Raw genomic sequence first — 68,429 nt, 5'->3', positions numbered from 1 at the left:
TACACTCCCTTCAAGTACTGGAAGGCCACAATGAGGTCTCCCCGGAGCCTTCTCTTCTCCAAGGAGAAGAGAAGTAGGAGAGGTGCTCCAGCCCTCTGATCATCTTGGTGGCCCTCCTCTGAACTCGTTCCAAGAGCTCCACGTCTTTCTCGTGCTGGGGGCCCCAGGCCTGGACGCAGTACTCCAGATGGGGCCTCACAAGAGCTGAGTAGGGGGGTCCACCACCTCCTTCTCCCTGCTGGCCACTCCTCTTCTAATGCAGCCCAGAGCATAGTTGGCCTTCTGGGCTGCCAGCGTACACTGCTGGCTCATGTCCAGCTTCTCGTCCACCAGGACCCCTAAGTCCTTCTCTGCAGGGCTGCTCTCGAGGAGTTCTTCCCCCAGTCTGTATAAATACCTGGGATTGCCCTGGCCCAAGTGCAGCACCTTGCATTTGGCCTTGTTGAACCTCATTAGGTTCTCATGGGCCCACTTCTCCAGCCTGTCCAGGTCCCTCTGGATGGCTTCCCTTCCTTCCAGTGTATCAACTGCACCACTCAGATTGGTGTCATCTGCAAACTTGCTGAGGGTGCACTCGATTCCATCGTCTATGTCATTGATAAAGATGTTGAAGAGCACCAGTCTGAAGACTGAGCCTTGGGGGACACCACTCGTGATCAGCCTCCGCCGTGGCATAGAACCATTAATCACAACCCTTTGGCTGTGACCAGCCAACCAGTTCTTAATCCACTGAACAGTCCATCCTTCAAATCCATACCTCTCCGATTCGGAGAGAAGGCTGTGGTGAGGGACCATGTCAAAGGCTTTGTCAGTGACACACCTGCTGTAAACACTTCAGCCAAACTTAATTAGCTCTGCAAAGCTTTACATTTGCAGAAGTGAAGAGTTCTTTGCCTTGAATTTGACCAGAAACATGAATGACTGACACAGAACAGCAGATAAGCTGGTTGCAGGAGACCTTTGGATACCATCTAGTCCAGCCTCCTGCTTTATGTGTGCCTACTGCCAATAACTGATCAGGTCAGCAGTGGCTCTTCCTGGTCATGTCAGGAAATCCATCAAAGATGGAGATTTCACTACATCCAAGTAACAGATTCCCATGCCATGTCAAATTCCTAGTAAATTCCTTTTCCTAATATCCAGGCAGAACCTTTTAAGACTTCATTTACGGCTGTTGACTTGGGCTGTATCATCTTACACTACTGCACATCTCTGTTGATTATTTCCCCATCAGCAAATGAAACTGCCCCTCTTTGCTGGGCTACACCAGCCCAGAGCCCTCCCTCTCCCCATTTGCTGTTACTCTGGCAGCTCTCCACTGGATCCATACTAGTTTCTCAGCAGCCATTCTGAAGTGGGAGGCCTCAAAACTGGACACAGAAATCCAGGGGCAGCCTCACCAGGACCAAGAAGTCAATCATATGGACAGCCTTATTCATGAGGAGAGCATGATGCTGGCTCCTGTTTTGTCTGGCATCCACTGTAACACAGTTTTCAGCAGATTTTAGCCCATCAGGGCTCTGTATCCACGAGTGCTTTTTTGTTGTTGTTTGTTTGTTGTTTGTTTTTTCCTTCTCCAGATGTATTTAATCTGACCCTGTAGCAGCTATCATTTGGGAAAAAGAAACACTGAATTGCCTGAAATCAGATTGTACCTAATTCTCTATAAAGAGTTCATGCAACAAGAGGATAAAGTATGTCATATACCTGATATATCATGCTTAAGTACATTGATTACATTATACTACTGTCCTAAAACCACTTAATCCTCTCCCAGAGCATGAACACTTTGAGGGAAAATGAGACCCTGGAAGCCTGATTCTGCAATCCTGATCTAGTTTTAGTTTTCTGTTGAGGCATTACAATTACCAGGCATTGACAAAGAGTTTAAATACTTTTTTCTTTTTTTTGCAATGTGTTCTATGAAAGAAAGAGTATAAACATTTAAATCCTGCAGATTCCAGATGAACTTTTCCCTTATGCCCATCTTTTCTTTAAAGTATGCCCACGTAGGTCCAGACACACATCCCACATCAGCAGCTTTCCAGTGTTACTCAGAATCCTGCTGAATGGTCCCACAAGTCTTTAAAATGGGGAAAGACATTCTTTCAGAATCCTGTTATTGTACATTAAAAACTATAGTCTTAGGAGGGAAATATTTGAAATGCCGATCTGCGGTTTTTTTCTGCCCACAGAGACTGTGTAAATTTTCTTAATTACATTCTGTGTGTCTGAAACTGAGCTTTCCAGCAAAACAAAACCTGTGGATAGCTGGTAGTGTTATTACTTAATTAGCAGTAAAAAAGCAGGATCAAAGGATTTTTATTGTGAAAAACCACCTGACAGCTGTGTAAGGAATCAAGCTTTTAAAATTGCAGTAGGATACATATCTCTGAAGAAATATTCCAAGTGACTATATATTTTTTTAATTCATACATTCTTCCAAGATGAAACTGGTAACCTGTTTCCTTTAATTATTTTGGTTAAAAATCAAACTAAAACATTTGAATGATAAAAAATATTATACATTTTAAATGCAAAAGTGAAAAAAAAGAAAGAAAAAAGAAAAAAGAAAAAAGAGAAAGGAAAAGGAAAAGGAAAAGGAAAAGGAAAAGGAAAAGGAAAAGGAAAAGGAAAAGGAAAAGGAAAAGGAAAAGGAAAAGGAAAAGGNAAAAGGAAAAGGAAAAGGAAAAGGAAAAGGAAAAGGAAAAGGAAAAGGAAAAGGAAAAGGAAAAGGAAAAGGAAAAGGAAAAGGAAAAGGAAAAAGGAAAAGGCTGCCCAGAGAAGCTATGGGTGCCCCATCCCTGGAGGTGTTCAAGCTCAGATTGGATGGGGCCCTGGGCAGCCTGATCTACTGCCTGATTTAGTGTTTGACGACACTGCCCATCATGGTTTAGACCAGTTCGGCCTAGTTCCATGACAGCAGGCAAAGGAACCCATGGACCCACGCCCCAGGAAAGGGGAAAGGGGGGAAAGGAAAAGGTAGGAAGATGAGACTACATGAGGAAAACAGCAGCAACGAGCTAAGGGAAAAAATAATTTTCTAAATATAATAGCGGAATGTGAGATAATACAATATAATACAATATGATTGGAATTGAAGCTAATAAATAAAATAAAAAGAGAGTTTCTAAAACCAAAGTCCTTACTCTAATGCCATAGGAGAAACAGCCAGAGAGCACAGAAAGCAAAGAGACAGTCTCGTGACTCCGAGTCAGTTTTATCTTTCCCTATGAATAGAAAACAGAAACAGAACAATGAAGTCTTCTGGGAGCTGTAGTTCATTTTTTTCTTCTGAGACCAAGAAACCAGAAAATATTGACAATGCACAGAACCGCAGCATTAACTCTTTAACTCCCAGTACACTATTTGATGTTATGATGAGGAATACCAATCAAAAATCATAAAACCATGACACTGCTCATGGCACAGGGTGGGAATTAGATGAGGTCTCTTCCAACACAAGCCATTCCAAGATTCTACGGAAATAAAGTAGAAGTTTTAACTTTTTCAGGTTCAATAACAATTATTTTTTTTCCAACAGTAAAAAGTGAGAAATCAAGAAATTATAAATATTCTCCTTCAGCTATTCAACAAGGTAGTTTAGTAGAACCATCAAGCTAACAAAATTGTCCACAGGTTGTACTAAAGGACAGAGAAAGATAAAAATTCTCTTGAGATTAGATTCTGTAATGTACTTGGGAAGACAATACAAGGAATAACATAGGATTGTTTTAGGAATAAATTATTTATAAAAGAATATATGATGGTAGCTCAACATAGGCTCAAAAGCAGAGTAGCAGCTTGTGCACAGGCACAGAAATACACCTAAAGCCTCGGATCATCTCTGAGTCTTGTTCCTGACCTGGACAGGTAAAGCTGAAGAGAGCAGCAGGGTTTATCATTTTCACATTTCATCCATCTATGGGCCTATCCCAGTGCCTGAGGGCTAGGGACGGCCCAAGGCACATGGCATCCCAAGGCAGCATGAGGGAGCTGCCCCTGCTGAGCTTTGAAAAGGCTCAGGGAGGATCTGAGTGCTGACTACAGCTGCCTACTGGGAGCATGGGAGATGAAAGCTGACATTTCTCCCAGGTGCTCAGTGGTGGAAGGACCAGAGGCACCGGGCTCACACTGGAGCATGGACAACTCCCAGTCAGACAAAAGGAAAGGACTGCCATCATGAGGGTGCTCAGAGTGGCTGCATGTCTCCATCCTCCCCAGGGCATCCATATTGAACTGAGCTTGCATGAATCAAACACACCAAACCAGCAATCAATCCTCTAAGCATGCCACCTGCACCAGAGGCCTTCAGGAAAAAGGATGAGCTAAAGGGAGAAAATATGTGATCTGGCTGAGGGGAAACCTGCCCCCGTTAGTCCACTGTGCAGCTTAATAGTTGCTGCTGCCTCCTGCCATCTAGATAAGGTGTGAAAGCAAAACTCTGGAAACATCCAGCAGAAGGGGGCACATTGAGATCACCTCATACGCTGTTAGCATAGGCACAGCAAACCATCACCTGACACATGAATACAACTGGCTCAGGTCTTGGTTCAACAACAGTCTGTACATGCTCTTGGCACATCATTTGCAATTCAGTTACCACACAGAAAACTAAGACCTCCCTTTCCTCGTCAGCTGACAGTAGGGTCTGAACACTTTCATGCTGCTTGAGGTACACTGGGGTCAACTGATGGGGGACAGCCACCTACACACCTGTGCCCCTGCCCCTAAGCTCTCTTCTCAAGAGCGCTATACCAGAGATAGCAGAAATCGAATCTGTCCAAACTACTTCTCAGGAGGCGTGACTGATGACCAGCTGTTCTTTGGGCACTGCCACAGAGGGCCTGGCTTCACCTTCAACCACCCAATCCGTGGCCAAGGAGAGAACAGGCTGAGGACAGCAACCCCTAATTGGCCTTCCCATCCTCTGGGTAGAAAACCCCAGCACCAGGCCCCAAGCACCTCACAGGCCCTCCAAAGCACCCCAATGCAGGCCCAGGGTGGCTGCCCAGAGGACGCCAGGCCCTCTCCTCCACATCCCTCTCCTTTGGCATCAGGGCAGAAAAGATGCCACCTTCTCACGCTCCAGGGCCAGAGCTGAGGGATGGGAAAGGACAGCCCATAGAACCCTTGAAACTCAACCGTTTTTAATGACTGCGTCTCCCTTGGCTGCCTGGGGGATGTCAGTATGCTTTGCTCCTCCTCTGCTGCTGTTGGCACCAGGACGGCTCCACCCCAGGCAGCTCCAGGGTGCTTGAGAACCTGCTGCCCCGAGCAGACCCTCTTGCTACATTCTTGCCACTGCCTCCCAGAAATGGCCGCAGGCCCCAACTGCCAGCCGCCATGTTTGGGCCAGCACGAGGCACTCAGAATCCTGTCGCCATGGCCACCGAACCGCCTCCAACGGCAGTCCCTGAGCTGACCCAGCCGGAGACAGCTGCACTCTGAGTCTCGGAAAGAGATACTTACTACTTACTGTTACTTCTGAGGACGGGATGGAGCAGCCACCTCTAAAGAAGAGGCGGCTGATGGAAAAGGCTGATGACATCGAGCCCATGGAGGTGGACCCGCCTGACAGTGACGGAGAGCCCATGGAGGTGGACCCGCCTGACAGTGACGGAGAGCCCATGGAGGTGGATCCACCTCTGGAGGACGATCTGATGGAAGTGGATCCACCTCCAGCGGGGCAGTCTGGCCATCACTCTGTTGCTGCCAGGCCAATCAGGAAGAGGTCGCGCCCCAAATTTCATCGCAGGGGCGCCAGGATCTGTCCACCTCCCGCGAAACGGCCGCCTCGATGCTGGCACTGATCCTCCCGTCCTGTAAGTTTGCCCCTACCCGGGAGAGCCCCAGCCCACGGCCATCCTGCGGGCTCATTTGGAGCTTCCATTTCCTCGTCATTCTTATTTTCACAGCCCAGGCTCCTATGAGCCCTTCCTTCCCATCCCCCTCCCTTGTCCCTTCCCAAGCCCCCTCATCTCTTCTTCACCAAGTCCTGAGGAAGAGGGCAGGGCAGGGACTGCCATCCTCGGAGCTGCTGTGCCGGGGTAGCAGGATGAATCTGGTGGAGGGACCTCAACTGCCGGGGGCCTTGAACATCGCAGGGGCACGAGGATCCTGTAAGTTTACCCTTAGCTGGGAGGGAGAGCCCCGACTCAGGGCCATCCCGCGGGCTCACACAGAGCCTCCATTTCCTGATAATCCTTCTCTTGACAGCCAAGGCTCTCGTGAGCCCATCCTTCCTGTTTCCATCCATAATCACTCCCCAGGGGGAGAGGAAGAATAAAAAGAAGTCACAGATGCAGCTGCTCCTGGGGAGAACCAGACTTTGGTTCGGCCACATAGAAGTGCTGAACTTCAGCAGGAAGATCCAGTCCAGATGCTTTGTTTGGACTGTTCTTTCAAGTCTGGACAATCGATAATTTAAAATAGCCAAACAAAATAATAAAGAAGTAAACAGCACATAACAAAATAAACACATTTTCTTTTTAAAAAGGAAAACAATAATTGTCTCTCTACTTTAAGAACCTTAGAGTTTGCTTAGAGTTCCCGCGTCCCTTCCTTGTCTCACGCACACAGGAACGTACCCTGCAGCAGGACACACTGCTCTCATTTCCAGCCCGAGGAACAACCACCGCGCTGCACACACCACGGCTGTCCTCTTGCCCTGCCTCAGCAGTCTCTGTTATGTGGTGGGGATATTTCATACACACATCATCAAGAACATAGGAAAGAGCCCCTTTTGACTGTAGAAAAGGTAGTTCTACAGAATCAGAAAGCTCACAGTATTTCACTTCCTGTCAACAATTTACTGGTTAATGAACTGAGACATGTGAACTGAAAACAAAAACAAGCATTTGTCAGGATCACAGAACTAAAGCAAAACATTTCAGTTTAAATTAATGACAGCCCTCCCCTTGGTGGCATTCAGAAGCAGTTCCAGCAGACATGTTCCACTCATGGCCCACTTCAGGCCGCCCTGCAGCTGCCCCCACCCCGCACCATCGTGGTGGCACCTCTGCCCCTCGAGTGCCCTGGCCTGACACCTCTCATGCACCTGTCACTCACAGCAAATACACAGCAGTGTGCAATCAGCTCTGCCTGGGCTGGAACTGGTACACAGGTAGGGCACAGGGTAGTGCTGACTCAGTTATGGCAAACAATATTATGCAGTTTGATATATTGGCTGAACTCAAATAGTATTGTTATGCTCTTTGTATTTGTTCTAGTTTGTATGGAAATAAATAGGAGACATTACTTTTGGAGAGATCTATGTATTTTTTTTTATGCAGCCTAAGACAATTTCTTTTTACCTAATGCGGCCCAGGCAAACCAAGAGGTTGGAAACCCATGAAGTAGCTAGAGTCCTCCTGTTCAGGCAGCCTACAAAGGAGAAATGCTGAAAGGTCTTGGGCTGCAGTTTACAACACTGACAGAGAGCATTAGCAAATGTGGGAAAACTCCACAAGCAACAATGGGCCTGGAGCCAAAGATGACAGTAGCACAGGCTTTGCCCTCACTGGTGGAGCAGCCACACCTCATTCTGGCAGAACAAGGTCCATTAGCAGCCCAGGCAAGGCAGGTTGTGAACCGGGTCCAACACCCACTCATGTGTCCTGTCAGGAGCAACAGGATAAGGAGCCAGAGACAAGTAGTACAATGTAGCTCAGGCTAGGTTTAAGCCCAGGCCTCATCAGCAGCAGACAGCATGCCTATGAATCCCAAGAGAGAGTGCTTATGGCTTTCAGGGCCTATTGACTCCCAAAGGGCCCTGACAAAAAATTGTATTGCTTATTTATCCTTCCCCTAAACATCTTCTAATGGTTTCTGTCACAGATAGGATAATAATCTAGATGGTCCTTTCCAGCCCGCTTAATCAACTCAAATAGATCAGATGAAGCAAAGTATAAAGTCAGCCCTTATGTACAGCTAATCTTGAAATACACATTCTTGACAAACTGATGAGTTTGCATCCTGTCTCAGTCTAATTTGGTTGGTTTTCGTGAAGAACACAAATATCCTTCAGTAACTGATGCTTTCTCACTTTTGCTGTCCAAGTCTGCTGAAGTTTGAGATATTAAGGGACAGAATTCAATTAAAGTGGTTTACTTTACTGCATTGATTATAAACGCAAAGTCCAGAAAGAATGAAGTCTTCTCACACTTTCTTTACTGCTCCTATGGTATTTAATGTAGCTAGCTGTTTTAAAGAACTTCCTGACAAATATTTCTGTTGTGATGGGGCATTTGTTAATTTGTTATTATAGACATTCCTCTAGCAGGAGTTGGACTGAGCATTCTCCTGGTGCCCCATTTTCACCTACAGCTTCTTTATTGCAATAAACTCTACTTTGAGGTGAACCAGTAGGAAGTTTTGATTAGTACAGAATTTGTATCTCACCTCAGTGAGCTGACTTCTGAGAAGCATTCCTCAAAACTGCCATATGTTCTTTGGCTTGTTTTTTACTTCAAAAACCAATTAAAACTGTTCTCCCTTGCAGTATTCCAGTGCTCTGGATCTTTTGGGTGCTGGCATGTAATACTTTAAGCCAAGAAGCAGTCCCAGAAAAGGCCTGAATAGGATTATTTCAGACACGCCAATTCAGTTTATTTCCCAGGATCTTTGCTGTAGTTAAGTGGCTTGTCTACCACCAGGGCAAATATAATTCTGAAAGTTTAGGTGGGATTATGTTTTTTATGGGACCAGAAATGCTGAAACAGCAAACTGTGTTTTCTAGAAGTTCATGAAACTTCTGATGGAAGTTCACAATCAAATAGCAAATATTTTATAGGTATCCTACGTGTGTTTTCAATAGTGTGGATTATCTATCTATTATATTATATTATATTATCTATTAATATTATATTATCTATCTATTATATGTCTTTTATTTAGAAATTTCTGTTAGTTGTAGAGTTACGCTAGTTCTGCCTGGTTAACTTTGGTATCATTGCATATAATGAGCTATTGTTTGTTTAACCATCATTTTTCATCCTCCGTTACATCACTCTCAAGCAATATAGTATTTTTTTTCTGTTCATTTCTACTGCTAGCCATTGAAGGACTGCACTTATTTGGGTTCATATATTCATGTGTGTCAGTCATGATCCTTGTTTTGTGCTTGGTTAAAATGATTCCAAAGATTACACTGAAATATTGTACAATCTTTGCATAATATCTCAATGTAGCCTATTGAATATTAGGCATAGATTGCATAATATTTCAAACTCAAATTGAAGTATGAGAACATTTAATTTATTGATGTTTATTTGTTTCTCCTAAATATGTTTGTGATTGTAAGGTCTTTCAGCAGGTTTGGAAAGGAGTAATTTAGAAGATATGTTTCAAAACAGTAAAAGCTGATGGAGATTCAGATTCATGAAGATTGTGTCTCTGAGATATAGACTTCTATAGAGTTATCACAATGTCATACATTCAGAAGCATGACAACTGTCAATATTTTAGCAGATTATTTTGTCTCTTTAAAAGTTTGACTCAACATTTAGGCATCATACTCATAATCTAGACTGACTTCCCCTTTTCTTTAAATGTTATGTATGTTACTGTGACACGGGCACGTGATGCTTAAGATGTCTATGATGTCTAAGAGTTTGAGCACTTGTGATGAGATAGGCAAACATTTGCAGTTATAGGCTCAGGAGCAATGTACTCCAGCATTTAAACGTTTCTTGAACAACTCCAGGGTTGGTGACTGCACTGCCTCCCTGGTCCTCCAACCTGAATCTCCCCTGGCGCAACTTGAAGCCATTCCCTCTAGTCCTATTGCTAGTTACATGGGAGAAGAGGCTGAACCCCAGCTCACTACAACTCACTTCAGGGAGTTGTAGAGAGCGATAAGGTCTCTCCTGAGCCTCCTCTTCTCCAGACTGAACAATCCCAGTCCCCTCAGCTGCTCCTCATAAGACTTGTGCTCCAAACCCCTCACAGCTTCATTGCCCATTGACATGCTCCAGGGCCTCAATGTCTTTTCTTGCAGTGAGTGGCCCAAAACTGAACACAGTACTCAAGGTGTGGTCTCACCAGAGCTGAGTACAGAGGGATGATCACCTCCCTGCTCCTGCTGGCAACACTATTTGTGATACAAGCCAGGATGCCAGTGGCCTTCTTGGCTACCTGGGCACACTGCTGGCTTGTGTTCAATCAAGCGTCAACCAATACCCCCAGGTCCATTTTCTCTACACAGTCTTCCAGCCACTCTACCTCAAGCCTGTAGTGTTGCCTGGGGTTGTTGTGGCCAAAATGTGATATAGCTAGAATGTGACTGTCACAACCATTTATTTAGAAGATGTCTTGGGTTCACTGTAGAATTAGGTGTTGCAGAAATGTGACAAAAATTCTTCCAGCAATAACAGAAGATAACATGATTATCTTTCAGATATTTATCCCAGCAGGAGATAACTGGAACCACAGGGCATGTTTATTTGTATAACAGACCGCATATTTCCTTGCTTAGGAACTTTAATGAAATAATAATTTGAGACTAAGAATATATTGAAGATCTGTTTCACTTTAGAATGATAAACAAGCAAGACCTAAATCTCACAATACTGTTTAAGAAGCCTTACTGTGCCTTATTCTAGTATTTGTACTGCATTCTGCATAATAAAAAAAAAAAAAAAAAAAAAAGGAAACTGGGAAGAAAGCTTTATTTGCCATGAAGATGGAGTCAATAAGCTTGTGATTGTGTACTGCTGCTCTGGTTTTCCTTTGTTCTGACTAGCGAAGGAGGTACACTGGCAGGTCAGGTCTTGCAAGTATCTGTTCCCTTTATCCACAATTTTTTTGCGAGTGAATAATTATGGATGTCATCTTAGTATCTAAAAATGAACGTTTTCATCATACTGTAACTAGAAGGAAGCAAAATACCCACATGTTGGCCTATTTGGGGCATCTCTTCATCACTCTCATATGTCCGTGAACCTTCTATCTGTAACATATGACATATTGTATGTAAGATACATTTATGTTTTGATTTCGGTATTCTCATCTAGAGGAGAAGAGTGTCCTCCTGTTCAGATTCTTTCCTTTATGCTTCTTACTCCACAGTTTGATCCAGAAGACTGTTGTCAGTCACAGCAGGAGCTGGTCTGACATTAATAGGTTACTTGGAACACCCTGACTTTCCTGCATACCCAACAAGCATGCTCAAAATCCTGTTTCATCCTCTAATAAGGCTGGTGCTCAATTTCAGAGATGTTACAGGAAATATAATGTCAGCAGGTGAAATTAAATGCAGTGTTTCCACAGAGTCTTGACTATATTTAATTGGAAGTAATTAACCTTTATAGAAATTAAATACTCGTTTGCAGGTTCTTGTAAGCTACTGCTTTCTACTATAAATGGAAAAACAATTGTTGACTCATACTGATGTATTTGTATTTATTTACAAAATTAATTGGAGCTGATGTGGTTTACTCGAAAAATGTGGTTGTGGAAACATTTTCAGATGTGCTTTTACATTCAACTACTAAGCACAAAAATGTGGGTCAATTGTGCATAATTGCAATAAATATTTTTTCAGGTTCCATTCATTTTAAATCTAGGTTACAACAGCAAAGAACATAATTTAAGAGCTGTTTGAGTATTTTGGACTAGAAAATCTTCTTTTTGTTTGTCCAGGAAGTATTTCTCAGTTATGTGCAGTGACTGGACAAAAGTAATAAAATTACAACACTGAATTGAATTAAAGTGACCGGGTCATTCAAGTTCTGTTGGAGGGGAGGTTATGTTTTGCTTTTTTTTGTTCTTGTTTTGCTTTTCTATTTTTTTATGTGGTTCATAAGAGTTCTGATTTGCATTTACAGTGACTCTCTAAAATGAAGCCAATTATTCACAATTAGAACAAATATTTTTTCAGGTTTCATTCCTTTTGGAACTGAGGTTAGAACATTCAGTAAAAATATTCAATGGCAGTTCTTACTAAATTGGCTACATATGTGTGGGAGGTAGCAAGACACTCACTAGAAACATCTGTTCAATTTTCCAGGCCATTTTTACTTTATATGAAATAAAATTGCCAAGACCCTCACTAGGAAGGCAGCTGTAATGTTGAGAAAAAGCATTTGACACTACAAATTTTTGCTTGCTACTATTTCAGCTGTAAATGGGTACAATAATTACTTTCATTCATCAATAGTCTACTTGTCCACTCTGCTGAATCTAGGTTTTGTGACTCCAGTGCTGGGGTGCTCTAACGTGACTCCAGATGTGCACTAGGAGAACTGAGTCTGACTTCTTGCCACATGCTGGAGAGAAGTGGTGAGTTGGCCATGCGGGGCTGCAGGAGGATACACTTGCCTGCTTGAACAGCCTTTGTTGCTCTGACATCTGTCTCACATCTTTGTAAGGTAAGGGCAGTAGGCTGGAGGACAGGGATGTTCTGAGTCTGCATTCAGCTGGCATTTTTTGTTGCATGAAGATAAGAAGTATTAGGGATTTTCAAAATGGGTTGAGTTATATTAGTACTGAATCAAGTTGATTCATGGCTTCATCAAAAACAACCAACCAAACAAAAACCAGAAAGAATGGAGCTGAGAACACTTTACTAATCCATTTCCCCTGCTTGCACGTCTGTCCTTTCTATGATGATATCCCCTGCTTTTTGTTGTACTGCCTTTCCTTCTTCAGTATCTTTACCACATCAGAACGAAAGTTAGCTTAGTCAGCATAAAGCATATATGAAAATGTCAAGGAATTTGGAAATACTGGACTTGGTGCATCAAAGTTTATTCTGGCATAATGGAACACATACTGTAATGATGGTAGCTTACAAAAGAAATGGTGAAAATTCTCTGTAGAAAATAACTTCAGCATTTTATTTCCCTGATATATAAAAAAAGTTTTAACAGTTGAAAAACAGTACGTAAAGTTGGTATGGAGTCTAGCTAGCTGTTCCAAAGGGTTCATTCACTAAACATCACGCTTGGCTATATTCACAGTTAAACTTGTTAAAGTGAAATATAATGGCTTCCATATTTGTTTTTTCAAAATCACATTGATAGGACTGTGATCGATTTTGATCAGTTATCCTTACACATATTTATTGGAGTACTTTAAGCTGACATCAGTAGGAAATCAAAGCTTAAGAACTCCTGCTACACAATAGAAATTTAGAAACTGTCCTATCGTATTTATCTTTTAGATCATGCTTACTTAAGTCATCCTTTTCAAACTTGCCTAACGTAGTCACCTGCAGTGAAATTTTCTCTCCTTTCATTGCAATTTATTCTTTTCCATTTCATCCCCCAAGGTTAAGATTCTACCTATAGTCTGGATGCAGGCATTAAAGTTTGTGGTCTGTTTTTTTCTGACACGTTAAACACACACAGTTCTCATTAAAGCCGGTGAATCCAGTAAATGCTCAGCATTTCTGGCACCTGGATTGAATTTTGCATCTTATTCTGCAGATGTTCCATAGAGATAAATTTTCACATCTGCCCAGAATTAGTAGGAAAGACCTGCATTCATATGGTGACCTTGGCTTATTTTAGCCAATGGTTCAAAACTCAATCAATGACCATTTAAGTTGTGTAGCTTTTTTTTTTCCCCCTGAACTACCCTAAAAGCTGTTCTAAATTTTTTTTCTGTTCCGTTTCTGTCCTTTTGTTTTAAGCATTCTAAATTGTAATTTACATCTTTGGCTTGTGTTGGCATATTGCTAAATGTGTTATGTTACTACCAAAATCACTCCAGCATACTCTGTCTTTAAATTCATCTATGCAAATTGCATTGGAATTCAGCTAAGGATATAGATCAGTAGACTGACATGATTGGTTTAAACTCTTTATGTTAACCTACACACAGAGCTAGTTCTTGTTTTCTGATGTAGACCCTTTCTATTTTAGGAATGCCAGGTTTGTTTTACAGATATCAGAAACACTACATCTAGTCCTCAGTTTTGCTGCAGGAATTCCTGAAGTTCATTAGGATATCAATCATGAGCTCTCACAGTGTTGATGAAGGTGATCTCCTTATTTGTTAACAGAAATCAGACTGTGCTAGCCATACTGCCATATCCAAGTAAAGCCTGGGCAGGAACAGCATAAATGCCATCTTGGTGTTATGCCGATTAGATTTGTATCACCTTTGCTATTTTCATAGCTCAAACAGCTAAACAGGTCAGTATTAGCATCTGCTTTGTCCACAACAGCTTGCAGGGTAAATGTTACTTTCCAGTCAGCAGAATGGAACCTAGCCAGTTGTTTTCAGAAGTTCATGAATAGGAACAAGTCATCGTTCTTATTTGTCTATTTATTTATTTGGTATCAAATGATAAAAATGATCCACATGAACATGGAGCCACATGAAGCCCTCTTTTTTAATACTGTTCAGCAGCTGTCAGTTATGTTTAGAGTAATGTTTCTCTTCCAGTTTTTGTAACAAAGATATATTACAGCAAACATATGTTATTTTTAAGAATTCTGCAGATCTGCTTCACTTTAATCTGTCCTTCTAAAAAATACTGATTTTTGTCAATTAGGTGTTTAAATACATTTGAAATTATAACAACAGAAGAGAGCCTGAAGTACAGTAATAATAATAAAAAAATTAGTTTGCTTTCAAGGCATTTTTACTACACAAAGTCAAAAACTAACACTGTAAGGATATTTCTGGCACTCATAAAAAGTAAATAATCACATAATGCATACCCAGATGCTTATTGGTAAACTATGCTTTTGACTGCTCTGAGTGAGAGCTGTGATTCCCAATAGCAAATAGATTTAGCTACAGCAGCTGTAGTAGTTACTGCAGCTCTCTGCCAAAAGTTACATCTCTCTGCTGCTCCTCAGCTGCCATGGTTCTCAATTCACCAGATTCACTCACAAAGTAACTTGCCAACTTACACACCCAGCTGCAAAGTGCACTTTCTGAGCAGAGAAGAGATGCCTTGTGCAGCCCTCCCAACTTCTGGCAGGGCAACAGGGACACAGAGTTAAAACCTCTAGCAGCCAAGACAGCTCTACCTAGAAGTGCAAATGAGAGCCCTAAGATAAAGCTCAGTCAGCCTGAATATGCCTACCACTTATTAGTGAAAACCTACACTCTGTGGCTTGCAGTGGCTTGAAAGGAAAAGCAAACCTTTAAAAGTAAAGTGCAGCAAAAATGTCTATGTAGAAATGGAGTTTCTAATTCGATGAGTTCTGGATTAATAAAACATGCCAGTCAAGCCAGATTGTGACCCTCATCATGTAAGAAAAATCTTTCTTTCCAGAAATGTCACACTCATACTTTTTTAGCGTTCGTATCTTTCTGGCCATTTCTTGTTTTAGTGGCCTTTTTGGGGCCGCTGACCAGTGTGTTGGTGTTCTTGTTTGATGGTTTTTGGGCCCCGCTCCGACCACTGCGTCCTGCATTCTGGTTCTTACTGCGGGCTGTTCGCAGCTTTTGTTCTTGCAGTCTCTGTTCCCATCTCTGTGGAAGGGCAGAAAGAGAGGGAAAGACATTACCACAAATAATCACATCTTAATCGAAGCTATCCAGAACCACAGATCTCAACAGTTTGTGCTCTGTCCTGCATGGCCATCAAGCTCAGTATGCTACAGCTGGATGTAGTGGGAACTTGCCACATACTCTTGGGTGGAGGAATTTCCACAATATCAGCTGATGAAAATGATAACTGCACATCTCTCCTGTGTGTGCTGCATATGAGTGTGCTTCTCATACCTTTCCTCAAATCAAGCGTTTTTAAAGTGTGGTTAAGTGGTTAGGCGGTCCAAAATATGGAGATTCACAACACTGCAGCACTCTTTGAGGAACACTCTATGAGGAGCAGCTGAGGGAGCTGGGGTTGTTCAGTCTGGAGAAGAGGAGGCTCAGAGGTGATCTTATCGCTCTCTGTAACTACCTGAAGGGAGGTTGTAGTGAGCTGGGGATCGGCCTCTTCTCTCTTGTAACTAGTGACAGGACGAGGAGGAATGGCCTCAAGTTGCGCCAGGGGAGATTCAGGGTGGACGTTAGGAAATACTACTTTTCTGAAAGAGTGGTCAGGCGCTGGAATGGGCTGCCCAGGGAGGTGGTTGAGTCACCGACCCTGGAGGTGTTCAAGAAATGTTTAGACGTTTTGTTGAGAGACATGGCTTAGTGGGGTTATATTGGTGGTAGGTGGATGGTTGGACTGAAGATCTCGTTGGAAAAGATCTTGTAGATCTTTTCCAACCTTGCTGATTCTATTATTCTTTCACCTCTAGGAACAGAAACACATGTTTGAAGAAAAGAGAGGGAGACAGTAGAAGCTGGAGAAGGTCCTCACCTTTTCCTTCTACTAATGAACTTCTTTGTCTGAAACTCCCAAAGAAGGGGCTTTGCCCAGTGATCAGAGCAAGAGCAATGCTCTGCAGCTTTCCTGTTTGATCTCTCTGTGCTGACCTTGTTGCTACTCAGACTCTCAGCCTGGCTAGAAAAGAGACCAGCCATGCTGTGGTTATGTTAACAGATGTTTTTTGTGGTCCAGAGACAGTTCAAAACACTCATTTTAATCAGTAACTCAATCTAAATGTTGGATGTAAGTCTTCAGAGATGAATGATGGACCTTAAACAAATCTGCTGCAACACCTAGCTCCATACTGGCTATATTCATGTAGGCAGAGTCATCGTACACTTCTTTACCAAACATGTTTCAGGCTACAATTAGAAATAACAGTGTGAGGACCCCACTAAAACACGTGGGCCAGCAACTGGTCATTAAGTTTACAGCTATGGGATTTCAAGAGTCTAAGTTATATGTCACTAATCTCCTGAATCCTGCCTGGTTTAATCTGCAATTGCAATATATATATATATATTTTTTTTTACAATCTTAAAGTTCATTTTCTTTTTCATGAACAGGTTTCATGAGAGTAAGTGAGGAGAAAGGGGAATGATAAAAGCATCAAGTACAGTTGCCTGAAAGAAGTTGGTCTGTAATTTAAAAGCTTCAACAAATGGAAATACACAACCTCTTTCCTCCTCTTTATCATCTATCTGTGGGCTTTAATTAAGGTACGTGTACCTACATGTCTTTAATGCTCTGAAACCTTTTCTGAATTACAGAAAGCTCTTTAACCTCCAGAAGTGTGAGGATGAGTCAGACATCGTCTCCTTTACAATATTAAAGAGTTTACAAGCAGGGAGTGATAACAAGTAAGGGTTAGACTTTTTCCTCCAACATTCCTTGAAAGCAGCGAGGGGAAGCACAATACCTGCAGTGGTCTTTAGCTGGATGTAGCTGGTGAGTAGTCTGTGTCTCAGGACTGCACTCTTTAATGCATCAAAGCCCTTTCAACAGCTGCAGTGGATTTTAACTACCCTTCTTACCCAGTGTGGACTATGTATTCATCTGCTTATCACCAGACAGCTACTTCACTAAGCAGCCACCTAAAGGCAATTCTCGGAGTCATTACTGTAATATGAGTTCACACAAAGATCAGACAACATCCTGCTCAGGGACACTTGGCATAAAATACAAGTAAAATTTTAGAGACTTTAACATTCAAGACTGAAGTTTTCAAATTTTAACTTACATTTATATATAACTAAGCATAGATAAGCAGTCTGATTTTTGGAGGTATTAAAATGTTGAACATTAAATTGTTAAAATTAAAATTAACAATAATACTCACAGGTGTTCTACACATGTAAAGTTCAAGCAAGTTATTAAATGCTGAAAAATCCACAATGGTGTTTAACTTTTTACCGAGAGTATTAACATTCTTTTCTTTGATTGTATTTACCTTAAATCTCTTGTTTAATTGATCCTTCCATTTTTCAACTAGACATCCATCAAGAAGCATCAACCTGAAAACCAAGAAGCAAGCACACGTTACAGATAGTGCTGGTTTTGATTTCTGAGATGTCATTCCAGATGGTTTAACACTGACTGATGTTGAAACGAACTAGCAGGTATTGATAGTTTCTGCATACAGGAAGATGGGCAGAAATGTATTTCAGGCTTTCAAAAAAGAAAACAAACAAACAAAAGAGGACAACAAAGAAAAAAGGCAACACTTTCCTTTAGGTTCTAGAGCCAAAACTACAGTACATAAGTAGTACTGAGAAAACATTAGAGCCCTTTGTCCTCACCTGCCACTGTCCTGAGAGGGAAAACTGTCCTGCCTTGATTGCTGTTAAAAAAAAGTGATGAGTTGGGTAATATCCTATGAAACTGTTTAAATGTCTTTATCACATAGATTTCTGCTTATGTCCTCTGTGTGTGTGCATATATGAGCAGTTTAAATTGATGTATTTGACTTCTTTGCTGAAAAAAGATAGGTTTACATGCACCAGTTAATACCATTTCTCTGACAAATGGTAACAATACCTGACCACCTGCAATTGTCTCCATTGCTGTCTACTAATACATTAGGATTACATTATTTATGTGTTACATGTAATCACTTAATGAGAGTTTTAAAGTGAATTTGGAACAAGTATGGGTGTTGGTATTTGTCTACCAGTGAAATCTGGCCAGCTCCTGTACGAAAATACTGAGTCTAGATACTATAAAATGAATTAAACAAAAGTGTAACTATTAAATGGTATATGCCTTACAGAGCTTCTAAGAGAGTTTATTCTAAAGCATAGCTTCTGAGTCTCAAGGTTGAAACAACTATTTTATAGTGGAGGGATGCTGGAGTTTCTGTATTTTCTCTAGGGATAACTATTTTCAATATTTTTGTTTTCTTCCCTTTTTTTTTTGTCTTGGGGCTTAATATGCTCCAGTACTATTTCCCTAATGCTAAAGGACTTGCCTTAGGCACCAGTGTTGGTGAAGACATCAGAACAAAAATATAAAGGTACACAATTTGCACAGCACTTTGCTGGCGGGTGGGATTCACACTGTGGGGCAGGATCTGACTCCCCACTGTCCGTGAGCCATGTTCACTAATTCCAAAGGAGTATGAAGTGCTGCCACCCACAACCCTTAGTCACTGATTGCCCACTTCGCCCAACCAGGAAGTGGCCGCACTGAGTGCAAACGCTGTAGAACCAAGACTACCATGATACACGTCTCTTCTTTCTTCCAGGGAGAGGTTCGAGAAATACAAATAGGACTGAAGCTACAGCCACAGCATGATGAATGAAACCATGACACGATGTTCACCTGATGCAGCTACTGTTCAAACCAAGTTATTGAGTGAAATCCTAATCCTACCTAAGGGCAATAGGTCTTTTGCCATTGACTTCAGGAGGGCTGCAGCTTCCACCCGTTCTGTCTCTGACATTCAAAGAGTTACTGTAACTCAAAACTTTCTGTTTACATACCACTGAGTTCAACAGGAAACACATATGATAGCTTATGCTGCTTTTGCAAATCCATATGAAATTAAAAACCATCACAAAATATTTAGCGATTGTTGCGCATTCTCCATAGTAAAGGAGAAGATGATGAGGACCTTTCACTTCTGAAATCTCCTCTCCCTAAGAACCTGCTGAGGATTCACTCCAGCAAAGCCCTGCAGCTCAGAGCAATCTGATAGCTATCTCAGTTTTGCTATTTCTGCATGGCCCAGAGCACCTCTCCATAACAAAGCTAACACAAGTAGAGGGTTCTAAATTAATCTTTGTGAAATACTTCCAGATCTGGAGGGGAAAGGTGCTGTGTAATAATAAAATACTCGTAATAATAAAAAAGTTGTGAAACCCCTAGTTCCCCCCCCTAAAATAAGCTATAATAGTAAAGTATCAGATGGCAGCTTGAACAAGCATTAGAAACACCTGTACAATTCTTTTAAAATATCAACACAAAAAATGGCCGAAAATATGGATATGGTCCATTAAGTTCTGCACGTAGATGTTTTACAATCCATACACATGTTCTGTATGTTAGCAGTCATATACAAAACCAGTTTGTACATTTTACAAACAGTCTTACCTCCGATCCACAGCATGGAGGCACATGTATCAATCACACCACAACCCGTCCTACTGGCATCACTTCTACCATTACTTTGGGGTGCTAATGGATGGGACATTGCCCTGTGCCTCAAGAACCCAAAAAGAAAAGCATGCTGCGGTCCACTGCTTCCTCTCCTCCAGACCAGCATGCTGGATTTCCTTCCATGCCTGGGGCTAGGCTGACTGCCAGAGAAAAGGTCTGGTAAAGTCAGTTTTGTTTTGACTTTTAATCATACAGCAGAACTGGCAAGCTGCTCTGAGCATATTTACTTTTCATCTGCCATCCGGGAGGCACAGCTCCAGTGGCTGCAGCTTTGGCTGGTCCCAGCACAGCTGTGGGACAAGAAACATCTCGCTGATGGCATCGGTCCGAAGCCTAGACAGGCCAGAGAAGAAGGGCTGGCTCTGTGTCCTGTGGACTCCCATCCCCTGCCTTGGGACAGAACTCTGCTTTCCTCCGAGTCACTACACCATCCTACCAGCACGGACCACCAGTGGGCTGGTAGCATGTACCTGCAGCAGTCCTAGAGAACAGATAGCAGTAGTTGCCTCCACTGCCTGCAGTGTACCTAGCAATTGGCCACCAGCACCCAACAACACCATGGTTTGTGGGTTACAGGTGAGATTAATTAAGTGGAAGAAGTTAATTGTGAAGGTCATTGCGACATGGAGGTGTAGTATTAATGACAGGTTTGCCAAGTGACCCGAAAGGGAGTTGTGTTGCCCTCCTTCCCTCCCATCACACTGAACCACATCGCAGGTGCCCACCTGGAGCGCCACTCATAGCACATGATAAGGACATCCTGCTTCGGCTGCAGAGGTGGGCACTGGCAGGATGAATTGGTCAGGAGAGGCACTTGGGACTGAGCAATTGGCATCGAGGACTTCAAGATGTCTTTTACTTCAACCACAGTCGTTATCTCATTGCAGTTCCCTCTCTCCACACTTTTTACTTTCGCATGAATGACTGCAAGTAGAAAAATAGTGGCGTAAGAACAACAAACAGTCTCGGAAATTTAAACACCACCTAAAATTAAATAAAACACATTAAATTGAAAGCTGTTGTTTTGGCTGAGAAACTAGAGCTCTTTCTTCATGTGCGGGCACATACAGTGGCTTAGAATAACAGAGGACTGATCCCGATTTTGGTTTTCAGCAGGACTGTTGACAACTGTGAAATGAAACATGTGCTTAAAGCTCTGCCAGATCAGGCCAGGCGACCTAGCTGGGAATCACACACACAGGCAGCTCTTTTGAGTCAGCTGAGAGCAACTCCTCACATGCATCTGGGCTGTTCTACATCCACGTGTTGCTGCTTCCAATTAAGCAATGAATAATTTAACCTCATAGATGGTATACAGCCTTATCAATAGCAAAGTCATTTCACCACAGGTCACATCCAATAACTCACGTCTTCTCTTAAATATAAGAAAGGAAGGCATTAAACAAGTACTTAGAAGTGAAGAGGCTTGGGACTTCCATGCTGTACTCAGTTAATAACTTTTTTTCTTCTTTTACGTTCAGATTACGGAGCAGTAGTAACATTCTCATCTAAAATAAACCATGAAAGAGGTTCTTCTGATTCTGAATGCACAAGCAGTCACATTTTTATCTTTTACTGAAGAAATCCGCATATCCACAAGGCTAAGGAGGAGTTCTGCAGATGGCTCTGACATAGATACCAGCCTGTCTTTGAGCCTGAGCAACTCAGGAGTATCTGCCACTGCCCTGTGCTGAGCACCAGGTGGGAGAAGTGGAACAAAATGAGGGACTTTGTCGCTAGGAAATGTCAAAATAGGAAGGATCTTATTATCGAATGGTCACAACATTCTTTTGTGAAGAAGAAAGAGAATTTCAGTTTTAGAGACTCACAATTCATTTTCAAAGTCTGATCAAAACCAATGTACCTCCTACATAACAGGGATTATTTTGAAACTGTTCACCTATAATATTTATTTTTAAAAGTAGGTGGAATTTTCTGTAATGAATGCAGATGTTGGCTTCATATTGATAGCACAAAAGATATATGATGCATGGAATGACTTATGAAAACATTTTCAAATTACACCTATCAGAACAGCTATGGGTCTATAATCAGCTACGGTGCTCACAGCTTTAACAACTAAGAAAAGTTCTGACCAGCTAGAAATACAATCTGTAGTATGTATTACTTCAAAGCATTTCAGAAAAATGTGGTTTTTGTTTGCAACTTGCTCTCCCTTGTCTTGTTTATCAATCCCTCTTACATGTTCACATGCCTATCTATTTTTGAGGAGGCTAGATGAAAATCTACCTCTCAACAACAAAAATCTTGATTTTACAAATTCAGTGGAATGAAATCCTTCAATCTTTTCTTAATTTTGGAACCCAACTTGCAGTTTTTATTCCAGTACCACTCCCACTGAAGCCCCTGCAATCAGAATTTGCGTGACTAACGCCTGCGTTTCATGTCTGAACAATCATTTTGTACCACTTCATTTACACATACTTCAGATCAGTGTGAAAATTCATTGTCCCACCTGAACACATCCTTACAGTGTATCAAGATGGGCTAAGGAATTACATAAAGAGAATATATCTTATAAATGAACCAAAATGCCCTGACAAGAAAGTTTGCAATATCCTTTCTAAGTTAGTTGCTCAATGTGAGCAACTGTCTTGGATTATTTTTTTCCATGTACTAACAAAGAAGCCAGTAACTACAAACTTACTTTCATTTGCTATCAGATAAACAGCAATCGACTGCATATAACATCTCGATTGCAAGAGAATTGAGTACTTCCCTCGAAGAAACAGCTTTTCCCTGAGAAAAAGTCCATAAAGTGCAAAGCCTGATACTGCATGTTCAATTCATTGTTAACGGGGATTTTTCTATTCACATTACAGTTGTTTAATCTGGTACGTAACCAACGTTAGCTAGTGTTTTTCCTGACTCCCAGCAGCAGAAAGCCCATGGACAGGGACAGGAGGGTAGGGGGGTGCAGTGAATACTTACTTGTACTGCCAAAATGTCATGCAACGCAAAAACTATCAGCCAACTCCTTGCCCAGCTGCTGCAAATTGTCACTTAACCTGTGACAATTCCCCACCAGATGAAGCTCTGGCTAGCGAGTTAAAGAATATACATGTGTAATAAAAAAGTTGTACCTCACTGTGGCTTTTTTTTACATTTAAAAGCTCTATTTAGCTAATAAATCTGTTAATTCCAGCTGCTGGACAAGCACAGGAGCTGGCCAAGCAGCACAGGGCCATGCTCAGCCGCACTCGCTGGAGTGCCCTTTGCAGCAGCAAGCGCTATTCCTGCAGGGTAATCTGTTGGTCCTGGCGTACACTACTGAAATTCCACATTTCCCCAGAAAAGCGGGAAACAGTGACCGTCTGTGTGCTGGTCACTGATGCCCATGAAAAGCATTGGGATGGAGAAGCCTCAGCACCCGCGGTTTGGAGATGGGGCCTGGAGTGGGGGCAAGCACAGGCATGTGAAAGGGAGCAGGGCAAAGCCTGCAGCACTTACTGTAGCTGTAGTTCTTGGCCAGGTAGGTCGACAGCGTAGGCTTCGTCTTTTTGCACCTGCATCGCTCTTCGGGGGGAGAGAAGGGGAGCGGTTACGGAGTGCGGGGCGAGAAGGGGAGGTGGGGAGGTCCCCCAGGCTCACCCTGGCCGCGGCTCCTGCACTCGGGCTGCGGGGGTCTGTCCGGCACCAGCACGCCCTGCGTGAAGTCCGTCCACTTCCCATCTGCAAACAGAGGGGCTGTCGGGGGGTCGGGGCCGGGGGGTGCCGCGAGATCAGGGGCCGCCCCCCGCCGCCCCGCCGCCCCCGGCCGGGCGCTCACCCACCCTCGGGCAGGTCGGTGACGATGGCCTCGGGGGAGATGCAGACGCCGCGGTCGTAGACGGGGAGGTCGTCGCAGGCCAGGCTGTCGGGCCAGCTGTGATTGTAGCGGCGCATGATGGGCTCGCAGCCGTCGCGGGCGCGCTGGCAGACGGAGCGGCAGGGTTTGATGGGGTCGTAGAGGAACTCCAGCGTGCAGATGGGCGCGTACATGGCGCAGAGGAAGAAGGGGAGGACCGGGCTGCAGCCGGTGCCCACCAGCTCCTCGTACTGCTCGATGGCCAGCACGGCGTTCTCCTGCGTGCTGTGGTGGAGGTGGTTGGGCATGCGGGTGATGTTCCAGGGCATGGGGCGGCACATGGGGATGCGCACCGCCTCGCACGGCGCGCCCTGCGCCCGCGGGCTCACCCGCAGCCACAGGGACACGGCCACCAAGGCGCGCAGCATCCTCTTCCTCCGCCTCCTTCGCCTCCTCCTCAGCCGCCTCCTCCTCCTCCTCAGCCGCCGCCCCTGAGTCCGGCTGCACTTGGTGTCGGGAGCGGCGCCGACAGCCATGGAAATCGCGGGACGGCATTTATACCGGCGGCACGCGTGACGTGGGGCCGATCCGCTCCCCGGGCAGCCCCGCCGCGCCGGAGGAGGTGTGCGTGTGTGCGTGCGTGTGCGCGCTGGGCCGGCACCGTGACATCACCTCCACCGCCGTAATCCCCGCCGGCATCGCCGCGCCCCTCTCTCAGGCGTGTAACGCGTTCCCGGAGGTGGAAGCGGGGGCGAAGCCAAACAAACGCACACGCGCCCGTCCCCCGCGGGCCGACCCCGCGCTCCGCAGAAAGTTTTGGTGCGGAGCCCCGGCCGCCTCCAGGGGGTTTGGAGGTGCCTCCGTCAGCTCGACGCGGACGGGAGGAGGCGAGGGGCGGGCAGCGAACCGCTCGTTGCCCGTTTTGCCCCTCAGCGGTCGCCATCTGCGAAAGGGGACCCCTCGGGCTCCTCAGTGGCTCGCTTCTCCATACGCCCCTCAACGCAGCGCGAGCAGAGGGAGCCTCGCCCCGGCCCTGCCCCCGCTGTGCGCTGAGGGGCTGTGGGGGAAGCGCGCTGTGCCCCGAGCCTGGCGGGACCCTCCGCTGCCCACGTTCACCTCACGGAGCCCGCGGAGCCGGAGCGCCCTGCGACACGGGCTTGGGCGCGCCCCGGAGAGGGCCGCGGGAGCGCTGTGGCAGTGTCTGCGGGGAAATACTCCATTCCCTCCACGCAGCAGCCCGCTCGTGCCCGTGTAATCCCCGCTGGCAGCACTGGGAGCCCCCCGGCCCGGCGGGTGACCCGCAGGCATCGTCCCTCAGCTGCGAGCGGGCGACATTTTGTGTGTGTGTGTGTGTGTGTATGTGCGTGTAAGGGGGGGACACGGTGCCCACCGGCCCTGCCGGGATCCCCAGGCGACATTTTGTGTGCGTGTGCGTGAGGGGCACACGCGGCGCACGCAGCGCGCTGCCGGCGGCGCCGATGCGGGCTGGGTTGGGGGCGGGCCGCCCCCGCCCCTCCTTCCCTCAGCCCCCCCCCGTTCCCGCGGCGGGCGCGCAGTGCGGCGCGGAGCATGGCGCTGGCGGCGGACGGGCTGCTGCTCCTGCTGCTGGGCGGCCTCCTGGTGCGCGGCGGGGCGGGGGCCGAGCCGTGCCGGGCGCCGGGGCAGTGGGAAGGGCGCAGCGTGCGCTACGAGCACGGCACGGGCCGCAACACGCGGGCCGCTGTCTCTTACGACGGCCTCAACCAGCGCCTCCGCATCCTGGAGGAGAGGAAGGCGCTCATACCCTGCAAGAAGTAGGTGGCGGGGGAAGGGGCCGGGGTCCTCCTCCTGCCCCCCGGGGCCGGGGTCCCTTCGAAGCGCGCGGGAGGCGGGGCTGCCGGGGGCGGCTTGTCACGGGGGGAGGGAGGGAAGGGGCTGGCAGGAGGCATCCGCGCTCCGTGTGTGTGTACGTGCACGGGCAGACGAGCTGTCCGCAGTGCTGCGTCCTACCCTTAGGGATGCTGCGCGCCCCCAGCCCCAAATGCACGGTGTAATGTGAAAAAAATCACCCTTAGAGCCAGGAGTGATATTGTTGGAATAATATCATTCTGGTAAGTTGCTGGCAAGGTTGAGTCACGTTCTCTCTGGCCATTCCCCATTCCTCCAAACGCGAATGAGGTGCAGGGATGAGCACACAGGCGTTACCTGTGCTCAGTGCTTGCACACACTGCACAGGCTGCCCAGCCCTGCAGGACCTCCCTGTTGTTAACTCTGGTTTCTTGGCTGGGTGGAAAATAAGTGCAGGAAGAAGCAGCCTGCAGAAGAGCCTGTGTCTCCTCAGCCTGGAGCCACAGAAGCAGTGATCAGGCCCCCGAGCGCCAGTCCCTCTGACACCACGCCGAGATGTACCTGCCCCCGGGGCTGCCACACCGCCTCTCCCACCCGAAGTTGTTCAGATAACTGCGTCAGCTCTGGAATAAGCCAAGGTGCGGAGCAACCCAGAAATGCTGTATCATCCAACCTGAAACTTCTCTGCTATTGAAAGATCAATACTCGGTTTTGCTCCTGGCTTCTTCCTGCCTATAATCAATTCCTTACCAACACGACACATTCAGTGTTTTCATCTTTCTGAAGTGCTCTCCCTCACTCCTTTCTCTGTCAGCCTCAAAACAGTTTTCACGAGTCTCATTGTAAAGATTCACTTTTCTCCATATTTTTTTTCCCCTTTCCTACTGTTTTGAATAGGAATGGTATGAGGAGTGTTAAAGGCAGCATACAGTTTATTGGTGTTCTGCTAATATGCAGTGCAATCTGACACTGTCCGTACTCCTGTACCCTGTCTTTCAGAAGTCCTGTGTTGACCTGCACATTCAACAAGCATAAAGCTTCTCTACAAAGCCTGATGCAAGTGTTCTCTAGCTTCTGAGCTGCACTGAGCTCATTTCTTTAGGCCTGTGTTTATTTTATTTGAAGACTTTATTTTAAGATGGACTAATTATTTTATATTTTCCACTCAGGGCCAGATTTTGACCTCTGCCAAGATCCGCTCTCATTACGTTTTTGACAAATATTTGCTCTGGACTCTGTTTTGTCTGGGCTTATAGCACTAGCATAGGGTGTGGTGCAGACAGGTGTACTGGCTGCTCACTCTGTTGGTTTTGCCTGCATTGGTTTATCATTGCAGACAATCCCTGACCTCAGGCATCCCCACCATTCTGAGACCCGCCGTGCTTTCTGCCATCCAAAAGCAGAGGGTGGTTTTGTTAGGAGCGTGGCTCATGTCTGCACAGGGTGTGACCCTGCTTCCATCGGAGACAGCAGGAAGGCTCCCATTGATTTTAGCGTGTGTTGGGTCAGAAGTGGGGCTGAGAGCACAGCTTCAGTTCACATCGGACACAGTGAGTCATAAGTCGAAGCCGTCAGAAGTTAGAGGCAAGAGGATTTATCTTGCCTTTGGAGGAAAAACCTCTCTCCCACTCTGCTTTGATGCTGGCAAGAAAAGGAGAATTACACGGAGGCAGTGACTACAAAAGCAGCAAGAAAAATAGTGCTATCTTTGTCCCTGGGGAAGTTTCAGTATGAATTCTCACAAACAGACGCATTTGTTCCTATAATATGCAACAATCAAGATTGGCCAAAGACCAAATTTCTATAGAAGCTGTTTTCTGAATCTTAGAAATGTCGGCCACAATCGGACACAGCTCTGTTGGAGTTACCAAGGTTGATCAGGGGCACAAAGATCTGCCTGAGTGGTTTGCATGCTCCTAACCACCAGAAAACCTAAAAACTTCAGTTTGCCTTGTAGTTGTATGTTTCAAATTCATGTCACTTGCTTTGTGGCATCTTCATACCTACTTCAACCCTATGTTCTGGTTAAACTCCTGAAAAGTAACCATAAGGTAAATAGCCCATCAGTGCTTCGTTAACATCACTTCTTTACCCACCAGTTGTCTCATGAGTACCTGACATCCAGTTACTGGGTAGGTAGAGGCTGTCCTCTCTCGTCTGGTCACAGGCTGCCTCAGGTTGTTTCTTGTAGCTTATTGGTGTTCCTGTTGACTGCTTGTGCTGCTCCTTGGAGCTTAATTAACTACTGATTATGATCTGAGGCTGAGATTTTTGGAGAACCTATTCCAGATGGATTCATTACTAAACATTCTTTTTCACTTCTCTTACAGCTCCAGCCTTCGCTACACTCTGCATTTCAATGTTGACCTTACATTTTCCCCAGTGTACCTTGCCCTACTGTATCTTACCCCTTTAGGATGGAAATTTGAGGGACAGGCAAGGAGGGCATGGACAGTCTTCTCTTTGGGTTTTGTTTAGCAGCCAGCTGGTACTAGAAAACAAGAAAACAAAAGGAGATTTTTATTGAGTAAAAATTGCCACTTGAAAGAGGTTGTGCCAACTGAGTTTTTCAGCGATGTGACATGAGAGCACTTGGAATGGTTCCCTGGAGCCCTTAGGTAGAGCTATGTCACAGTACCTGTTAAACATGGAGTAGTTTTTAATTCTTCATTGTCTCCTGCATTGAGTTACTTCCCCTCTGTGTGTGAATTGCACCTTGCTCCTGTCCAGCCCCCTGTAGACCATGATCACTGAACACTTCACAGAGCAGGTGGTGATCTCAGCACAGCTTTACTGTTGGGTGTCGGGCATTTGCTTTGTTGTAAGCTGAGGTCTCACTATGGGTTCAGGTTTGAACGTGCCCTCGCTGCACTAAGTCCTGCCACTACCAAGGTCTAAACCTCAAACCCCATTGACAGCCATGTGGCTGGTTCCATTCTTCCAGAATGTCACACGTCATGCACCATCCTTCATCTTGGAGAAATAAGAGCAAGAAATTTACATCTTGGCACTGCTGAAGCCACGCATGAGGATTGGTGCTCAGCTAGGGTGGAGGGAAGGAATGAGTTGAGGACAGAGCCAAAAAACACGCCAGTATTGTTTGAGGGCTGAGCTGTTACATGCTGTAACAGCTTCAGAGTGTTTCACCTTTTGCTTCCTTACTGCTTTTTGCAGAGTAATTTTCAGAGGAGGCACAGTTTGACCTATAAAAAATATAGTGGGGTGAAAGTTTTTCCGTGTTATCAGCAAGTCACTTGGAGGAAGAAAATTCTCACTTCTGTGAATATCTTTTAACAGTAACTTCCACGGACCATGTGCATTTATTGTACGCTGCACAGCAAATTGGGATACTTGAGACTGCGATGTTTTATTGTCTCAATAACACAACTGCAGAGTAGGAGAAAAAAATAAAAAACAGACCAGAAGTATAAGTGTTTGCTTTAAAACAGAGGTGGTAATTTCTTTAGTTTTTATGGTAATTGCAAAAGACAAGCACAGTTTTGAACAGGATTGACTCTTTCACTTGGCTGCAGAAGCTACAAGTACAACAGAAGAGTGACAAGGCTGTATGTAGAGAAATACATCCTTTGTTCCTGCAGGCTGTTTGCATGCACATGCCAATCCCTGTCCTTGACTGGAGAGAAGCACAGTCTGATCAGGTGCAAATGTAAGAGCATCTTTCTGGAGAAAAGGTGACAAATTTTCAAAGTAAACAGCATGTGGGCACGTGTGTCTGACTTATCTCAAGCTAATTCTTAGTTGCTTTAGGATATGTTATTGTAAAGGAAAAAACAGTGGTGTCTGACCTATTAAAATCATATAATCCATCCGTTCTGTGGTCATTATGGTGACTCAACAGGCTAAGTATTGACCTATGCCGAGCGACTGCAAATTTGTTTCCCAGACTTGGTTTTGGGAGTGGTTTCTACAGCTTAACGTTTAGGGGAATGAAATATGGTCATGGGTAAGACTTTCAAAATTGGCCAAGAGTCTTGGGAACCCAAACCCCATTTTTTAAGATTATGTAGAGTGTGCAGACTTATGAGACCCTTAATTTGCAGTGGAACAAAGAACTGAGTTTTCAGCAGTTTCTCTATATCTAATGTGCATTCTTGGGATCTAAAATGCTTCATAAGCTACTGTGTATGTAAGTTACTTTTGAGAATAACAACTAAGGGAAAATATTCAAACCTAAGTTTCCTTTTGTCCCGTAGATGCCACATTCTTTCAGGTGCTCACTGCTGGTGATGGATGCAAATCTGGAGAAAGCAGCATGGCTGCTTCTGTTGATGAGAGGCAAAAACCATTTTCTTTTCTAAGTTCCCGTGTTGTCAGCCCCGCTATTCATTGCTTCAGTTGTGCTGAGTGGGAAGAGATGAAAGCACCACTTGGAAGAGAAAGTTGAACGTCTTCAGTTGTTGTAGGAGCTGCAGTCCTAATAAACAAGCAGACTGTATCAGAGGAAGCAGGGGGCTGTTGCCTTAGCAGTGGTTTTGCTGTCTTCTGTTTTATGCTTTTGATAATTTCCTTGGACTGTAACATCTTTTTCAGAGTTGTGTAAGAAGAAAAGAAAAAACAAGGGTAGCCGAGTTTGAATAAAGCAATTCCACTGCTTGAGATGGCGCATTTGGTGTAGTGTAGTATTCTCAAAACCCTTGTTTATGCTCTGTACTGTGGAGCTGTTTCATACACTACCAAAACACACCACCAATGCCAGCTGCAAAAAATAAACTAAAATCCAGGATCCAAAACCCTTTTAAACTGGAAAGAAAATGAAGATAGGCAATGTCCAGTGATCCCAAACCGATAATTTGCCAGGGTCCTGGTCAGTGTGTTTATAAACTATGCACTGCCAAACATTCAGTGGGATTGTTGCCACCTATCAGTAACAAATACAGTTGACCGGATGGATGTTCTTAAAAAAAACAGTTTCTCATCATGAGGTTTTATTTTTCTAAAAACCACTGTTAAATGATAGCCACTGGCATGGTAACTGCTGTTGATACTAGCAGATGTTGGCCTACATCCTTATTATCCATCTGAACCCTTTAAAATCGGAGGAGGGGATGCATCCTTCCTCTTATCATATCATCCTTGTCTGTTTGAAGTCCCCAGAATAATGTGTGTTTGCGGTGTCCAAGACATTGAAACTTACGGCTTCTTTTGTAGTATTGGACATGACAGAAAAAACTTTAAGCTAAATCAGGATGCCACTGAGGATATTATATACACATATTTCTGCAACTCAAAGCAGAAGAGCAGAGTTTTCACAAGATAGATCCCTGTCATATTTAGGTTTGGGGATTTTATTTTAATTTTTTGTAGAGAGTTAGAGTCCAGATGAACAGAGAGAGAGAAATTCGAGTTCATAATTTGCTCACAGACAGCACACAGGCAACCAGTGGCGTGACTGCACAGCTCAACCAACACAGTGAAAGAAATCTTTATATTCATTATATTCATTTGAGCTCTGTTCTGTTTGAGGCCTGATGTAATCAGATGGCACGACTGGCAGCATCACACCTGTTCTCCCAAGAAAAAGCATCTTCTTTGAAGGATAAATCATAACTTTCTAATTTATGGAAGTTCTTGCACTGTTGTGAGCTGAGGAAAAACTGTACATTGCTTTTGGAGAAATTAGAGGGATGAAAGGATCCAAAGGACACTTAGTTGCAACACTGACTGCTACATTAGTCCTTTGATTGTAATCTGTTCAAATTAAGGGTCTGGGTCTCCTGAATGTAAAAGGACCAAAAAGTTAAGACTGTGTGAGGGAATTTGCTCCACTATGGAGTGGATATTGCCTGGTCTCAGGAGCGGGCTGTAGGCTTCTGTGAATTTGGAGAGAGCTATAGGATCCTACAACACACTGAATGTTTCAGTCTCATAGTTTATCTTCCATGTACAGTGGAAATGTATTTCCTTAAAAAAGAGAAGGGTTTTGACTATAACGGCTGCATATGTTACAATCTAAGAGACACTGAAAAGCTGAAGAGTTTGGGTTAACGGGCAAAACATCTTTTCATGACTTCTTGCTTACTTTTGTAACACAGAGCTGCAAGCTTAGAACTTCACCTTTGGATGAAAGCACAAGGATCACATCCCAGGGCTTTACATTAGATGCACATTTGTAACATACGTGGGATGGGAGATATATAGAAGAAATACATTTGTCCATTTCCAATTCGAACTCAGCCTCAATTCCTGAAGTTGATCCCCACTGCCAACAGTGAAACAATCGTTCCATCTCTAGTCCTGTTGATGACAGCAATGGTATAACTGTGGTGGACAGCTTTCAATGTTGTGTCGTCTGAGTGGAACTGGAAGATGTGGTGATAAAACCTATGCCTCTGAATCCAGTCCACACCCTGCCTTTGCCAGCACTTCCAAGGATAAATTTTGGAAGGTGATTGCCAGTTAGAGGAGAGGAAGTGTTCAGGGGAGGAGGCAGAATGGTTTAATAAAATACAAAATGCTTTCTCCTTTTTTTTTTTTAATCTTCCCCGTATTTCACTTTGCAATCCATTTGTTTGCTAATGGACTTAATATTCATGCTGTAGCTGTGATTGTTTAGTATTGCTATTGATTTGTTCATGTGATGAGAATCTTTGGCTCCAGCTAGAGAACTGATTTGTTTCACATGTCAACAGTTTAGACCACTGAGTAACTGCATAGGGCAGGTTTTTCATCTGGAGGGTGTTTTCACAGACGAGTCAGAGGAATGGTAGCAATTTGTGCTGTTATTTGTAGTCCAGGTCATGAGCTGATGGGAAATTGTAAAGTAGGATTGATATCTTTCATCCTCTCCACTCTGCTATGGACTGATGGTTCAGTTTCACAGGATATGACAGTTAAATCACAGAAAGCACAGTGGCATAGCGAATAATACTGTCATCCGGGAAAAAGTGTTAAATACTCTTCTCCCTCATGTAGCGTGGAGGAAGGTTAAATTTAAAGGAGTGTGAGCAAAGAAAAATATGTCACACCTCCCAGTTGTAGGAAAGATCAGGAATAAGGGTCATGTGATTAGATGTGTAAGATTAGAAGCTGATCCAGTTTTAGAAAGGGACTGTTGACAATTTAGTGACGAACACTATAGAAAACAGGTTAGAAGCTTTGAGCTCTAACTATAATTAATGCTCAGGGCCTGATAGTTTATTACTTTTACATTAAGGACAGGGTTTTTTTCTCAAGCCGGGTTTTTCAGCATCAAATCAATGTAAGAACCAGAGCAGAGAATCTTTTTTCTAGCTCCTCACCCTCATGCTGGTCAACTCCACAGCTTTCTTCAGATGACCTTCAGCTTGATTTGCAGGGAATCACATGCCTGCAGCTTGCCAAGTTCTCTCTCTGAAGGTATTTTTACCTGTTGCTCTTCTTTACTTGAAGGGGAAATTATTTTCTTCTGGGTATTTTTAAGGTATGGTATAGTGTCTGGCATGCTGGGGAGGTGTGAAGTCTGCATGGAACAGAGCCACATTATGCAACGTTCTGGCTCCCCTAGAATAAGGAGCATTATGCCTGCACGACATTGCATAACCTGAGTGTAACACTGGGCAGTGAAACTTCTCCTCACCACTGCCAAGCAGACCTGTTTATTTCAGTTGTTTTTGTTTACTGCCGCATTTTTAAGGTCCCGAGGGAGATGCATGTATGTTGAGAGCAGAGTTTAGGTTCCATAGGAAACTTTGTCCTCTCATGGCTCTTTTCCCAATAGTGTGGTTGCTTTCTGATATCCGAGAGCCAGAGGTCAAGGACAGGGTTTTCTGCCAGGAGTTCTTTCCCATGCATGAAAGAACAGAAAGCTTGACGTGTGAGACAATCCTTGTGTACAGCAGTGTATTGCCTGCCAGAGTTGGTATCTGTTATACTTTCATATGCAGGAGCAAATTAGGAGTTTCCAAACAGCAGCACAACTGTCCTTGTCCAAAAAATAATTTGTGACAAGTGGTACTAAGAAAGAATCACTTGTTTTCATCTGAACTTGTTTTCATTTTTTGCAAATGTAGATCCTTGACAAACATTTATTTGAGAATCAGTTTAATCATTTTTTGAAGGTTATGTGCACTGCACACATCTGGCTTTATGTCCCTCTTGATTATTAAAAGACGCATCCCTTGTGCCACAAAAAATGAACAAGGTAATAGTAATTTTTCAGTTCTTGTTTTTGCTCTGAGAATTTTATTAGCAGTGTTCATATGGTCAGTAAGACTTGCTTCTATAGCTTAGCAACGGGCATATTTCTGCTATTTCAGATTTTGTTTTCTGATTCTCATGACTTTCTGAATTTCTGGCATCAGAACATGAATTTGGCAGGCACTTTCTTTTTGTACAGTACTCATACTGTAGTCATTATAATTTTTCAGTCTTTGACTATTAAGATTTCACATGCCTCAGGATCTACTTAGCTGTTCATTCCATGAAAGCCTATTTTATCCCTTTCATTTCTTATGAAATGAAATATACCCTTACATTCTAGCATGGTCTAGAGTGTATTTTGTGGGTCAAATCCAGCCCAGAGGGACTCCCAGCTCAGTAGCTCCATGCTTCTTTGATCGTTTCTGGCACTACCATACTGGAAGAGTAATATAAAAGTCACCAGTGAGGTGTGTGGATGCCACACTACATGTGTTTAGCATGCTTCTCTTGGATATGAAACAAGTCAAAATTTAGTGATCTTCCGATAATAATTTCTTGTCTGTCAAAAAAACTGGGAAACCTTAGCAGTTAAGAAGATCTGGATTATTACTTAGTATTGGTATACTCAGATACCAAATCAGTTTAAATCTGGAGCTCTCTGGATATTTCCTTAAGTAAAAATATGTTTCAAAACTTAATAGATGTACGTGTGGAACTACACAAATGTTTGGTCCAACCCTTATGTCCTCCAAGAGCCATCTAAAAGCTACAGGGTACATAAGAATGCCAAGTTTTTAGAACTATGGAAGAGTGGTAGTAATCTTGATTGCTGCCTTCTTTTGGATCTTCGGAAGTTCTAACCCAGTGCAACAATTTTCATCTAGCATCGTTGCAGTTGAAACTGTCTTTTAATGTGAAATATTCCTTAAGTTCATTAAACTTCTTTGTCCTTCTGAGCTGGAAGGTAACACTGCACGCTTGCTGGATATTTTATTTTCTACATGTATTATGTATCCAGAGGACAGTTCATAATGAAATGTGATATTGTGAATGAAAGCAGATGATGCAGAAGACCAAAATTATCGCATGCACTGTAACATCTACCCCATTAAAACAAAGAAACAGACAAACAAACAAACATTGTAATGAGGCTCTGCATATTTACCTTTTGGTCACTTGAATAGTTCGAAAGTGATGCATCCAGACGTGGCTTCACTGGCCCTTGTTGGTTGACTTCTTGTGTAGTAAAGTGCTCTTGGGAATCCTCATCTTTATAGCTATTGTAAGTATTATTTCATATTTTTGAGTACATGTTCAAAACACACTGTCAATATCTTTACTAGAGTTAACATTAAAGAAGTGAAAGCTGTATGGCATCTGTAACTAATATCCTAGGTTGCCTATTGCAAACAGTTTTCTAATAGATTTTTTTTTGAAGGTTTAACTTAATTTTTCTTTAAGCTTTAATGAGGTAAAAAAGAAAGCTCCCTCAAACCACCACTGCAGAATGGTGCTATTTAGCAGTGGGATAAAGGAGAAAAGTCTCTGCTTTTGTCCTGCTCTATTCTTATTCTGTGCCTGGGACCAGTTACAGAGCAGAAATAGTGTGAGATCACAAAGACCCTTACAGTGGGGTTTCAGACTCTGATGTTGCCCGTATCTGTTAGATCCGGTACTGTCATGCTTGGCAAGCAGTTTGTTGTCCTCCTGTCATTTCTTTGTGGGAGTTCAAGGTAAGGTTGCTACTTCATCTGAAAATCAGGCAGTTCACCAGTTACGAGTGTTCCTTAACATGTGGTGCACTTGCATTTGCCATTTATTGTCAAGAGTTTTGGTGAAACCCTGCACAGGAAGGTTGGTGCTAGGTTTATACTGTGTATAGTTCCTGAAGATCTGGGAGTTTCATCAAATCACAGATGGTTTGGGTTGAAAGGGACCTTAAAGCTCATCCAGTTCCAGCTCCCTGGCTCCTCATACACCAGGTTGCCCAGGGCGCCATCCAACCTAGTCTTGAATACCTACACAGCTGGGGCATCCACAGCTTCCATGGTCAGCCTGTTCTGCTTAGGTAGTCTGTCTGCATGGATACCTTGTTGTTTCAGAAGTGGATGTTCCTCGGAGGGATTGGCTAGGTTTTCCCCCAGCTTTCAAAGAACAGTTCTGTGCCTGGCAGTGCCGAAGACTTCTTAGCAGTCGTATGGTTTACGGAGTTAATGCAGTGAGCACAGCAAAGTAAGATCTCATATTTTTATTCTTTCAGTATCTCCTACAACCATTTGCAACTGTGGTTTTATCATATTCAGATACTTTTTTTTTTTTTGCCAGGAAACTTATGATTCTACCATACTGTTAGGCAGCCAGCGCTGGAAAGTTTACTCATGCTATGCAGTTATGGTAATTCTCAGAGGATGTTTATTATTTGGAAAACAGAGTTCCATAAAGGATGAGGAATTCTTACTACAATTAGTTCCCAAATTAATGTATCACTGCTTAATTAGATCCAGATTTCTTGGCCTGCATCTTCTGTACAAGAATCTCACTTCTTTATTCTTATCTGTGGTGGCATCTGGGGACTAGGAAGCCTCTATTTATCATGTCAAATACCTGTACACATAAACACAGAAGAATCTGCAAAGTGAGACCAATTTGTTACCTTGCCTTTCTCAGAAAAGAGTGAAGGTTGGGTAAGATGCTTGATAAAGTGTGGAGGTGTGGCGGCTACTGTACATCTAATAGAGGAAAAAAATGTAAGGAACAGTAAAAGGAGATAAAGATGGGAGAGAGGAGGCTTGCCTTGAGTTTATTTATTCCACTTTTTTCTTGAAAAGTGAAAATGTGAAATCAAACTACCTCGGCATAGCAGGAATGAGGAAAGGAGGAGGAGGAGGAAAGACTTGCAATTTGATTAACTTACTTTCTTGGCCTGCCTGTCTCCAAAATCAAGTGTAAGCGTCTAGATATTGATTCTCTATAGATTTCTGTGTATTCCTAGCATTTTCTCACAATTTTTGGTTTGTTACAGGACTTGAAGAGTAGACGTTTTCACAACATATATACCTTTTACACAAGATATTTTAAGTTTGTAAATCCCTACTGTAAAGTAATCTAGTTTTTGAGGTAGAAAACAATTGCACAGAGGTGGAGGCAGAACTGGGTGTAATTCACCGCATTCAGGGTACCCGCTGCTTAGCATAGTCAAGCAAGGTCCAAGTGACAGATGGTGGAAGGAAGGCACAAGCTGCTAATGGAGGCACCACCAAGTGTTGGTGCCATGTCTGCTTAGCTGAGCCTCAGTGTATGTATTCATAGTGGGTCAGCTGGGAGAATCTCATCTTTTATTGGTGTTTGGAAACCTAACATGTCTGAAACACAGCTTGGTTCGCTGAATGTCCTTCCTCTGAAAGAATGGAAAAATCACCTAGAAAGCTTGTTTGTCTCTGCAGGGTATGTATTGTAACTGAGACGCTTATATACTGTAGCAATAGCAACTATAAACATTGTTCAGTATATTCAGTGTCCTCTGGATTCTTTCTCTTACCATGGAAGCGTTCTTCAAATTTCCAGTATTCTCTTCCTCATTGGCCTAATGAATTATCTGCTGATTGCAATTTATAGCCCCATTTATAAGCAGTCTGGTCTTGGTGATTTATCCTCCAAAAGATTTGAGTGCGGTTTTGGGCTGTGAAAATCCATAGATAAGCTTTTGCATTTTAGAAAATGTCACTTAAAATCTTAAGAACAGCAGGAGAACAGTATATGTATGATGTTTGCTGAGAAGTGAGTGTAGTATCTGAACAAGCATCAAATACAGAGCCAAAATTTTGTTTAAGTCATTATTAGCCTGAGGTGTTTATGTAGAAATTAAGCTTTGTTGCAGCTGATCTTAGCAGACTGGATACCACCATGTTCATTCTGCCTTGTGATATGCGTGCAATTTGGAAGGCTGGGGGCTGACAGTACCAACACTGGGCTTTGTTGGCCTGGAAAGCCTTCTGCATCCTCATCCTCTGGTTGCTGCTGAAGGAGATCTGTCCCTCCCCAAGTCCATCAACAGTGTTATCACCATACAGAGAATGCTGGAGAGAGAGTACCCCAGGAGACACAGCAGACCAGAGAACAAACAGATAAATGAAAATACTGCAAGGATTTTCCATGAGTGAATTCATTTTTTCTGAATTTCCACACTCTCAGTGTTCTAGGATTTTTGTCAAGTTAGCTGTAGCAAGTGACTACATTAAAAAGGCCCCAAAGAGGGTATTTTTGAGACAGAAAGATGTTTCAAATAACTCTAGTGCTTTTAATAAAAAGTAATAATGTAATTTAATAATATAGTAATGAAAATAAATATAAGTAAGTAAGTTTGTTTCATTTTGAGTTTCAGATAATTTAAGCCAACAATATAAATATACTAATTAATTTGCCTAAAAACATAGTTCAGGATGCTATGATGTTTGCCTTCTGGCATCCAAAGATGTTACACATTTGTCATAAATTGGCAATTGTATTCTGTTAAGTTTTAAATATTTTTCAGTTGTGTTTTTTTTTTTTTTTCCCCTGAATGGAAAAGATAATAAACACCTGATCTAACATCAAGAAAGATCAGTGAAACTTTTCCTGGCTGCTTTCGTAGGGCAGGATTATTATACGTTAACATATAATTTTGGAGAAGGAGTTCTGTGGCCAGATTTATCTCTAATTACATAGCTGGTAGATGGAAATTGTAAACAGTGGCAGTTAGGTGAGGATCTGCTCTTACAATGTGAAAAGAGCGATCACCTCCTGACAGCCAGGGAAACAGAGAGATTGCAAGGGAAATCTGATGGAAGCCGGTGTGGCTTGTGCAGATTCACTTGCCTGGAGAGAGAATTTGGGAGTTTCTTATGCTGCTTCACACAGAAAAAAAGAAGTGCCTGATAATTTGGGGCATCTCAATTTTCAATGGTTACACTGACGCAGTGAGTTTTAGAAAATGCTGAGTATTGCTCCTCTGAAAATTAGCCCTTTTCAGATATCTTGATGTTGGATATCCAAAGTATGAAGATGTTCAAAATCACTGGCCAGTTTTGAAAGCCTTGCCCATTAAATTTATAAAATAACACCATTAAAAACAACAGAAAGCTACAGTATGCAAATATAAGACACTGCACATTATAAATAAAGTCATTTGTACTTTAAAAACACAAATTATTTTATGATAGTATTTGTTAAAGTTATAGTAATAGCAAAGGAAACCTATTTTTATATAGCTCAAAGAAGACTGTGGCTCCTTGCCAGTATAATATAACATGCATGACACTGGGCTATGTGTTGGGAAAACACCCCCAAAATGAGGCAGATGTACCTGTTTGCCAAAGACTTTAGTGTGTATTCGTGTCAGATGCTAAATGGTAAACCTATTTCTGTCATGTTTTACTCAGCATGAGTAGTCTAAACATGTTCAATATGTCTAGTGACCTTTCCCTGAGTCATGGAAAACTTTCAGCTGTGCCAGTGCTGTATATTTATACTGATATTATTTACAGGTCTTGTCCTCCTTGCTATTGGTTCTTAGAACTGCCCTTGGATGAAAAATAAATATGGCAGGTTTTTAATACAATTAAAATGGCTATAGACTTTCTAAAAATAAAAATGTATTCTTAGCTACTCTTACTTTAGCTAATTACTTTGTCTTCAGGAACTGTTGTTTCTGTGATGAACTGACAGATAATCTGCAAATTGTCTGTCATTATGCCGGTGTGTACCCTCAAGCAAGCGCTCAACAGTTTGAAGAGAAGGGTTTTGGAATGTACATTCATCCAGTTTTTTTAAGAACATCCTGAGCGCTGTCAGTGTAGAGCAAATTGGTATATTGTCATTTTCAGAGTAGACACTAATGTGGTGCAACAATTTCATTGCTATAGCATTTACAGCATTATGTTTAAAGGCACTTCATTATGTTGGTTTTTTTTTCAGATGAACCCACCATTGAATCTCACTCCTGTAGCTTCCCTTCTGTTGTCCTTACATACCATTTCCTTAGGATATTTGTTTGAGGAAGCTGAAGATTGATAGGATAAAACAAAATCGGGCTCTTAGATGTGTCTACTTCTGGATGCTTTGTGGCCTCTAGTTCCCTATTTGTTTCTTGCAGTGCATCATGGATATTGCTTACGGTCTCCCTACAACTAGAACATGTGGTGACTGCTGGAATCCCCTCACAAAAGGTAGAGAAATTGCAGTTGTAATAATGAGAAGCACAATAACTCAGAAGGGAACAAAAAGAAACAACTCAAAAACACAAGAAGAAGAAAAAAAACACAGTTTTGTGATGATCAGTTTTAACAAGTAGTTTGGACTTTTAATTATTCAATGCATGCACCACTTGAATCTTGGCTCCCCAGACCTTATTTTAGACTGTTTTTGCAGGTCTTTTGACTCATTCACTCACTGGAAACAATGAGATGGTACTCACATCACAGTTAGGGTTAATTGTAAAAGCAAAGAGAGATCATAGAGTCATTCAATCCTTACAGTTGGAAGAGACCTTTAAAGATCATATAGTCCAACTCCCCTGTGATGAGCAGGTACATCCACAGCTGGATCAGGTTGCTCAGAGCCTGGTCCAGCCTGGCCTTGAATGTCTTGAGGGATGGGGCTTCCACCACATCTCTGGGCATCCTGTTCCAGTGCCTCAGCACCTTCACTGTAAAATACTTTTTCCTTATATCTAACCTAAATCTACCCTCCTTAAGTTTGAAACCATTTCACCTAGTCCTATCACCACAAAACCTGCTAAACAGTCTGTCTCCTTTCTTATAGCCCCTCTTAAGGTACTGAAATGCCACTATCAGGTTACCTCAGAGCCTTCTTTTCTCCAGGCTGAACTACTCCAGACATTGAGCCATTGACCACCACTCTCTGGGTTCAATGCTGCAGCCAGTTCTTCGTCCATCAAACATTCCAGCCATCAAATCCATATCTTTCCAGTTTGGAGAGAAGACTGTTATAGGGGGACTGTGTCAAAGGCCTTTCTGAAGTCGAGATAGATTACATCGGCGGCTCTTCCCTTGTCCATTGATGCAGTGACACCATCACAGAAGGCCACTCGGTTGGTCAGGCAGGATTTGCCTTTGGTGAAGCCATGCTGGTTTTCTTGTATCACCTCGCTGTCTTCAATGTGCCTTAGCATAGCTTCTAGGAGGATCTCTTCCACGGTCTTTCCTGGCACAGATTTGAGACCGACATTTTTATAGTTCCCAGGGTCATCCTTTTTGCCCTTCTTAAAAATGGGTGTGATGTTGCCTTTTTTCCAGTCACTAGGGAATTAACCTGACTGCCATGACTTTTCAGATATCATAGAGAGTGGCTGGGCAACTACATTAGCCAGTTCCCTCAGGATTCTGGGATGGATCTCATCAGGACCCATAGACCTGTGGATGTTCAGGTTCCTCAGGCGGTCACAAAGTTTCTCACAACAGGAGGGATACTGCTTCCCCAGTCCCCTCCTTCCAAACCATTTGTTTGAGTGCTGCGTGATGAGCAGTTATCAGAGAAGACCAAGGCAAAAAAGCTGTTGAGTGCCTCAGCCTTCTCCTTGTCTGTTGTTACCAGTATCCCTGTATCACTCACTAGGGAGGTTATACCATCTTGGGCTTTCCTCTTCTGGTTGAGGTACCTGTAGAAGCCTTTCTTGTTCTTCTTGGCACTCCTTGCCAAGTTTAGTTCTAGTTGGGCCTTGGCTTTCCTGACCCCATCCCTACATAGCCTAGCAGCTTCTTTATGCTCTTCCCATGGTACCTGTCTTTACTTCCACTGCCTGTGCATTTTCTTTATGATGGGAATCATCAGTGTGCCCAGAGTAGCTGTGGATGCCCCATCCTTGGAAATGTACAAGGCCAGGCTGAACGAGGCCCAGGGGCACCTAATCTACTGGCAGGTATTCCTGCCATTGCAGGGGGGTTCATTTAGATGATCTTTTAAAGTCCTTTCCAAATCAAACCATTCTGTGATTCTATAATTATCTGAGCTGGCACTATCCTTCAAATCCCCAGGCTCCCCATGAATTAAGAATGGAACCTCCACCCTCTGCAGACACCGATCAGAGAGGATGGGCAGTCACTACCATTGCTTCTGGGAAGACTCAGAAAACTATCACCAAGGTTTGTTCAGTACTTCTGGGTAGGCAGCAGTCTTGAGGATCCAAGTCAGTCATACAACTGACAATATCAGAACTTAGTGATGAAACTTGTCTGTTACCAGTAGAAAGAAGCAGCCATCAGTATTCTAACGTCACCTACATATAAGGCTGAGAAGGTCTCTGAGTTGCCATAAAATCTGTTCCTCCTTACTGGAGAAGGAAAGCCTTATTTGGGATGGCTCTGATTCCTGCTTTTCTTAGCACTTCTCATAAAATTTGCAACTTAAGAAAACTGCAGAGAAACCTGTTCTTTGCAACACCTGCACACAGAGAATATCTCAACTCTCTTAACTTCTTATTATGTACTGAACAAGCTTACCATGTGATACTGTAGTCTTGGTTTTGTAGACTAAACATGCCCAGTTTCTTCATAGGTCATCTTCTTTAAACATCACATTGTTCCTGCTGTTCTCTGGACTATATCCAGTCTGTTTATCTGTTCCCTTACATGGCTTCCAAAACAAGGAGCATTACCACTCTGACCTCATCAGGGCTAATAAATGACCTCCCATGTCTTGCTTCTGATGCTGCTGTTAATAGGTCTAAGAATGAGCTTTATTTTATGGCAGCAGATCCAAATTCTGATTCATCTTTAGTCCGTGATGTACAGGACTCACAGATGCTCTTGTTCAAAGCCACTGACCAAGCAGTTATTCTACTTTTTATCTTTATGAATTTGTATAGTCCTTGTCCTTTTTAACAACTTGCACATGGTGATGCTGATTATAAATTTTTTATGTACATTCCAGTTGATCAAGATGATCTGGATAAATCTGATCTTTTTTAAAGTACTTGAGACCCTTTCTAACTGTTTCATTGGTGAAATACAGTCTTCCTCAAAAAAAGCCAGTAATGACTGAGACCAGGCCTATGATAGATCTGTTTTGGAGGAGGGAGGTATTTCCATTTTAAATGGCTTCCCAGTATTGACACTGAAAGCTTTTATCTATTTTCTTTCCCCACAATAAAGCATCTTGTAGATTGGAACTTTCTTCATTATATAATGGGAAAGAACTAAAAGCATTATGTGCTTATGGAGATGTGGGCAGAAGAATGGGTAACTGTAAGACACTACTCAACAAGTACATGAGGGTTGTAATCCTCTGCTTTTAACTTCCTAATCACAATATGTTCCCTATAGTCGGGGCTGTACTCTGCTCTCTTCCTGCTTACATCTGTGTGTCATTCCTCAGCCTTAAATCTGTTCCTGTTAAGACACATTGTCCTTCTCTGTCTGAAGTGAAGGTACCTCTAACTGACCCTGAACTGTAAACGTACCTTTCTAAATCATTGCCATTTGTTGTAACACAGATCATCAGATATGTGCTCAAAATGCCATTTGCATTATTGCCATGGAGCAATTAGTATTTGTCTCTAATGCTGTGTTTTCTCTCACACAGACATTCCCTTCTTTTCCTTAATTCTTTTATTTTTCACGCTTTCAGTTAACTTCACCTGGACTTTTCATGCACACAACTCTTTGTATTCGAACCCAGTCACTAGTTTATGTGCTCAGCAAACAGTATTATTTTTGATTTATAGATGCTGAAGGAAAAAGGCCTGCACAAAGAATTATGGATGAAACAAAGAATTTATTTTTATGTTGGAGGTGGGGAGGAAGAATGAAATGCAGTGCCAGAACTTCAGGTTGCATTTATTTTCAGTGAAGTGAATCTCCATCTTCCACAAATTTTATTTTAAAATAAACTATACTCAGATCTTTGGATAAAGATGTTAGGAAGCTAAAGTGTACTTAACTTTCAAACTGTGTTGTCTGATTATCCTAGCTGGCCTGACTTCCAGAATCCCTTGAAAATAGATCTAGTGTTTTTATTTTTATTTTTTTTTACATTGGACAGATATCTGAAAGACCTGAATCATCCCTTTTAAGGAAATCATTACAGATGGAAGATGGAAATCATTACATCTTGGGGAAGTAATCTCGTACAAGTGAACATCCTCACAAGTTTTTCCAGGGAATGTTCCACCATGAAGTAAGAGTTTGCTCTATCAGAAGAGAGACCTACTCACTATCTGTTGTAAAGGGCAATCTGTTCTTCAAACTTCTTTATTATTTTTGTGCAGGAGTTCATGCTGAAGAGCAACTAACTGGCCAAGTACGTGGGTGACGGAATTTACAATTTAAGCAAAGAGTAATGTAGCTCTCTTGGATTTCATGTGTTCCCCGTTCATGGTATCTGAAGATCCTTTTCTGTTTGTTAAGATACATATGCATATGAAGGTGCCATGCCCATTCCTACCTGCAAAGATGATGTTTATTTTTCATTATTCTTTTATTCCAAAATAAATGTATTCAAGGGGGAGACTATTTATTTGTGATTATGGACCTTATTCTGTTATGTCTTTCTTATGTGTCAAATAGATACTATCATTGGGGCAGAGCTAAAATTCAAATTAATATGCCATCTCTGAGCCTGATTCAGAGAAAAGTGTGATAACTTCAGATAAATCTCACAATTACAGGTAAAATTAAAAACAGGAGCACAGGTATGTCTTTTCAGTATATTTTTTCTTTGGGGATTTACTCTAAATCATTGTAAGCATGATTTCTCTGGCTATCTCCACATGTTAAATTTCTGCTTCCTTTCTTATATGTTTTTCCAAGCTCAGGGAGTGCCTTAATGTAATTGCATGCTCAAAAGAACATTTTATGTCTCAGTTTTTAGCATCTGCTCCTTCAATTGAATTATTTACCTCCCTTCTGTATATAATCCAAAGAGAATGAAAAGCATAATAAATAAACGAATGGTAATGTACCTCTGTCATTTCCCTCCTTGCTATTCTGTGCTTCCTGAGGTCTTCAATATATATTGAGAGTCCTGTCCTTTCTCATTCTTTCTGATCTCCTCTAAGCTCCGCTGTGACTTCCAAGTAAACTTTATTATCATTAACCTGCTCAGTGCAGCAAGACCTCACTAGCCTCTTTACAAATCCAGAACAAGAAAATAATCTAATCTCTGACCTCAAATATATTTTGATATTATATGGCTCTTCTAGGATATACTGTGTTCCCTAGGAGGTGATTCCACTGATTCATTGGAAAACATTATGGTATTCTGACTGCATCTTCCAATCCTTATGTTTTGAGCTGTGCTGTTGTCTACTGAGGGCTCCAGTTCACGAATATACCATTACTTATGGAAATGTACAAGTGCTTTCTATTAAGGACAGTACATCTTTTAGCCCCTTGCAAAACACAGCTCCCTTAAACACAATACTTCATTGTTTTCCTGGATTTTGACTGAAATTGGAATGCGTTGTACTCGAGGGTGCCACTTGATGGATCAGGTTGTTTATTACGGAATGTCAAATAGCCAAAAAGAGACAGCCAGGGAAACAGTATTTTTGCTGAAGAACTTAATTTCCCTTACTATTTGCCAAATACCTAATCTGATGTATGGAAAAAAACAATTAAAAGAATAAGTCATTGCATAGTTTTTACTGAGTTTTGTAATTAAAGTCACAGAAATATGGAACGGTTCAGTTAATCTAGGTTTGACTTTCCAGCTTTTATTTCCTATTTTTAAGACTTTCCCACTACATGAACTTCACCATTAACAGGATTTAACCAGCCTGATTCTCTCTGCTTCAGAAACTGGTAATGCTGTCAGAGTTCCTCACATACCTTGCTAGATAGATACCTGATACAGAGGGCTTGGCCATCTTGAAAATAAAAAAAAAAAGGGCCTTTACAATCTGTATATGATTTAAGTCAGTCTAAAAAATACTGCTTCTACTCAGTATCAGATTCCATTTGCTGTCACATGTATTTGCACAATACTATATTTGTACAATATACCATAGTCCAGAATCACTGCCAAACATGTGAGATCAAATATGGTAAATTACTGTTGTTCTTGAGGTCTTATACACCAAAAGAAAAACACAAGTCTGAAATTACCGAAACTTCGTGGGAAAGAGGAAAGGAGTTCCCAGAAATATACTGAGAAACGAATGCTTCTCAGTTTTGAAATGAGATATCAAGAGCTTTCCAAAAGCAGATGAATGTTCTTGACCTGAAGAGTGTTTATCAACTGTCTGAATGTCTGCTTAGCAGCTTTGCTCCCTTGAAAATGTTCTTAATCTGAGGAGGTGAGAAGATGAGATTTTGTAGTCATCTTTCTAGTAGAGGTCTGCATTCACTCAGCGCATCTTTCCTCAATAACAAGTCTGGTACTGGTATGATAATTCAATGGACTATGTTATCAAGAGAGTATAAGATAACTCTAGAACTACAGAGGTACGAGTCTGTGTACACGAGAGCAAAGGATTTGTTTGGAGTGGTTTTAGTAGAATTTCTTCTAGCTTGAAATGTTTCTGACTTCTTACACAGTGTTTAATAATGCCCTTTTACAAATAGAGCTGGCAAAGAATGAAATAATACTACAATGGCAGACAGATGTTTCAGGCTTTCAGTTAATCTCAAACAATAAGGCAAAGTTAGCTTTGGAGTAATTGCAGCCAGCTCAACTTGATACCTTAAATATCAAATGCTTTTCCCTGCTGAGCAATACAATAGTTCCGATACAAATAATACATAACATTTTGCTTTAATTTTATTCAGTTGCTTTATCATCATTACTAAGTAGACTAAGTTTTGACTAATGTGAATAGAAGTTTTAAGGATACAATAGCTGCAGCTGGGAGAACTGAGTCAACAGGTTAAAATGCTGGACACATAAGACCCCATATGTCTTTGCAGGAAAGGAAAGTCTGTTTTATCAGAACCACTGTTCTGTTGTTTTTGGGGGCAGGAGCTGTGATTTCTTCTTTGTTATACAATGCCTAGCACAACTGGTTCTTGATCTTTGATTAGTGACTCTTTGGTGTTACATCAATCAAAAAACAAATAACGAGAATGGAATCTCGTGGCTCCCATACTGTAAGTTACTTGTCCAAAGCCGCAGAGCATAATGATACAGAGCCAAATTTTAAGCACAAGGAATTTCTTTCACCCTATCTCAACCTCAAACCTCTATTTTGTTTCTCTTTAGCAAATGACCATGTCTGAAGTGTTTCAATGCATCCCATAGGCCTTGGCATTGGTGCTGCCAGCATTTCTGTTCCCCTAGCTCATACAAATTGCTGCCATTAGGCAGTTCCTTCTTTCTAGGCTTGGCAGTTGGGAAACAGCATATGTTGGTGGAGAAGTGAATCATGGGAGTGGTGAGGATGTGCTGGACTGCACGCAAACTGATGTGCTTCAGCACATCAGGATGCCACAACACCTTTGTTGCAGGACATGAAGCAAAGCAGGTAGCATGGTTTTGAGTCTCGTGACTTTTTTCTATCTAATATTAAAAAGTAAATTCATTGTTTCAGATTGCATTCATAATGTGCCGTTCAATGATCCATTCAAAATACAAGTAATTAGGTAAGTTCATCTCTTCTCTGGAAAAGGACTTTTCCTTAAGTCAGGAGAGCAGGATACTGAGCACAACATGTATCCCACCTGCTTTTAGCAAAGTCAGTGGGACTGTTTGCATAAGATGTGATCCAATGTTAAGAAATTATTTAATGTATAGGAGCAAGAAACATGTGTGTCTTTATGTCTTGGAATTTATCCATTTTCAGGCCCAGACAAAGGGAGTATTAAGAACCGTGAGAGAGTCCCATTAGGCACATAATGTACAAAGGGTGTGAGATGTAGGATAGAGTAGGACAGAATACGGCAGGAAAGAAAGGAAATAATCTCAGTTGGACAAATAAGGAAACTTGTCCAAGTAACTTCTGCAAATCTGCCTGATTGTGCCATGTGAAGGGGATACAGCTTTCTTGAAATTAAAGGAATGGAATTGTTATAAAAATAAAATAAGGAGTGGGCACAGGCTACAAATATGTTACTTCTTTAGAAAAAAAAAAAGAACCTAATTAAAAATAATTTCTTCCTCTGTTTCTTTGCCAAGCCCTATTTTCAGGATTCTGTGCTTCCCTTCAAGCAGCCAGTGAAATCTCAGGCACCAAAAGCAAATAGAGGCAGTACACTTCGGACTTGGCTGTTACAGAAAAAAAGAGGAAATGATTTTTAAATATTTTGTTTTAAAATATGCTAGATTATAATTTTCATATCCACACACATTTTATTATTAATTTTGGCTGGTGAATGATTCCCTTTATAAAACAACAGCTTAACCCTTCATCTTTCATATGTAGTTAAACTTAAATCCTGTGCAATCTTGTGTTTGTGTGCTCACTATTTTCAGGACATCCACATGAGCAATTCTATTTAAAATGTAGATGTGAAGTACATCAAAGTTGAATAGTGACAGTATAGATAAGTTCATCTGCTCATCCAGTGGTGTCATTCACATAAGTAAAGCCGCACTCTGTGGTTCCCATCTTGTCTGTGTGCCACCGTTCATTCCAGTAGCGTACCATATCATATCTTTGGTATTTGTGCCGCAGTTGTTCCCTCTGCCTCTCCAGGAAGCAAAAATGCGGGTTGTGGAGTCTCTTGCTCAGTAGAATGTATGTTATAGAGATGTTTGGTGATGAGCTCAATTTGTTTGCATTTTTCAAATTCTTGTTTTCATTGTTGTTTTGTAATGCACATGTTGCCATCTGCATATAGAAGGCAAAGTCAAGAAAGCAGACTTCTCTGGATTGTGACCTTACTTCTGCAATTATTTGGGTCATCTTACTGAAGTCACAGTGGCTATTTACATGCTATGAATTAAATGTATGCAGGTTTGAGACTGAGGTTTGAACTACTGTTTCGTTTGAGTAAAGGTGGCAGATGTCCCTCATGCAAGGATGTCAACTCTTGGGTTTTAATATATAGAACAGAAGATACTTATTCCATGAAATAATTTATAAAGGAAAAAAGAGAGAAACAAATCATGAAAAAAGTATTGTTAAAAATGCAAATAAAATTGCTGTGGGAAATAAGTTTTAATTGAGGATTTAAAGGAAAAAAGAAATGAAAGTGTATATATTTTATTCCTAATAGTTTATACTGCTTAATTAATATATATTTTTTGTTATTTCACAAAATAACTACATTATCACTCAGATATCTTAAGTATTGTTAGTCTCATCTGCCTTATCCTGCTTTTGTGAGAGTGGCTGGGCAGCCAGCTGAACAGTGGTTGAGACACTGGAGCCTGATTACAAACAACAATAAGTGTATGTTGGTTTTCTTGTGACTATATTCTCTGGTCTGAGTATGAGGCAAAAGTGACAGATGTGGTTCTGTGAAAACAAGCTTGGATTTAAATGAAGAACTAAGTGATTCATCAGTAGATTATCACAGCTCTGTGACTTTGCCTTTTACTAAGAAGATGGCAGGTGAGTTTAGGCTGATAAGACCTTTCTGTCATGGTTATCACAGAAACAGGAATATTTTATTAAGATTTAGGCAGGAGGATGGTTTACCACAGGGAAGCTAATATACAGTCAGCCTCTGTGTGAATCTTGTTAGTGTGCCTGGTGACTTACTTCCTCACAGAAATCTGGATACGCTACTTTTGATGTGCAGAGTGGGGCATGAGAGGTATACCCCAACTTACCTCATGTCAGCTTTGTTCACTTATTTTCTTCATCGCTGTTCAGTTTGGCTAATGCCGTTTAGCTTGCCCATGTTTCCACACACAGCTGCATAAGTCATCCTGCATGTATTGCAAGAAATGATGCTTCAGAATGTTGCTGGGATGCTTTTTAGCATGGTTGAAGATGATCAGAGGGCTGGAGCACCTCCCCTACAAGGACAGGCTGAGAGAGCTGGGGTCTTCAGCCTGGAGAAGAGAAGGCTCTGGGGGGATCGCATAGCAGCCTGCCAGTACCTTAAGGGGGCCTACAGGAAAGCTGGGGAGGGACTTCTTAGAAGGACATGTAGCAATAGGATGAAGGGAAACAGTTTTAAACTGGAAGGGGGTAGATTTAAACTAGATATTAGGAAGAAATTCTTTACTGTGAGGATGGTGAGACAGAGGAACAGGTTGCCCAGCAAAGCTGTGCATGCCCCCTCCCTGGAAGCATTCAAGGCCAGACTGGATGGGACTTTGAGCAACCTGGTCTAGTGGGAAGTGTCCCTGCCTATAGCAGGGGGGTTGGAACTAGGTGATCTTAAAGGTCCCTTCCAATCTAAATCCTTCTATGATTCTATGTTATACACTTCCCATAACGCAGCCTTTAAGTGACTTTGTGTCAGGAGTGGGTGAAGTGACTCCTATCTAATATGGTTGTATAGTACAGCAATTAACATTTTAAATTGTTTTGATGTCATTTCTGTGTTGTGTAAACTTTAAATCCCTCTGAAAGGATCGGGACAAGGAATTGCAGATGGAAGAAGATACTGTTACAGATGAGCAAGGTGAAGCTGTGCTAGGCAGTTAGTCCTGTTCCTCTCTTTTCTCTGGAGTCAATGAATGACAGCACACTGTAGCCAAATACTTGAGCTGAGAAATTCACAGGATGCTCCTAATTATGAATTCACAGTTCTGAGGTGTTTAGAATTTGGATCCCAATGCTCCTTTTCCAATGGTGCAGAGCTCTCATGAGGGTGCTCTAAATTGTGCTTTGAAAAACTTGTCATGTGATTGATAACGCTAAGTACACCAGAGAAGTTAGGCCCCTGGAATTTTTGGTTGTATATTCAAAATCAGCTGATACTTGTGATAATTTCAACTCAGTCAGGATGGTATCACCTCCTTTTCATAGGTAAAGTCACAGCATTTGTGGTGGAAGCAACTTCTGTAAGTATGGACTACATGAAAAAGTCCATGAAGAGGTTATGTTATCTTCCCTCAGAGTGGTGCTTTGTCAGCTCTTATTCTAAATGCAGAAGATCAATGTTAAATCCTTATTAACTATCCATTTTGTTGACCTCACCTTCTGGCCTCTCCAGCTCACTGATCTCCACACCTCTCCTTATGTCTGCCTCCTTTTTTCTTTTTTTTTTTTTTTCTGCTCCTCTGCTTTCCGCTTTTACTAATTCCTTGGATCTGGTAACGTCCAGAGAGAAACTTTGCCAGTAAGAAGGAGAGCTCCTCAGACCTGCATTTGGGACCATCCATTCATGCTTCACCAGCATGTCTCACTAAACTACATGGATTTCCATAGAGGAGCATCTTGGAGAGTGGCAAATACCACATCTAATCAGCACAAAGAAAGGCTCTACTACGTTTATGGAGAATTGAATCTATTCACTCTGTGCAAACAGGTTTTTCAAAAGGCTTATAACTTAGCCAAGTACGGGCAACTTTTTATAAAAACTTCTCCCCTGCCAACTCTCAAGTTCTTTCTCCAAAACATGGAGGCACTAGAGCTTTTTAATGAAACAGTTATTAAAAAACAAAACAAAACTAGTAATAATAACATGTTTTTCTCTTAGTTGTTCTCAGAAAAGTTGTTCTGTTGTTCTCAGAAATGGCTGAGCCAGTTCGGCCTGATGTATTTATTTTGGAAAGAGTTGGCTGAGACAAACTTTCAGCATGGGAAGATTCAGCCGAACTGGTTAGCCTTTTGCAAAGTTTGGCAGAGTTAAAAGCAAGTGAAAATGGTCTTAGACTGAGAAATCAAGGGCAAATTTACTTAATTGGCAGTGCTCCTTGTTTAGCATACAAGACTATCTACATTAATTGTTGTTTTTGTTTGTTTCAGATTCTTTGAATATATATTGCTCTATAAAGATGCGGTGATGTTTCAGATTGAGCAAGTTACAAAGCTTTGCTCAAAGATTGCTCTGACTGAGCCATGGGATCCATATGATATCCCCGCCAATTCAACATTCGAAGATCAGTACTACATCGGGGGACCTGGAGATCAAATTATGGTACAGGAATGGTCTGACAGAAAACCAGCCAGGAAGTGTATGTGCATGCTTTTGTTTAATCTTAATAATAATAACCGTCTGCTACCTGGGGAAAAATAAAATTGTTCATGTTTCGCCTCAGCCTTCCATGTTTCCATAAAGTTTGCAGGAAGACACAATAAATATTCCCTCTGTACAGCATATTGTTTTATTATCAGTGCATTTTATTAAGAAAATATTTTGTATCTCAGCAGGATCAAATATGCCTGAGGGATTTATTTATATTTTATTCTGTATCATTCAGATTTTGGCATAGAACAGCATCATTTTACGTCTGAATCTGTTAGCCTGAATGGAAAATTGATCTATTGAATAACAGTAATATATGTAGGTCACTTGGAAAGTAATGCTTCCTATTTATTTCCATGAAAACTACAATAGATACAAAGAGCACAACAACACTATTTGATAAAGCAAACTCTCAGCTACAAAACACTGTTTTTCAATGTAGTCACCACCATTACCTATGCATTTTTGCCTGCAATGAACAAGAGCCTGCATGCCGTGCTCATAAAAATCTGCGCTAGTGGAGGTGATCCACTGATGCTGTTGCCACTGCTGAAATGCACCACCACCTCACTGTGCTGACATCCGTTGTTTGATCTCCACAAACATTCAGCAAGTGCCAGTGAATGTCAGCGGGTGCCATTTTTTTCTGCATGGAGGAATTCACTTACACATCTTTGCTTCATATGCACTTCCATGTCAGATGCCATTTGGTCAGATTGCCCTGCTGCTGCCATCTGGCACACAGCAACAAAATGTAACAGAATATGGGTGAGAAGGTGGTTCAATCTCTACTGCCATATCACCTATGTCCGCCTTTGACATTGTGGGCCAACATAATAAAATGGGAGGCATTACTTTTGGAGCAGACCTCAGGAACACAAACTAGCGTGTCTCTGCTTAAAGATATAATAGAAACAAAGCAGTTGTCAATGTGTATCTACACGCTAGTGTCAAATGTTGTCATAAAATACATGGCTGTGCAGCAGTGGGCATTGCTAATACACACGAGTTTTGTTATCCACAACACTAGTAAGAAACATCTGCTCCCGAGGCTTAGTTCTGTACTTGCCAGGTGAACACCTGCATTGTAAAGAAAGAAGGCTGAATTTTCCAAGGTACAGTATGTCAGGTTTGGGTTGAAAAGCAGTTTATTAGCACATTGGCTTCAATTTTGTCGATGGTTTAGTGATGACCCAGACAACCATAAAAATAATTTTTAAACCCCATGAAATTTATGGCATTATTCAGATAATGCAATACTTAAGGTTATAGCCACCAAATATATGGGCTGATTAGGAATCTGAGCATTTAGCCAGGAGAAAATATGTATTTTTTGAATAAAAGTAGAAATAAAATGAAGGGTAAGATCATAAGACCTCTATAACTAGGTCAGTGTATCTTCTGGTATTCTACAAGTGACAAGTTATCACTCACTCCAAGAATTTTGTTTTTCAGATCCAGTATTTTGGGAACTTGTATGGAACTTAATATCCTGATACCTTCAGTTAATGATGTGTGATTTTTATCCTGTAGTATTTTATATTTCCAGTGCTTTTCTATATGATCATTCAAAAAATAATGTCTTAAGTTTGTCTACTCATTCACCTTTCAGATAATACTGGAAGGATTCCAGAAATTATAATGCTGTTAAAATTGTGAAGGTTTCAGTGGTGATGCAGAATGCCTTGGTAGCATTATATCTTGCTTTATTTTTTCATTCAAAATTCTGATAAAAGACTTGCTGAGGAAAAGAATCCTCCATTTCTGAATGCTAAAAAGAAAACTCACTCAGAATAAGATATTCTTGGTATATTACGATGTCCTGGAGAGGTGTGTTCAAATACTGCTTGGTTTGCCACCCTTTTTTTAGTTACTGTACGTGCATTTTGTCTCGGAGCTTTTCTGTTTCCAATAATGCTATTGTGGTGCAGCATATGAAACAATACTGGAGGAACAGAAAATAAGTGATTGCTGCCGAGTGAGAGAAAATAAGCCTTCTTGAGACTGGAAAAAAATTTATACAGATGATACTCAGAGGAAGCATGATGTTACCTCATGAGTTTCTGCTATAAACAGATCTGAAGCACATGAAGTAATTGGATAAAGTGGTGTATGGTGGAAGGATTAAAGAGAGATCACAGAAGGGGTGCATGTGATGAATAAATTTAAAATTGAGGATTTAAAAGTGAATGGTGTTCAAAGCAAACTGCCTTGATTGTACTGATGGCAGAAGTAGAAGTAGAGGTTGTAACGGAGGACAAGGATAGAAGAGAATGACAGAATGACTCTTGAGATAAGCATGTTGTGGAGTTAAACAGAAGTTAAAAAAAAAAAAAACAGACTTGCTGCATCACATACATGGAAGAGATCAGCATTAAGTGTAGTCTAGAAGTAATGAGTGACCCACTAGAAATGTTTAAGGGGAATTACAAAAAATTAAAGTGATCGTGATAGTGATACTATGAACAGATATTGGGAAACAGAAGGAATGAGTTAAGAGAGGGGAAAGAGAGGAGTTGTATTTGGAATATTCCTCTTCTTTGGGGATGAACCTTCAGTGCTTGAGACAGTAAGATGCAAAAAAAAGTGAAGCAAAGTCATATTTATTTGAATTAAAGATGTGAGTGTTGTCAGTGTAACACTGGTGGTTAATATTTTAGATAGCTAAAGGCTGTGAAGGTAGGATGTTAGGGATGTCAGTTCTGGTGTAAAGTCCCTGTCACAGCAGAAGACAAGCAATTAGTTGTGTAGGTGAGTGCATAACTATGCACAGGAAGGAACTGGATGTCTCATACAGTTGTGGGAACTCTGCTGTCTAAGTCTGTGTTGAGGTCCAACAATGTGAAATGGACAAGTTCTCAGTAATCACACCTTTCAACTTGCTAAGGCCAGAGTGTAGGGTGATATGTCCCCACGCTACCCAAGTTGAAGGCATCAGAATTCACCTTCTGAGAAGACAACTCCCTGAGCATTACAGTGCTTTACTGGTGAAGAGAGTAAATGCTGACATGAAAGTAGCATGAAAGATGAGAAGAAAACACATTTTTGCAAAACAACTAAATTTGGAACTAAGCAGTAGTGACATTCTTTCAGAATAGGTACACTTGAAAGGCAACATACCAGTGCCAAGATTGTATCACACTTCAGAATGTGCTTGACACCAAAATGTTCAGGATTAAGATCACCATAATTTCTAAATCATACCAATCTGTGGTGCTTCTTGGTGTTGTCTTTTATCTTCTAATAGAGAATGCTGCCATGGTAAGCAGACTGCATAGGAACCTAGAGCTAATTAGCTACTATTGGCCTGTAGGATAACAAAAGTCAACATATTCCACTGCAAATGCCATTGGATTTTCCAGACTTTCACCACATTTTCTACTAAACTGCTTCTCAATTCTTCATTAAGGCTTTCAGAAAGATAGGGCCCCATAAAGAAATATGGGTAGTCCTAGCCTATAGGTTTTGCCTGAGGGATGGCTGCTCTGATGTCAGTGTAACACACTCCCTCATGCTTGTCATCTAAAGTAGTCAAATTTCTGCTTTGTTTCAGTGGAATCTTGGGTTGGCGTTTACACAGTCAAGGACTGTTATCCAGTGCAAGAAACCTATACGAAGAACTACAGTGTGACAACCTCGACTCGCTTTTTTGATCTAAAGCTGGGTATTGCTGACCCCTCGGTGTTCACCCCACCCAGCACCTGCCAGACAGCCCACCCAAGGAAGATGAAAGATGAATGCTGATTATGGACACTGGCTGCCCTGGGCAAACAAATATTAGCCAGGAGGATAGTTATTAATAGTCAACTGCTGACGTCTAACCTGATTTTTCAAGCTTATCGTTGCTCTTTTGGGAATTGTAAGTTTTCTCTTGAAGGAGAACATAAACATTTATCTGAGTAAAGTATGTAACACAAAAGATCTCTTTCATCGCATTAATCTATTCAGTGATGCAGTTGAAGTATTATATAGTTACCACTAAGAAAATATTTATAGATATTATTTATTTAAGCTGTGGCTGATTTTCCTTTTGCAAAGGTTTCATTATTTATTTTTTCAAGAAGATAAAGCATTAGCAGACTGCAATAATGGTAACATAATGTAGGAAAAGCTAGATTTTGTTGTTGTTACTTCTGGAAACCTGAGTGGAAATGTCCTGGGCAAGACCTCATCCCTGACCAAAAAATATTCCATGTTAGACAATGTACATCAAAAGTGTGGAAATTCATTCGCTTTTTGTTTTGTTTTGTTGTTGTTTTTTTCTTACTGCCCTTCAGAAAGCCAGTAGTCTAATGTTTGAGCTGATCTTTTTCCTTTCTGCAAAGAAGTGGGATTAGTTCTATTTGTGTAATGCTAGCCAACATGCAAAATCTTTTCTGTTTCTTGGGAGAAGGGCATGAAAGGGGAGACAGGGACAACTCAAAAAAGTAAGCCAAAGTTTTCTTGCATTTGCTACACTTTGAGTGAAATATTCCAATAGGGTGCAAGCAGACATTTTTTTTGTTATATTTTACTTAAGCACTCACATTTCAAGGCAATACTAGTTTTAACCTATGCAAAGAGATTAAGAGGTACTGCACTCTAAAAGGCTTTAATGTTTTGTAACTATCTTCAAAAGTCTTTCTTTGCTCAAAGAGTATGGAAACACCAATATACTTCCAGGTAGATGTGGAATAAAAACCTGTTCTTAGTATATAATTAGTAAAGGCTAAATCAGGATTCAGATAGTACCTGGCAATCCAGATATTGTGAAAGACCAAGTTGTGTTACTGGTATGGGAAGATGGGAGGAGGAATCGGAGGGAGATAGAGGTTTTAGGTGCCTTGTATGTGGTGTGGTTGGAAGGCACTGAGATCTAAGCAAAAATGACAATCTTGCTTTCATTTGCACCTATTCCATTGATGTCTGCCATATTTGTTGTTTAGTTAGCACTTCAAACCTTGTCATCTTGACATTTTTTTCTGGTGGGCAGAATGAAAAGTTTCGGTAAGGGAAAGAAATAACCAAAAAAGTGCAAGAAGCACACATTATTTTGCTTTAAAAAAAAAATTCAAACCAAATCTGCATGTACCTTCAGGTCCTCAAAGGTGTGGAATGGTTATAGGGTTTTGAGCTTTTACCAAAAGAAATTAGTTAGCTTATTCTTATCCATTTTATTTATTATTTGCAAATATATTTAAAGCCAGGTCACTGTCCTCTTACACGTATCAGGTAGTAGTTTGTTCATCTGGCTGAAAACAGTGTGATTCTGGGAGGTTTGGTGTGGTTTTGGGAAAGCTGTCAAGTTCTGTCTCTTCCTTAGTGGCTGCTGGACTCTTCCCCACCCACAGATAGTTTGCTTTTTCAGGGTACCTTTTAGTGAAGAGAAATGATCAGATTTGACAGTGATAGGAAGTCTTACATAAATAGGATACATAATTTACTGGCCAATAGTATCATATCATGACCAAAACCAAAGGCTTCCACTATCTGGAAGAGAGATGCTGGCCAGGCTTGTAGTGCTTCATATGCTCATAGCTTTTAGTGCATAAGCAAGTGATTCAGTGGTTATTTTCCTTTCACAGTTGTGGTCAGATTGGAATTTTATTTAGCCTTGGTCCTAACAAAAGCCTATACAATAATATTTAGATAGTTCATTAAAATTTTTCTCTCAGATATGACCATTTCACTGAAAAAAACGTGGGGTTCCTTGAATTTAGAATGCATTCAGTCTGTGCTTACCTTTTGTATGTGACAACTTAAATGCTAACTGCATATTGTTCTCATTAGGGCAATGATTAATATGTATTTCTTAATATCTGTTTCTTGCTGGAGTCTGGAAAATACAATAAATCTGGCTTGCAAACATGAAGCAGTGGTACTGTATTGTTTGGGATTACTTTGTTGTGGTAGAGCAGATAGCTGAGTAATCATTGCTTTTATTACGTTTTGCTGACAATGATGTCATTTCTAGCAATAATATTAAATATTCCTTTAAACATGAATTGAAGTCTGTTACACAGACATGCTGTACAAATCTTGCTGTGGAATCCAGGGTGATTTTGTATGGCTAAGCATGTTTCTCTAAAACAATGTGGTTGTCTTTGTCCTTACGCTCTGCAAATTCAAAAAAGAGAGGTGTCAAAGAAATGTCAAATAACAGATTTGGGGACTATTTCTTTTAAGTTAACCAAATATGAAGCTCTATGTCCTTGGGCCTGGTTTGTTCCATTTGCTGCAGTTTGTTATCATGTTCCACAAGAGACATTTTGTCTTTATGTGACAATACCAGTGACTCAAGAGGAATGAACGTAAGGTGATGTTAAAGTAGGCATATACTCTGCTGCCACAGTAGAGTAAAAATGAGTCTTTCACATGCTCAGTAGTCTGGGGAATTTGTTTATCAAAATTATCATGGTGGAAAATTAATAATGAGAGAGATAATAATGTGAGATTATATGAGATACATTATACTCTACTCAGCAACAGTAAGAGAATCTCAGAGCTGGATAGCCCGTCAGGAGAAGCTGTTTTTGTGAGATTTCCAGTGCTTCCTAGTTTCATCTGGGCCAGAAATAGTGCAAATATAGAGCTGCCTGCCATATTTTTGTATTTCTGCTTGGAAGCTTAGCTGAAAGCAGGATGTGTAGAAGCACAACATTGCTTTATTTAAAGTTAACCAAACATTCCTGAGCCTCAAAACAGGTTTAGTTTGAGTTTGAGGAGGAGATCTGGGCATTTGGTTCAGCTCCTATTTTAACAGTTTGCTTAACTCTAGTATTAGGGCCAGATTTTGCTGCCTTAAGCCATGCTGCACTCTGTAAAAATGCTGCCATTTACCAGGGCATGCCAACAGGCTTTTTTGAGAAGCTTGTAGGAAGAAATACAATTCATAGCCAAAGTGAGCCATAACAAAATGTGGACAAGGCACACTGAATAACCCTGAGTGATCAACAGTGAGAGCTGCCTTAGCTCATCAGCAATTGTCGGCACCCCGAAATCCAGACGGATGAGAGGCCTCAGCACTGCTCCTGTGTCACATTTGTCACAAACCAGCACCTAAGCAAGCTGCAATGTTTTCTCACATGGCAGAGAGGCATGTAATGAAATCTTCAGCTAGTTGCCTGCTACCTACCTGTGAGACTTACAGATTTCAAAAGAAGCACCCAGACACGAGTCAAAAAGATGGAGGCCCCTGAGTGTAAAGATACCAAGGTCTCCTTCAGTTACCGTTCCAGGAGACCCTGTGTACGGCACGGGCCTGGGCACATTCGCCACGTACAGATTTAATCTCTACATCTCCAATTAGGCACTCAACCAAATTTTGAAGGCTTTCTGGACACATCTGAGCATTTTCTGTTTTTAGAGAGGAGAGGGAGGAAAGGTTACGATCCAGGAAGCAGTCCCTGTGAGCCACCAGTGAGGCCATCTGGGCCACCTCCCCCAGGTGGCCTCTGTATTTAGTTGTCCCTCCTGAAATAAACCAGAAATTTTGGCATTCCTTGATCTAGTCCCATCCGACATTCTTAGTGACCCGTAGTTTCTTCTGAAAGTTATCACCCCAAGAAAACAGCAGAAGACATGTAGTAAATGATGTTGCTATGAAACTGCCAGGGTACACTTCCAAACATGATTAGTACACACTAATTTAACATACTCTTCAGCAAAGATTCATGAAGTTTGATGTAGCTCTTTCAGCAGAAAGCCCACAGCTGCATGGTAAAGGAAATAAAGCACAATTCATTTGTGCTACAATTCGGTTTCATTTGAGGTGAGGACAAGCAGCCCAGTGGTGCGCATTCTTCAGGCATGACCAAGTGACTGCTGGCCTGCCCACTGAGCAGCAGGAATGTGTAGGCCTCCCCAGGTGGTGCGTCCAAGCACCTCAGAGGGCAAGATAGTTACTTTTCTCACCACCCTCTGTCCAGGGAACTATCTTCAGGCTCATTCTCTTCCCACTCTGCAAAGTGGGACAAAATACTCAGCTTTTGGCCTGCTTTCAGTCTTCTTGACTGTGGTAGCTCTAGGCCCACACCATGGCCTTGCACATCAGGGCCCACACAGGCCTGTGGACTTTGCTGCAGTGACAAAAATGCCACAGAGGGTCCTCAGTGCCTTCCCTCCAATCTGTGGCAAAATGACGTGTTTGGATGTGTGCACCCCTGTGTGCTCATCAAACACGCTGGGTTACTACTTATGAGTGACAGGCAGTGCCTGGCTGTCACCGTTGAAAGGGCTCAGCTGTGGCTTCAGTGAAGCCAGGCCAAGAGGAAGGAGAGGAAGGCCTGGTGGGCTCGCCCTGCACCTTGGACTTTCCCAGGCTTGCCCAGCTCTGATTAATAGCTCTGATGTTCCTGAAACAGTAACAGCTGAGTGGCCAGGATCAGTGTCACACTGAAAGGAGAGTTGTATTTCACCCAGAGCACTAAAATTATCTTTCAGACCAGCCCAGAGACTCTGGATCATTTTCAGTGGAGAATGCATACACTATCTTATGGCTTCTGTCTCTCACTGGACAATGCTCCTCAGCCTTGTCCCCAGTGTCCTCCCTTCATCCCCACGCTTCCCAGGACAAGCAGGGGCCTCACAGGATCATTAGTCCCTCTGCACACTGGGCTGGTAGCTCTTCTCCACCTCCCTGCGGGTGTGCAAAGGTGTGCATGAAGCCCTGTCTCGCTTCCCTGTTTCAACACTAATTTTCTATGTGGTTGCTTTGGCTGGTTATTCTCTTTATTTGAGAAATGCTTCTGCTAACTTAATGAGGTAATTTGTCACAGGGTGCCTAGTTTGTGTTTTTTTTATCACCCTCCTAGTGCCAACTAGCAGCCCTTGCTTATTGCTGCAACATCCCCTACTCAGTGCTTATCAGCCCAGACTTGTGTAGCAATAGACATTCTTGGTGCTGGAAGCAGCTTGCACTAGTAAGAGCACAGGTGACAAAAATACCGGAAGTCATGATGGGTGACAGCAGAGAGCCTGTTGTTTGCATCCCAAGTGACTACCAAGCACCACGATGCTGTTGATTGTCTGAGGCTGGGGCTCTGGAGAGGCTGTAGATGCTTCAATTCAACAAGACCCCACAATCCTCCAAGGGAGATGTAGGAGCTTTGTTGTGCATTGCATCTGCTTTATGAAAGCAGTATCTTGTGCTATATGAACAGAAACCTGTACATGTGACTGTAGCTCCCTCTTGAGCAGTTGCTTCACAGAGGGACAGAAAAACATGCTTTCTACCAATGTGCTTCTACAAAAGTGTTGTAAAACAGTTACTGGCAGCAAAAGTGATTTATGAGTTAAAGAAATAGTATGCAAAAAGATCCAAAGACTTATAGTAAAACAAAAACTGTATCTATAAAGAAGTCTAAGTTTTTCAGCTTTAGAACTTCTACTTTCCAAATGGAAAATGGATAATTTAGAGGAAAGCAGGTGCTTTCAAAACTGGATGAATGACAGTTGAAGAAAATCCTGATGGAAAAACACCTTAATTTTGAACAGAACAGGCTAGAAATAATCAGTAATTTCTTAGAAGATCTCAAAGTGAAGCACACGTGGCTATGCACACAAGAAGAAGAGACAATGATGCTATGCCTGCCACAGGATCTTTACAGGGCTCCATGTGTAGCCAGAGTTTTGCTTTCTGCCTTCAGATGCTGCTGAGCTTTGCACTTCACAGCAGATGAAGGAATCCCTACATGAAATAAGGTGCAAATTTTGGAATTTTTTTTAGGTTTGTGTTGTTATTACACATCCTAGACTTTGGTAGCTACAGGCCACCAGACGCCATTAACAAAGGAGATCAGTGACAATGTTAGATTTATAACTGACAAAACAACTTTTACCCAGCTGAATTTTAATCCCACTGGATAAAACGGATGTCTATTTGATGATCAGTTCTCTGGGATACAGGTGGACTTTCTCAGTAACATTTGACATTAAGACTACTTTCTCAAACCATTAACAAAAAAACCTGCACTGAACTCTGAATAAGGAGTCCCGACTGGCATTCAGCTTTGGAAGATGCTGCCTCTGTGGTGGGCTTGAAGATGGGCTCTTACCTAGTGTTTGCTTGATTTTCCAACCATACCAACCGATGTAATGAAAGATATTACTTCTTGCTACACACCTGGTCCTCTCAAAGTGATGGAGTTTGGAGTTTGTTTTCATGTCTGTACACTCAGCATTAGGTAAATTACCAAAACAGATAATGTTTTATGCCAGCAGAGGGTCTGTACTGGTTTTTTTTTTTTTTTTTTTTGTTTTTTTGTTTTTTGTTTTTTGGTTGAATGGGCTTCCTTGAACATAGAAGAGGCTATAAGCAACAGTCAGTGTCCCTTATCATGGGACAAATCTTACTAAAACTGATGATGATGTTCCCTGTTTTCTGCCTGCAGAGACTTCCTAGAATGGAAATCCAATTCAGGACTGTGTAAGGATCATCCTCTGTCTTAGTGAGAATGGGAGAGAAGCAACATGAAAAAAAAGAAGCAAAAATAGTCTAAATTAAAGTATCCTAACAAGCCAGTATCCCAGAAACCAGTCAACCATCCTAAATAAAAGGTGAGGGAGAAGGGAAAAAGACACAGAACAGTCTTTGTCTGTCTCTTCTTAGTCTGTTTTATGGGGTTATAGAAATGAGAAAGGAAACCAATTCTAAATGTAAAAGTTAAAAAACATCAGCATTTCTTGTTAGGCAATGAAAATTCCTGAAAGACACAAACAGCCTGACAGAGAACCCATGGGGTTTGCTAACATGGTTACTCAGGGTATAATGCCCCTGTGGTTTTTGGGTGCCCCACAGAAGGATGGAGGCTTTGGGTGGGATCCACACCAACACGAATTTGACCTTTCAGGCTCACTTCAAGGACATACCAAACATTTGCAGCTGAAGTGATAGATTGAGCGTGAAATCATATCTAGCCAGTGGAAATTAACAATCATCCTCTATGACCCTGTTCTTTTCTTTCCAAGAAAAGTTTCTTAACTGAGCTGCTGAATTTGGACATTAAAAGCGCCTAACTCCCTTCCATTTAATTTCCACCTTGTGCTAGCTCATGCTGCCAAAATGGTATTGCCCTTAGGATTATTTTTTCCAACAGTTTCACTCCTACAGATGTGGATAAAAAGGACAGATGGCCCCTTTGGGAAACATTATGAGAAATAATCAGAGGGAGAAGTCCAGAATGAAACAAGGCAGGACAAGTTCCCCTGCACCTGCTGCATTTCCCATCATACAAGGCACTGAAGCTACAATTGTGAAACAGGCAATCACAAAACTAAGCCACAGGAAACAAAGCACTGTTGCACTTCAAAGGTCGGTGCTAATATTGTGTATGTTATAGCAGTACTTGCATGATGTCAGATGTGTTGCTCGCTAATGAAATTGCCCTCTCTGGAGGATCTTTTTTTAAGAGCAGGAGGAAATACTGGATAATGGCTCCACGGCGAGTTGTGTCCTGGCCAGCCAAAAACACCAGACAAGGGTGGCCAAACACAATACATTTTTAAAGCTTCCTTCTTTATTTCTACAGCAGCTGCTTGAAACATGGCTGTCAAAGGGCTTTAGAAGAGGAAGACATATGTGGTGTGTGTTTGATCAGGTGCTTCGAGAGCTACAATGAACTTTGGGCCACCTGAGCCCAAGGGTGTGTGCAGAAGTGTTGCATTCAAGTGCAGTAAACAGCACTCGCTTCATGCTGAAGGCCATCACATTGAAGTACCCTGTTGTGCAATGGGATTTCAAAGGAAAACATTTGGGATGAGATATAAAACCAAAATCTGGTCATTTATGACTATAGGTTTTTTATTTTTTTTTATTTTTTTTAAAAAAAAAAAAAGAAAGAAGGAAAGAAAGTCCAAGGGATTGTTAAAGAAAGAATAAAGCCAAATAACACCTGCATTTCCAAAAAATTTCCATCCACATTGGCTAAAAGACATGACCTTTCTTTTTTTGATGTGGCAGTCTTTGCAATTATCTAGGAATTTGTTACATCCAGTCTGGAATGTTGCTAGATACAGCAACAGTACAGGAATTCAATTAGTACTGCTGTAGCTAATTGCTTCAGGATGTGTTGTTTCAACATTCATTTGCCTTCTGGAGCCTTTTGCACAGAGGAAAGCATAGTCTTAAAGTGCATTGAGTACCAGTTTATTTTCAAGCATGACTCAAAGCAGAGGTTTGACTCACAAATTCCATACTGTTTGAAATCCTTGCTACTTAAAGACCATCTTTTTCCTAAAAGCTCTCTGGATAGGGGGCACTCATAGCAGGGGAATTAATCTCTACCCTCGTGGTGCCAGCTGACCTATCAGTTCCATGCTTAGACCCATTCTTCACACTGAGTTCACATCAAAATTCTGAGATGGAAAAGTGACTAAACTGACAACACCAGCTTCATATTCACCGTCTGCCCACGCAGTCTATCCACCACTCACTCAGTCTACATAGGTCTGGATCTGCCAATTACAGCTACATAGAAGTGGTCTCCAGCAGGATATTGATGGGGGAAAGCATTAGCTCAACGCAGACTCCGCCCTTTGCTCATGACATCCTGAAGTATGCGAAACAGTGATGTTCATTGTCATGTACTTTGAATGTAGATAGCAGAAAACCATCATTTAAGATATGTCTTCTCCAAAAGATACATTTGTTGTCTGTATCATATTGTGGATTTCATGGCATCCATGAAACAGAAAAAAGCTGCATCTCATGGTATATTTGTGTGGTCCCCATACATCCTATCTCTGACAAAAAGAGATATTCCCACATGAATAAACTACACATGAGGAACTGCTATGTAGGAATAAGTAACACAGCATCAGGTGAAACACCATGACTTTTTGCTATAGTTTGGAAACATCAGGCAAAAGGTCCCAGAGGCATGAATATATCACAGGGTGACTCTAAGCCATGAATATGATATAGGCAAATGTGTTCTTATATGTCAGGCAAGATATTCCCATAGGAAAATGTAAGTATTGTGCAAAGTACTGGTGAGAAATCACCTGCAGCACTATGGACATTTATCTCTACTGAAGTTCGAGAAGGATAAATTCAGTCTAGCGTGAAGGCAAACACTGAACAGTTATTTGGGACATGGAGTGCCTATAGAGGAAGGAAAGAAGACAGTGGGCAAGACAAAGACTGAGAGGGCTATGATCAGTTTTCATGAAGATATCAGAAATTAAGATCAAAGGAGGAAAACAGTTATTTAAGTGCAAGGAAAAATATGGTAAAGAATATGGAACAATTTGGTACTTCTTTCCAAGAAGACCTCATCGTAAATAGTATAGTAACAAATGTCACTTGGTGAGGAAAAATGAGGAAATAATGCAAGCTCTGTATGTCTCTGCAAAAATTCATGAAAAAAAAAAGAAAACCCTTTCTTTCACCTTTAGCATCATCGCAACCAAATAAATATAGATAGGTATATGGCATAAATACCGTTATTTACAGAGTCTGAATGCATATAAGAATTCCAGCAAAAATATACAAAATGACAAAAGTAGTACCTTACTTACTCTTTCAGTAGTAACAATACTAAATTCTAAAGAAGTAAGAGATTTGCCAGGATTTTCTATAAGATCTGAACATCCTCCCACAAACTGAGGTAGACAAATAGCTCTCAGAAATGTTAAAGGCACTAATGAGCTATGAAAGTTTTACCACATGGTTAACGTGCATTTTGTATCTCAAATGAACACAGCCAATTGGTGTGTTTAATAGTGGAGCTGAGCAGTTTGGTTTCAGTAGGAAAAGATGATGTCACAGTGATAGAAGCAATGGGTTATTTTTAGAATTTGGAAGGATTGTACTTTACCTCACTGAGCTTTGGCATGGATCCAGATGTTCTAGGTTTGAAAATTACCAGCCTTTCAGCCACAGTGTTGTAACCGTCATTTATTTGTTTTTGAAGCCCTGTATTATTTCCATTGTAGGCTATTGGTGCCATCCATCCCCACCTATGGCTCTGGTTACTTTCACTTTCCTCCATGCTGTGGTTGCTGAAATAATCCCCACCCTAGAAAAAGATTTGTTTTCAGCCAGATCTTGTCCCTGGTTCTTCTTGCTGCATGATCTTGTGAACAATAGCTCTGGCACAGAGAAGGGCTGACTAATGGGGTGATCTGCTGTCTGCAGCATTGCCATGGCCACAACCTGAGGGAAAAGAAACAGGAGTAAGTTCGTATTTGAGAGATGACTTAGCTTTCCTCCAAGACAGAATTACAGAGGACATGTTTATGGATGATGAAGCAGGTCAACTGGATCACTCCACGTAGGAATGAATAACTAAGTCATATCTCGTATTCATTTGTTAGTCTTTCCATGCCAGAAATAATCTGAAATATACTGTTGTCAATCTACTCTTTCAAAAGGAGATCAAGAAAGAAAGGGATTAGGCCTTTTCTACACTAGTAATTAAAAGCGGAGTCTTTATTTAATCCTCATTTCTCTCTCTGGAGCAGGGAGATCCCTGTTCATCCCTGGTACGAATTCCCAGCAGTCAGTAGCTTTCTAGCAGTAACCAATCTACTGTAGGTACAGGAAGACAATTCAAGTTTCGTTTCAAATGAAACTTTCTAACATAAGAAGAAGGTGAAACAGAGGCCTTCACCTGCTCAAAATTGAGTTTCTTGACATTAAACTTGCTTTTGCCATACTCAATGGATTTCTCTCTGTCCTTTAAGGTGCTTTGCCATGGGATTATGCATGCACATGTGCAGTTGTTGTGCAGGACTAGCCAATCAGCACATCAGATAATATTTTTTTCAGGCAGGAAATATGATTATAATTGATATGTGTAATACTTTTGAAAATACAGTACAGGATCTTGTTCTTTTTTTTTTTTTTTTTTTGCATTTTATCAGTGCTGGTCCTCATTCTTCATATTCTCATTCTTCAGGAAATGGTGACCACTTGACCTATATTCATGCTGCCATAGGCCTTGAGTTTTCACATCCTAAGGGATATATGTCATTGGTTAAGTCCTTTCTTCTCAAAGGCTAAAATAAAAATAAAAAATAAATTAAAAAAAAAATTTAGAAACATGAGAGGAAATAATTATAAACTATGGAGGAGAATGTTTTTTTAATGTCAAAATAAAAACATGTGTGAAAAAACTTCCTTACCCAAAAAAAAAGATATTCACAATCTTAAAGATTTTAAGAGAGAGCATTCTTTGTGCATTGGTCAGTAATTTGCTTTCCTGTTTCTGGCAAAACTAGTATTTTATAGTTGTTGCTATTTTTTTTTCCAATATCAGTTACATATTTTCAGAATTACTGTATTGCTTGTGGGCTGACCCACACAGTCTGTCTCTGACTTGAAGGAGGCTGGATTCAGCTGATATACCTTCTTTTGGCTTCAGGCAGTCCCATTGTTTGGGTTATTCTATATGATGGGTTTCAGTAAAGAACTGGGATCAAAACAAAGTATTTCCTATGAAGGAATGATGTTTACAGATCGGCATGTTCGTTGCCTGCAGTGCTTGGGTGAAGGACATTCACCAGAAAAATAAACAGCCCATAATTCAAGATATTGGAAGAAACTCAATGGGAAAACTTGCCTGGAGAGATGGAGTTCAGAGCAACCGTTCTGGATACTAACTGTGCTGTTAAATCCTTGTCACAAGAGACACATGAATGAGCCAGAAATGCATGTGCTGTCTCAGTAGCACCCGGCTCTCCACAAAATGTAGGGGGATTTGCCACTTTCTGTAGCACTGTGACTTTACTTTGCCAGACTTCCCATGATAGTTTTTTCCAGCTGAATTGAGGATTGCATCAGCCTGCTCCTGGCAACGCATGCACATTGTGTTAATTCCCATTAATGTCTGCTGGGTATATTGTTGTGCAGGTTAAACTATATTGCAGCTGTCACAGCATCCATCTGAATAAGCAGCTAGTATTTTCGTACTAGCAAATGAGTGCTTATTAAGTACTTGTGAAATTAGCAAGTTGTGTCCCTTCCTTTCTGCTACTCAGCAATCGAAGCAATAAACTTAAATTACAAGATACCTGTTAAAAGAGTGAGGCTCATATTCCCATCCACAGTAAATAGAAATGCAGAGTTGCTAAGGCTGTTCAAGGAGGAATGGAAGAACTTTTTCTGGGTACTTTTAAGGCTGAGGTGTGTGCTGAACAGCTCATTAGAAAATGGAATTCAGAAACAGATTCGGAAAAACTAAAGTCCTATTACAATGTGTTAAACCTTTCTGATATATGGCCTTGAATGTGTTTTTGGAACTGAAAAACTGTTGGTATTTCAGGTAAGACAAGATCTCATCATTATTTGACTTATCACGAGAGCAAGAAAAGATTTGTAAATAGATACATTTGTATAAACACATGGTTCCATCATCAGTTTGCTGGAGCAATATACTTGGCTAACCTTTCTGGGGCTGTGAAAAGGAATTTTGAAAATTTGTCTTGCCCGTTGAATTGCATCAGGTAACAGAAATAAAGTATTCAGCATCATATCAGACACTGAGCCACATGTTTTCTTGGCAAGTATGACATTCCAGTAGACAATTTGAGATTGAAATTGCAACATTCAGTAGCAGGAGCCTCCAGAGCTCTGTAATCTGCAGACAAGTGTGAAGGAGCATCATGAAAGAGAATATCAAAAATCTTTGGTTTCAAGTTCAAAATGGCAATGATCTGGGCTCCCTAATTCAGTGTTAATTGTAGTTTTTGGTTTTTTTCCTTGTAAAATATCTTTCTG

At 41.7% G+C, this 68,429-nt stretch overlaps 2 protein-coding genes across 3 annotated transcripts; one reads left to right on the top strand and one right to left on the bottom strand.

The window, feature by feature from the left end:
- SFRP4 (secreted frizzled related protein 4) lies at positions 14,070-24,486 on the bottom strand. 2 transcript variants are annotated; one of them, XM_021387972.1, is made up of 6 exons: positions 23,734-24,486; positions 23,552-23,632; positions 23,411-23,476; positions 20,665-20,863; positions 17,733-17,796; positions 14,070-15,435 (listed from the first exon to the last, which is right to left on the bottom strand). In XM_021387972.1, the coding sequence occupies exons 1-6, from the start codon at positions 24,281-24,283 to the stop codon at positions 15,247-15,249; spliced, it is 1,149 nt and encodes a 382-aa protein (XP_021243647.1). In that variant the 5' UTR covers positions 24,284-24,486; the 3' UTR covers positions 14,070-15,246. The 2 variants fall into 2 exon arrangements, with proteins under 2 accessions (XP_021243647.1, XP_021243648.1); XM_021387973.1 differs by lacking the exon at positions 14,070-15,435 and adding an exon at positions 16,088-17,376 and having other exon boundaries at positions 23,734-24,485.
- EPDR1 (ependymin related 1) lies at positions 25,289-57,581 on the top strand. Its single transcript, XM_021387974.1, has 3 exons — positions 25,289-25,540; positions 51,511-51,719; positions 55,284-57,581. The coding sequence occupies exons 1-3, from the start codon at positions 25,317-25,319 to the stop codon at positions 55,472-55,474; spliced, it is 624 nt and encodes a 207-aa protein (XP_021243649.1). The 5' UTR covers positions 25,289-25,316; the 3' UTR covers positions 55,475-57,581.

The sequence above is a fragment of the Numida meleagris genome, chromosome 2 (assembly GCF_002078875.1).
Source record: "Numida meleagris isolate 19003 breed g44 Domestic line chromosome 2, NumMel1.0, whole genome shotgun sequence".
Taxonomy (NCBI): domain Eukaryota; kingdom Metazoa; phylum Chordata; class Aves; order Galliformes; family Numididae; genus Numida; species Numida meleagris.
The sequence above is the reverse complement of the archived record's forward strand: the minus strand, read 5'-3'. Positions and strand labels throughout refer to the sequence as shown.

Bases quoted from the DNA above. Each gene is read 5' to 3' on its own strand.
- SFRP4 (XM_021387972.1), bottom strand. From the start codon at position 24,283: ATGGCTGTCGGCGCCGCTCCCGACACCAAGTGCAGCCGGACTCAGGGG. The intron at 23,633-23,733 runs GTGGGTGAGCGC...CTCTGTTTGCAG, and splicing joins CGTCACCGACCTGCCCGAGG to ATGGGAAGTGGACGGACTTC. The intron at 15,436-17,732 runs GTAAATACAATC...GCCCTTCCACAG, and splicing joins AATTAAACAAGAGATTTAAG to AGATGGGAACAGAGACTGCA.
- EPDR1 (XM_021387974.1), top strand. From the start codon at position 25,317: ATGGCGCTGGCGGCGGACGGGCTGCTGCTCCTGCTGCTGGGCGGCCTC. The intron at 25,541-51,510 runs GTAGGTGGCGGG...TGTTTGTTTCAG, and splicing joins GCGCTCATACCCTGCAAGAA to ATTCTTTGAATATATATTGC. The intron at 51,720-55,283 runs GTATGTGCATGC...GCTTTGTTTCAG, and splicing joins CAGAAAACCAGCCAGGAAGT to TGGAATCTTGGGTTGGCGTT.